This window comes from Agelaius tricolor, unplaced genomic scaffold, assembly GCF_023055355.1.
Source record: "Agelaius tricolor isolate 1412-34295 unplaced genomic scaffold, bAgeTri1.0.p SCAF_5, whole genome shotgun sequence".
NCBI lineage: Eukaryota > Metazoa > Chordata > Aves > Passeriformes > Icteridae > Agelaius > Agelaius tricolor.
The window spans coordinates 23,446,701-23,508,995 of record NW_027269265.1 but is presented as its reverse complement, the minus strand read 5'-3'; the positions used below and the strand labels follow the sequence as shown (position 1 = coordinate 23,508,995).

The window sequence follows — 62,295 nt, the reverse complement described above, 5'->3', positions numbered from 1 at the left end:
AGACATTCCAACCATCACGATAGCGTGACAATCATAGCCCAGGACAGTCCCATTCATACATCAACGGGTTAACAGGCATGATATTATCTTCATGTTGTCTGGGAACTAGTCAAATAGGAATGAGACTGCCCCAGCCAGAGTGGTCAAAAGACATAACTTTGGAGTTTCACAATATTTTATACACACATATATAGCATGAATTATCTCTACCATATATTACATTTTATATTCTTGCTATAATTAAGAAAATTTCCAAACCTTAAGAGCTTTATCCTGTAGTCCCTTATACTGGTTTGGCTGCAGAGGTGGCCGCAAAGGCCAACAGCATCCTTGCCTGTATCAGAAATAATGTGGCCAGCAGGACTAGGGAGGCAATCTTCCCCCTGTACTTGGTGCTGGTGAGGCTGCACCTTGAGTCCTGTGTTTAGTTCTGGGTCCCTCATCACAAGACAAGACATTGAGGTGCTGGAGCATGTCCAAAGAAGGGCAGTGGAGCTGGGGAAGGGCCTGGAGCACAAGTCTGATGAGAAGCAACTGAGGGAGCTGGCGTTTAGTCTGGAGAAAAGAAGGCTCAGGGGAGACCTTATCACTACAACTACCAGAAAGCAGGGTGTAGCCAGGTGGGCATCTGTGACGGTGTTCACAGGGGTTCTTGGATGAGGGAAGAGACAAAGGATCTGACTCCATGTTTCAGAAGGCTTGATTTATTATTTTATGATATATATATATTACATTAAAACTATACTAAAAGAATAGAAGAAAAGGTTTCATCAGAAGGCTAGCTAAGAATAGGAAAAAAAAGAATGATAACAAAGGTTTGTGGCTCAGGCTCTGTGTCCAAGCCAGCTGGGCTATGATTGGCCATTAATTACAAACAACCACATGAGACCAATCACAGATCTACCTGTTGCATTCCACAGCAGCAGATAATAATTGTTTACATTTTGTTCCTGAGGCCTCTCAGCTTCTCAGAAGGAAAAAATCCTAAGGAAAGGATTTTTCATAAAAGTTGTCCGCAACAGGCATCAGTCTCTTCTCCCAGATAACAGGTGACAGGATAAGAGGAAATGGCCTCAAGTTGTGCCATGTGAAGACTGGATATTGGGAAAAAATGCTTCACTGAAAAGGTGGTCAAACATTGGAGCAGGCTGCCTAGGGAAGTGGTAGAATCACTGGGCCTGGAAGTGTTAAAGTGTGGATGTGGTGCTTAGAGACATGGTTTAGTGGTGGATTTGGCAGTGCTGTGTTGATGGTTGGACTCTATGACCTTGGAGGTCTTCTCCAACCTTAACAATTCTATAATAGCTAAACTTAGCTGTCTGTATGCTGGACAGCATGCAGTGAAGATAATTTTCTGTCTCTGGGAAATGCTTTGACATCCTGGTAACTTCCTTGACTAGCACCATACCTCTACAGAAAGGTAACTTCCTTGACTGCACCATACTGCTGGAAACTTGGGGAACACATCAGACCTTCCTCTCATGCTATCTCTTTGCTTGTTGCAGGCTCACCTATTAAACATCCCTGAAATAACAGCATACTGACACTTTGAAAATTTAGCCCCTTCCAGGCTATTACAATCAAAATTAATTTTCTCCATGTCTAGCCAGGAGGAAAGTAGCCAACAATGGAGAGATTTTACAGTTAGTATATAGTACATACATTTCAAAAATAATATCCTTAGTTTTGTTCTCTCAATCCAATCCATATTTCTTTAAGCTAATGATAAAGTATTGTCATGAACAATTGAAGCTCATGTTTAGTCAAGTGAGGACTGAGAAACAGTTGTAGTATTAGATCTCTGTAAATTGCTTTTCAGAATAATTCTAGTTTTGAAAGACTTCTTTGAGTCAGTAGTTAACTAGAATTGTTCCAGTGCAAATTAATTCATTTGAATTAATCTAAATGGAAGAGGACTGGAGAAGAAAGGAATGGACACTTAGGGTAACATTTGAAAACAGTCTCTCTGGCACAGAAGAGGTCAAAGGCATAGCAGCCTGATGAATTTGGGGAACATATACCTGCCAGCAGAATGCCTTTTGCAGGGACTTCATGAAAATATATGTATTTAGCACAAACAGTGGGTAGGCATCAAACCAAATGTGCTCATTTACTGAAATCTTTTATTCTTTTTACTCTGCCTTGTTTTAGTAAAAGGAGGAGGAATCTGGAATAGGTATAAGGCAATTGCTAAAGATGTGTTAAGAGGGTTGGAGGATGAGCAGAAGAAAATATTGGCAGTGAGCACACCCATCAGGAAATTTTCATTAATTGAGTATAATTGGTAAGACAAAAAACTTGGCTATTAACTCAAAGAGCCTGGTCAGAAGATAAATAAGACAGGAAAGGACCACCTGAATGATCAGGTACTTCTCCTGCAATGCCAGACAACCTGTGTAGCAAACAGGTTCAGAGGAAAATGTTTACTCCACACACACAATGGCATCCGAGCGTCCAATCCAATTTACAGTGTGTCAGAGGAGGAAAGATCATTGTCACAGGAAGGACTTTGGTAAACTAGAATATTTTGATGTTCCTACAAATACAGAACTCTGTCAGTCCAAACCAGAAGAGAAATTCCTTCCTGACTCAACTCTGGTAGTTGGTTTAAGCCTGCACAGGACTTAGATGCTTGCAGTGTTTCTTAGTAATTAGGGAATTCAGCCTCCCTGCTAATGTCCTGTCTCCTGCTGTAGCAGGTTCCCATAGCTTCAGAAGACAGAGAACATACAGGAGCACCACATAAAGAAAATCTGAATATATGCAAAGAATGGTAGAAAATAATTTCTATTCCTTTCTGGAGCCACCAGAAGGTTTAAGATTACTACAGCCTTAATAGATGAAGAAATTTAAGCTGCTGATCCAAGATATGACACTGGTTAATTGAGGGGTAACAAAATGTGGTATAATAGTGTTTACAAGCAGGAAGAACATGAGCTATTTTTAAAAAATTAGCTCAAACCAACATATTGGCACCCATTAATGTTACAGACTGAACAGAATAAAAGAATAAAAATAACATATTCTGAATAGAAGAATCAGAGGGTATATTGTGAACTTAAGAGGGTTGCTTTTTTGGTAGATTGGGTAAAGTAGTTTATCTTGTCTGGTGGGAATCAACTGTACTGCAACCCAAACCAATTTGAATATTGAAAAAGCATCTGTCACGTTATTTGGATGTTACATTTTGGCTTCCACAATGTAGGCTGGAAAGCAATTGCCCTGAAAGTGTTTAGGTACACATATTCCCTCATAAGGGAAGTAACAAGTCTCTTGACAATATTGAGTAACTACAACAAACAGCAAAAATAGTAGGAGAGACCTGCCTGCAGGAAATAACTGTTAGTAAGCTGATCACAAGAGAACTCACGTAGAGTGAATAGATCAGGAGGATAAATTAAAGGATGTTTGCAACAGAAATTGCCTATATTGGAAGGACAGGGTTTCAAAAACTTAGCAAGTAAACTGGCCCATAGAACTCAGGTATATAAATGCTAAGTATAGGTATATAATGAACAGTAGATGCTAAAAATACAAATGCTATCTGAAAGTCATATTCACTGCAAGAGAAATCTAAACAGACCATCCTAAACAGAAAAGGAACAATAATCACCTCTAAATGAAAAGAAGGGATACTAAAGAATAGAAAAGGCAGTTCTAGAAGTATTAAATTAAGATAGTTTTCTTAAAGATTTGCATCTCAGTTGAATTTAGTCAAATATTTTCTTGCAGATTCATGGTGTATCTCCTCTGTGGATTTCCTGAAATTTAACAACAAATGAACATAAAGTCTAGCTTTTCCACCAGAGAGGATAAAGCTTCTTCTCTACCTAACAATGTGATTTTCTTGATATTTCTCCCGACTGAAAAGTTTTAGGACCTTTCCTCCACACCCTTCTCCACTGGCCAGGGATCCTTGATTCAGCAGGTATGCACTAGAGACTAAACATAAAAATTGCTCAGGGTTCCTGTGCTTGCAGAGGAGACGGAGCGGAGGCACCGCCGGGGTGCTGTGCTGCGGACTCGCAGCCGCCAGGCTCCACTGCCCAGCTACTGGAATTCACACACACACACTCCTCTGCCCTGCCACAGGCGTTCAGCACTCTGCATAAGTCATTGCTAAGTGCCCGCAGAACAAATTTGTATGTTTAACTCGTGCTTCAAACCGAGGGCACCTACATCGCCGCCCCAGGGACAGCACGGCCCTCGGGAGCGCCGGGCCCGCTATACACAGCCTAGCTTGCAGAGCGCCTGGCGGCACCCTACACACAATGGAAGCCCCGGCGCCGGGCCCGCTGCGGCTCCCGTGTGTGGCCAGCCCCGTCCCGCCTCCTGCCCCTGGGAGCGGGGCGGGCGCGATATGTATGTCTGTATGTCTGTCTGTCTGTCTGTCGCTCCGGACTCGCCTCGGCCCCGCGCTGCAGGCAGCTGTCCGCCAGGCGGCGCTGCCACCCGCCCAGCGGGGCGCTCTGGCGCGGCGCTCACGCTCGACTGCCCGGGGGGGGTGGGGCCTCACCGCGCAGGCGCCGTGCGCCGCCCGCCGCCGCGGCCTGTGTCCGCTCCGCGCTCCGCCATGTACCCGGCCTGGGGCTTGTACGGGGCGGCCGGGCACTACCCGCCGCCCCCCACCTCCATCCCGCCCCCGCCGCTGCCCATCCCTCCCCCCAGCGTGCCGCCTCCCGCCGTTCCGCCGATGCCGCTCCCCAGCTACCCGCCGCCGGGGCCCGCGCCCCCCGCCGCCGCGCCGCCGCCCGCCGGTTCCTCGGGGTTCCTGAGCCTGCAGGAGCAGCACCTGGCCCAGCTGCAGCAGCTCCAGCAGATGCACCAGAAGCAGCTGCAGTCCGTACTCTTGGGTCCCCCGCCGCCGCCAGGCCCGCCCCCGCCGGGGCTGCCACCGCCGCCGCTGCCCGGCTCCTTCACCGACTGGCAGCAGCAGCCGCCGGTGCCGCCGGTGCCGCCGCCGGTCCGCAGCTACCAGAAGCAGTACGGCCACCGTGAGCCGCCGCCGCGCAAGCCGCCCCCCGCGGCCCGGGACCGTGACGGGCAGGAGCCGCCGGGCGGGCACGGCGACTGGGGCGAGCCGGTGCCCGCCGAGCCGGTGCCCATGGACATGGAGCTGTCCTCGCCGCCGCAGTCCCCGCAGCCCGGCGCCCAGCCCTACCTGCCCCCCGCCCAGCCCTACCTGCCGCCGCCCCAGACCGAGCCTTACCTGCCCCCCGCCCAGCCGCCCCCCGCCCAGTCCCCGCCGCTCCAGCCCTACCTGCCCCGGGCGCAGCCCTCCCAGCCGCCCCCCTCCTTCTCCGAGCCCCCGCCCTCCTACCTGGAGCCCCCGACGGCCACCGCCTCCCAGCCCTACCTGCCGCCTCCTGCCCAGGGCTACATGGCACATGCCCAGCCCTACCTGCTCTCCTCCCAGGCCTCTCCTTCCCAGCCCGCCCTGGCCCCCTCCATCCCTCCCCCGGTGAAGCCATCGCAGGCTCATTTCCCCCCGCCCCAGACGTCCCTGCCCCCGCCCGCCGCTGCCCCGCCGGAGGCCGCGCAAGGTGCCGCCAAGGAGGGCGGTGGCACGGAGCAGCCGGACCCCTCCACCATGACTCCCCAGGTAAGGCCACCCGGCTGGCAGCGGTGGCGATGAGCCGCTGGGTACTGAGTGTTGCAAAGGTCCCCGAGTAAGGGCAGTTAATAAACATACCGTATTTGCATAATATTGAAAGGATTTGGACGCAATCCGTGGAAGTGTGACAATGGCACAGCTCAGGGGAACCTTCATAAAGACTGATTTATCCAGTGGTGTTGGTAGCTTGGTGGTAGGTTGGTAGGGATGCAACAAATTGTCATTTCCCGAGAAAAATTGTTTAGGGAAAAATGTAAATCCTGGCTGGCTTTAATTTTCTTGAGCGTGCTTTAGTCTCTGGAGAATGTATTCCAAAGTACAGCGTGTGTGTGACCCGCCCCTAACCCCTGTTGGCTTTGTCTGGCCAGTTGTGAGATGCAGCAGTCTGTTTCCTTCTTGCAGGTTGCAGGATGTCACTTGCTTTTAAAGTGTTGAGTTGCAGTTGTCTGCCTGATCAGTGTAGAATGGTGACTATTTAGTCTTAGCACACACAGTTAAAGCTGCAAAAATGTTTCTGTTGCAGTACGTACTTGCCCTCTACTTACACTTAATCCCCCGTTTTGTGCTACATGTGTTTGATCTTCCAGTATAAAATTCCATAGGGCATTGGAGGGAAATGTTCTGCAATGCCTTGAAGTGAAAAATGTTATAGCTGTGTGATTTTTATGTGTACACTAGGGCCAAAATGCTGCAAAATGTTTGTGTGCTTCACTTCCTAAATGAGACCAGTTCCAGTGAACTTGATGGGACCATTCATCTGCATTGTCAGGGACAATCCAGGCTTGAGGTTCAGCATGCACAGTGAGGCACGAGTGTTGTGAGGCTCTCAGCTGTGTACATGGTCAGGCAGATTCACTGAGGCTTTTGCATGGGTTTAGAGTTATGTTATTGGCATCCACCTGCAAGAACAAAATTGAACTGCATTCTTTGAAATTCCTTTATTTAAATCTGTTTTTTTGGTAAATTGATCTTAGGGTTCTGATTTGAAGCTAGGTTTGCAAAAATCCTATTGTGTCATATTGAAGTCACTGACACTTTAAATTTGCTGATTGCTGGAATATGCCATTTTTACATTTGTACCATATAACTACTGCCTGGCAAAGTAGTGCTTTCAGTTCATTTCACTTACTTTTATGAAGGTTTTGGACAGTACTAATTGATCTTTTACAGTGGTAACAACAAGATTTAATTTTTTAATGACAAAAGCAAAACCTCAAAAAGTCATGTGTAGAAAGTGGTGTTAATTTGGTATTGAGTCAGCTTGTTGTCTTCTTAAATTATTGAGCTCAGTGATAAAATATCTCCAGAAGAGTTGCAAATAATACTTTATTGTGGTGCACACATGGAAGCAGCAGAACAGTGCTGAAGTTTACATTGTCTGGTTTATGAGTGTTTATACAAACAGCTTCTATTTTGAGTAGTTTGCTTGCTCTCATTCACAGTTCAGTGTTAATTCAAAAGGAATATATTTTCCTGGTCATAACTTTGTTATAACAGACTGATATAATTTTGGCTATCTTAGGCTGTAAAATCAGACAAGATTTGGAGTAACAAGTTTTTACACTATAAGGAATAGGAAAGCTAAGTGTAGTGATGCTTTCATGCCTTTTAGTAATCTGAAAAGCCAAGCGAGGAAACAGCGTAATTTCTCATTGTAGTATCCTATTAAGCTGTTGTTTAAACTGGCAATTGAAAGCAATTATTTCTGTTCCTCATCCCACAGTAACAGTGGCTGCAGACGAATATATCAGTGTTTTTCTCTTAACTCAGAAGATATTATGCAATTTGCCATGAGTTGGTGTTTTATTATTTTCCTTTGCAGTCTAAGATACTGTTCTTTGCCTTGACAGTATCATGAGCTTAGTGTAGTTTCTTCCGTGGGTATATAGTTTGATTAAATTGCTGGATTCTTGTCAAATCTGGTTAAAATAACTGTGGTATTTCCTTAATGTTCCCTCTGATATTTGGGTAATGTGTGCTGCTATTTGTTTACCATATCACAGACTGGGTAAGGTTGGAAGGGAGCAGAGAGGGTCATCTGGTTCAACCTCCCCGCTCAAGGAGGTTCATCCCAGAGCACATGGCACAGAGTTGTGTATTCCAAACAGTTCTTGAATATCTTCAGTGAGAGACTCCACAGTCTCTCTGGGCAATCTGATACAGTGCTCAGTCACCTACATGTAAAAAATCTCATATTCAGGTGGAACTTCCTGTGCATCAGTTTCTGCCCATTGCCCCTTTCCTTGTCCCTTGGCACCACCAAGAGCCTTGGCACCCTCCCTTTAGATACTTTTGTACATTGACAAGGTCCCCTCTCAGTTGTCTTCTCATGGCTCAACAGTCCCAGCTCCCTCAGCCTGTTCTTATTAGAGAGAGATGCTCCACACCCTTGGCATCTTCATTGCCCTCCACTGGAGTTGTTCCAGGAGTTCAAGTCTCTCTTGTGTTGAGGAGCCCAGAACTGGACAGAGCACTCCAGGTGTGGCCTCACTAGGGCTGAACAGAGGGACAGGATCACCTCCCTCAACCTGCTGGCAATGCTCTTCCTACTCCAAGGATGCATGGGTATATCTGTACCCATAAATATGCATTAATCTACATCTGTTAAAGCTACCTCAGCTTTACAACCTCACCATTTAACAGACTGCTGCTCTCTTTAAACAGCCCCTTTGTTTTGTAGAAGGTGCTAAATCATTCTTTTGCAGTTTTCACCTGGAAAGGACATAGTATCCCCCAAAACAGGTATTATGTTATGGCCTAAGGTCACCTGTATTAGCTTTGGAGTAGTCCTTTGGTGTGGACTTCACATTAACTTATTTGGTGCTATGTCCTGTGGCCAGGAGCTGATAGTGGTGGTTTCATGTTCCTGTAAAATGCAACAGGCATTGTCTCTTGGTCAGCCAGAGATGGAAAAGGCCTCTGTTGATGCTCGTGTTTTCCTTGGGCTAAAGGATTATAATTGGACTTGAAAGATGACAAGTCCAGTTGAATGACAAGTCATTGTGAGGAAGTGAGCACTCAATAACTGAATTCTTCATCATGAAAAATTTTCTACACTAGCACTTCTGTTTTGTTACAACTAAGCTGTAAAGATCTACCTTTCTGCTTTTCTTATACTTTCCAGATAGCACAGTAATAGATGTCACAGACTCATCTGCTGAAAATAATAGGTAATTATATTACCATAGCTCTGGAAAGCCCATGTCATGTTATGAGTTCTAGCCCTATGTCCAGTTGGTGGAACGAGGAGGAAACAAGATGGATCTGTGGAGACAGCAATTTTGTGGCAGTAGAACATGTGCTCACCCATCATAGCACCGAGCACCATGATGACAAATCACCTTATAGTGAGTGCCTTTTGAGATGGATAATTGAATCAGGCTTTGTATAGCTGGGAAAGTATGCTCCTCCCTTGAGTTGCACTTATTTCAGCATGTTGTTGAATGTTTCTGACAGTCTGTGCTGCAGTGTAAATGCATATCTTCCACCCAAAACTATGGAACTCTTCTGAGACATATTCTTGTTAAAAAGATTCATGGCAGGAATAGTTGCATGATCAATTTAAAGTCTGTGAAGCATAGTCTCTCATTTCATTGACCTAATTTTCAAGTTACAGAAGTATTTAAAAAAAAAAATACAGCTCCATATTTGTGTTACCTACCAAGAGAAAACATAATTTCTGATCTGAGCATGAGGTAGGTTTCTAGCAGAAAGTTACTCTTCTTCTAAACCTATTTAAGATGGGCAGAGTGATTAACTTGTGAGAAATCTCATCAGACAGCACTTGCTGTTTTGATGTTGTCACACTTTTATTTTGAAATGCCTGCACCTTTGGATTCTTTTCTGACTGGGCTTTATATAGGTGTTTTTTCTTAACTGTGCATGCTTGGATGGAAAGGAAGAACAGAAGGTATAAAGAATGGAGATCAGTCACAGATTCTCAGAGGTAATGAAATTGAGAGCACAAGAATGGTTGCACTAGGTTAGACCAAAAATTAGAGTACTTTATCATTCTGTCTTTGATGGTGACTAAAAGCAGATGTTAAGAGAACAACTTAAAAATCAAGGGTATAGCAATACTTTCCTAGGATACAGGAGCTGCCTTAGCTGTAAATGGTGTATTTATTTTCAAACTATGTAGATTTTTCTGAGCTATGACTTGAATCCACAAAATTTTAGCCCTCAGAGAGATCTCTAGTAGGGACTCTGGTGGCACAAGATCATGTCAGGTGAAGAGTAGCCTCCCACAGATGTCTTTCTATTAATTTGATGACAGATATTTCTCATATTGGAAGAGAGATACAGAACTGTTGGTTCTCATTCATGCCTCTTTAAGACACTACTGCTTAAGTGTTGAGATACTTATCTCTAGTCTTGTTCTTTATGTTAGTGGCAGCTTACTTTTTGAAGCTTCTGTCATCTCCCTTGAGTACTCTTAATTCTACCCTGAAATATTTAAAACTGAAAGCTTATTATTTCTTAAACAGATCATTTTTTTGGGATGGAACCATATCCACTTCCCTCTTCAACTGTTGAATGAGTCAGAATTAATGAGAATTCAGATTATACATAATCTTCAGTATATACTGGCTCTGATTCTTCTTTTTCTTTCCATAGCTTTGTTCAAATATCTTCACCACAATTTCTCAGCTGCCATTTTCAGTCTACTTGATATCTGTGTTCTCTGTTCATCCTCTTCATCTCTTCCGTACATTTCCTTCTTTTTCTCTTTACTGTAGTTCTTAGTTATAAAAAGCTCTAAAACCAATAAACATGGTACTTATAGCTTGTCTGTAGTCATTTTGCTTATTATTGCCTGTGCTCCAGATTTTTGTTAGTATTGTTTGCTATAGTTAGAGAATAGTAAGCTTGTTGGGGTAAAAAGTAAATTCTGTTGTGGGTTCTGTGCATCACATAACGGTTTATGAATTTTGATTTAATTTTCTGACATCCGTTGCAATACTGTTGCTGAAGAAGTGAGTTTTTCCTCAAAACAGTTTTAAAAACTTTTCTACAGTATGATTCTAAGGGCTATCATTAATGATTTTCTATTGTTTTTCTTGTGAAACTTAGAAAATCTACATCTATTACAGGAACAGCAGCAATACTGGTACCAGCAGCACCTGCTTAGCCTGCAGCAAAGGGCAAAGGCCCATGCTCAGGGACAGCAGCAGATGAAAAGTCCAGTAGTGAAGGATGAGCAGAGAGCAAAGTCTGAAGAAGAGAAAATGAGTGCTTCAACTCAGCAGTCTGAACCTCCTGCTCTTAATGAATCCCTGCCTCCAGCATCCAAAGAAGAGGAGTCTTCTCTTACATCCACTGAAACTCAGGTAAGGCTTTGTAAAGTGATGCCACTCCATTTGTGTCCTAGTTGAGCCAAAACCCCAGGAAAATTAATGCCATCAAATTCTCTTGTATACTTTGTAACAATAACTAAATGTTGTGAAGCAGTCTTAAAAAAGAACATTTGCTAAAGCTGCACCAATTAGAAAATACACTTCTTGTATGTAAAATTACATATTCACCCACACATGCACCAAGCAAGTCTGAGCTGACTCCCTTGCACCATCCACAACATTGTCTGTGAGAACACCTCATGATATCGAAGTGCAAAACCAGGTAGGTACTCAGTTCTTGAGGAATGCTATGTTTAAGACACTATTTCTTAATTTCTCTCTGGCACTTTGTGAATTCTGGCTCCCCTTCTTTCTGTGTGTTAGAGTTGGTCTGAAAGCCGAGAATTTTGCACAGAGGTTTTTTAATCAGCATGCTTAGTAACAGTTACTGTATAATAGATGGAGGTCATGATTGATGTTTGAACAGTGTGTGCTCCACTTTAACTTACAGCTTGCAGGTTCCTACAAAGTGACAGAAATAATGCACTTGGAGTTACTTTATCTCATAATGAAAAACCAGTTTCCCATTGCATTTGCTGTGAGTGGCAGATAACAGATTTTCATTACTCTCTTTCCTGTAGGTAGTTTCTTTATGTATGAATAACTTAATTGCCATCAGCCTAGCCTTTAGATTAGACTGTTCACATTAAGAAACTATATGTTCACATTCAGAAAAGGTGGGATAAAAATCAGCCTTCCAAAAGCTGTGGGTGGCTGGCACACTGAAATAGAGTGATAAAGTAAGGAACAGTGAGAAAGTTCCTGTAAAATGTGTAGTGACCTAGTGTATTTTTTTCTGACAGACGCAACTTTCCTTTGTTTATAGTATTTACCTTTTTCTGTAGCTCAATATTGAACCTCCTGATGACCCTGAGGAGGATTTGAGATTGCAGCAATTGCAAGCAGCAGCAGCTCAATGGCAGCAGCACCCCCATCAGCGGGTTGGGTTCCAATATCAGAGAATAATGCAGAAGCACGCTCAGCTGCAGCAGATAGTACAGCAGTATCAACAGATCATGCAACAGCCTCCACACTTAGAGGTGAGACACTAAGGAGGTGGTTTGATATACATCCTGGGTGACCCAGCACTCACATTCTGCTGAAAAATACATAGTTGAATAATTTGTAATGGTTGGCTCATTTGTCTGGCTAATTTGTCTGCTTGGGTAGAGGTTTATATCCTCTGCCCAAGGAGGTTTATAAATAAACCTATAAAGGTTTATAAATAAACCTATAGAGGTTTATTTTTTCCTACTGTCACTCAACTTCAGAATGAAGAAAACATTGGCAGATGGTGATGAAGCTTCAGTAGGATGAGAAATACAATGTTTTACACTTCTTATGAGATTTTTTCGGATGTACCTAGGTGATACAGGAGCAAAGCTGAACACAATATTGAACTTACTCAGCTTTGAGTGTTTTGCCACTGGAGAAACAATTCAGAAAAGTCATGTAAACAGATGATTTCACAGAGTAATTTGGAAGCTGCTCTATTTTACAAAAATAAATATGTACAATTATAAATGTAGATGACAAAAATAGACAGGAAATGTAGTTTTAAAAATCAGTATCTCACATTATTTTTAACTCAAGTAATCAGTTGAAACCTTTTGTAACCTTTAAGCTTTTAAGTAGAAGTTGATTATTGTATTAGAGAGTTGAGTCAACTCTTATTGGGTTGGTGGAGTTTGTACATTAGACATTTCTTGGTAGGTTAGGCTGTCTGCGTTTGTTCTTGGTTTGGTTTTTTTTTAATCTCTTTGGGTAAACTTTAAAAATCTCAGGCAAAATCAAGCCTGATATCCTCACATAACGAAAGACAGAATTTGAAAGAAGCTTCATTTGTGCAAATAAGATCTGGCAAAGGCTTAGAGAAAAATAATGGCAAACAGCTGAGGCAATTCTGAGCAGATTAATAGCAAAAACTGAAACCTTGAGAAATAGACACATAATGTATATATGTGAAGATTGATTTGAGCTTTATCCATTGTTAGGATGCAGTAATAATACAGTTTATACAGATTATAGGTTTCTTCAGCTGTCCTGTTCAAGTCTTCTATACATAGATATAGACTATAGTCATAAAATATATAAATTTTCACAATGTCTTTAGATGTCACTGTTGGTGTTCACTTTTGTTTTGGTGTAGTTCTTCCTCAACCTTGCACCCAAGTCATCAGAAATTGTGATAAGTGATACTGAAATACTCGGCTCTGAGAGTAACTGACTATCTAAGGTATTTTGAACCTGTTCTTGTCATCTCATTGCAGACAATGTCAGTGGACATGCAGCTGCGACATTATGAGGCACAGCAAAAACAGTTCCAGCAGCTTCATAAAGATTGGGAGCGATCAATGAACCAGCAGTGGCAGCATCAGCTTCAAACCTACCCTCACAAAGACCAGCTTCAAGAGTATGAGAAACAGTGGAAAGCATGGGATGAACAGATGAAGGTTACTCAGTCACATCTGCAGGAAAAAGTGACCTCACTCCAAAATCTGAAGAATCAATATCCTGCAAATGTGTCGCTGCCACCTCCATTTATTCCATATTCCCAAACTGGTCAAGGTGGCATTCCTATTATGCCTCCAACTTTACCTTCAACTACACCTCCACTGGTTCCCCCGCCTCTCTCTTCTGTTTCTCAGTTATCCAATTCCTCTGTCCCTTCAGGATCCAGTTCTCAAAGCAGTCAAGCTACTGAAACACCAAGGCCAGCCCTCCTTCCCACCCCTGGTACCTATGCATCAAAAATAGCTAGTTCAACTAGCTATTCACCTTACCATTCTCAAGCAGGTTCATCCTTTGGCTCATCTGACCATGGAAAATCTCAAGGTCATCTTAGTAAACAAACTGTAAATATTTCATCTGAACAGCAGTGTGGGGAACTGAAAGGCACTTCTGCAGTGTCTTCGACACACACACCTGTTGTGCAGGATAAACCAGTGAGGTCAGGTGGATTGCTTCCAGATCCTCCCAGATCAGCACGTTTTGAAGGCCCTAGAGGCCCTAGGTAAGAAAGTTTTTGTTGATTTATACATATTCCAGGCTACAAGATTTTCAGAGATTTATTAAGAAATGAAATATATATCTTTTTCTCAAATCTTTTTGAGGTTGTGGGAAGTGTGTATTTCAGTGGAGGTTTTGTTTTTAATGTATGTACACCATACTCTCTGTATTTATATTTTTAAAGCAAGGATACATAGATGGCTTTCACCTGAGCATAATCTAGAGTACTTTGCTTTTTTTTTGGGGGGAGGTAAAGTGCTTGAGGATGCTGCCCCTTTTTAGTCACAAAGACACAATGCTCCTTCTTTGAAAATAGGAAAGCTGTTGTAAATATTTTATGTCTTTGCTGATTTTATACCTGCTATATAATTTAATCCAAGATCTTGGTTTTTTGAGTGTTTTTCTTTAATACATGATACCAGGGTTTAAAAACAACATCTGTTCTATCTGCTGGTTAGTTCTAGATGGGTTGGTGTGATGTCTGCACAATCAAAGGGCAGTGGTGTTCTGCTCAATTGTTTCTATCCTTGCGTACTCTGCTAGACTTTACAGTAATATCTTTGTGGTTATTCCCCTTCTCTTTGCTTCCAAAGTGATCAATCATGAATAATAATTTGTGAATTGCTAGCAATGTACATGAGCTTTATATAAATGAAACATTTTTACCTCCTGGTAGTTTTTAAAAAGTGTTTCTGGTCTGAGGATTTGTTGGATGTACAGTTCTGAACAGACTGTTTTCATTACTTGCTAGTGCATGTCTTTTATGTGTGTTGGTTTAGAGCTCAGTGATATTCAATGATAGGCCCAGGTTGTCTTTCTGGGCTGTGAGCAGACATTTCTGGTTCATGTCCAGCTTTTCATCCACTGTAATCCCAAGTCCTTCTTGGCAGGGCTGCTCTCAATCCCATCACCCAGCCTATACTGAGACCGGGGGCTGCCCTGACCCTTGTACTTGGCCACATGAGGTTCCCTCATGTGTTCACATGGGCCTACTTCTCAAACTTTTCTAGGCACCTCTGGATGGCATCCTGTCCATCAGGCATGTCACCCACACCACTCGGTGTTTGGTGTCCTCTGCAAGCTTGCTGAAGGTGCACTCAGTGCCACTGTCTACGTCATTGATGAAGATAAAAAACAGTGTCCAGTCATCTGAGGGACACACTTATCACTGATCTGTGTCTGGACGTTGAGCCATTGTCCCCTATCCTCTAGATGCGACCATCCTGCCAGTTCCTCATCCACTAAATAGTCCCATCCATCAAATCCATCTCTTTAGAAAGAAGGATGTTTTGGGGGTGCACGGAAAAGGCCTTAAAAAAGTCCAGACAGATGACATCGATAGCCCTTCCTTTATCCATTAGTCAATCCATCATAGAAGGCCACTGGGTTGATCAGGCAGAACTTGCCCTTGATGAATCCGTGCTGGTTGTCTCCAATAACCTCCCTGTCCTCCATGTGCCTTGGCCTAGCTTCTTGTATGATCTTCCCAGGCAGAGGTGAGACTCACAGGTTAGTTTCCAGGGTCCTTCTTTCTACCGTCTTTTAAAACAGATGCAGTGTTTTCCTTCTCACAGTCACCAGGTACTTCACTGACTGTCGCCATTTTCTAGATATCATGGCTTGGCAAGTATGGTAGCAAATTCCCTGAGTATTCTGGGATGTATCTCATCAAGTCACATAGACTTACATATATTCAGGTTCTTCAGGTCATCATGAACCTGATCTTCTCTTATTGTGGGAGTGACTTTGCACCCTTAGTGCTTGTTTTGCAGTCCATCCACTCAGGAGGCATAGGGTTGTCAGTGAAGACTAAGGCAAAAAAGTTGTTGAGTATCTGAGTCTTTTCCTCATGCATTTTTACCAGTTTGCCAGTTGTGTTTATCCAAGGGGTGCACTTTCTGTGACCTTTCTTTTCTGGCTGATGGGCATGCTTTGGCCTTCCTGATTCGTCTAGTGATGTACAACTGTGAATCCCAGACATCTAAGCAACTTGACTTTAGACATGAGTTCTCTATTTTGTGTGAAATTAATCTATAGGACTTTAATATGACATGTTCATTTGAATAACATTTACTGTTGTGTCATCTGTAGATTTGATGGACCTCGAGGAAGAGGATATGACAAGTTTGAAGGCTCAAGGCAGAGAGGACCTCGTTTTGACTCCCAGCGCTCAGAAGGATACAGGTCACGTTTCGACCGACAGAATACAGATGGACAGTCTTCAAGTAGATGGGGCTCTATCCCACGAGGACCAGCAGGACAATTTTATACAGCAAATGCATCGCATGGACACGGTTCCCGACCTAGTGGTCCACGGTGGATGGGGCCCAGGCCTCATTTGGGACAGCAGCAGCAGCAGCAGCAGACACAGGTAGACTCACAGTCAGAAAGCAAAGAACCTTTTACAGACACAGCTGGTGATCAGCAGTCTGTAAGCAGAACTGAGTCTACTCCTGACGCACAGAGTACAGGTCCCATTGAGCCAAATGAGGACCTGACAAACACTCAACAGGAGCCATCCAAAGCTGAAGTCAAAGAACCTAGTTCAGACCCTCCTAAAAAGTGGACATGGAGTTCACATGATCCCAACCAGCAAGGAGAAGAGTCCAAGGCACCCTCCCCACCTATTCAGAACCAGAATACAGTACCCCCTGCAGAAGGAAATGAGGATTTGGATTCACCAGATGGCCAGTTGACTGCTTCAGATAGCACCCAGGGCCTACCTGGACCGGAAGGCAGAGGAAAAGGGCCATTCATGCATGAAGATAGAGGAAAGGGACCAGGAAGCAGAGGAAGGGGCCGTGGCAGAGGGCAGGGGGATGGCCGCGGCTGGGGAATGGGCCGTGGCCGGGGAATGGGAAGGATGGATGGTGGCCGGGGAATGGGAAGGATGGACGGTGGTTGGGGAATGGGCAGGATGGACGATGGCCATGGCCGGGGAATGGGCAGGATGGACGATGGCCGTGGTAGAGGATATGTATACAGAGGCAGGGGGCAGGCTAGGCAGCCATCCATCCGTGGCAGGGGAGCGTTCAGGAGGGCAGACAGCAGGGAGAGGATGCCAGATAGACGGTCAGGCAGCAGGGAGAGGATGCCAGATGGACAGTCAGGCAGCCGAGAGAGGGGGCTGGGTGGACGGTCAGATAGCCATGAGAGGGTATTCTCTAACCGAGACAGGGAGCCACCTGGACGGACAGGCAGCTGGGACAGGGGACGGGCAGGAAGCCGGGAGAGAGGCCCGGTGAGACGCGCCTCTAGCCGGGAAAGAGAGCCCATGCGGCGGGCAGGTAGCCGGGAGAGGGAGCCCATGCGGCGGGCGGGTAGCCGGGAGAGGGTCCCCGTCAGGCGGGCAGGTAGCCGGGAGAGGGTCCCCATCAGGCGGGCAGGTAGCCGGGAGAGGGACCTGGGCAGGCGGGCAGGTAGCCGGGAGAGATGTCCCATCAGAAGGGGAGATAGCCATGAGAGGGAAGCAGGAAGATCTGAAACAGGCAGTATGGGTAAACCCATTCACCTAGGAGATGACCCTGACAAATTGCCTCCGTACCATCGAGATGAAACATTCAGGGGTTCTTGGGGTCACGAAGATGATACAATGCAGGAGGAATTTCCTTTAGATAGCCAAGATGACCCGTCTTTGGAGCATGAGCAGTTGGATGAGTGGGAAAGAGAACAATACTGGAGAGATCACAACTCTGATTATCAGGATGATTCTGTACATGTGTATGACAGAGATGACAGGTTGCAATCCCACCATTCACTGCCCCCATTGTCTCCCCTACCACCACTACCTCCTTTATCATCTGATCGCGACAGACGAGATTCGTGGTGGGATGACTGGAAAAGGCCAAGAGAAAGGGAACTGGAGAGAGATCTAGATAGAACTGGAAGATCCTCAGATATTTATGATCAAGATTTAGACAAAGAATGGGATAGAGACTGGGACATGAGACCTATGGATAACAGAGAAATGGGGAATCGTGACCTGGATATCCCCCCTCTACCACCATTACCACCCCTTCCACCTCTGGACAGGTATCGTGAAGATAGGTGGAGGGACGATAGGAACAGAGATCATTATGACAGAGATCTCCGAGACAGGGGCGAGCTTAGGATTCGAGAATATCCGGAGAGATATGACACGTGGCGGGAGAAGCAAGACTACCTTCCTGAAAGGACTGACTGGGAGAGGGAACGCTTGTCAGATAGGTGGTATCCAGATGATGGAGAGAGACTGAGGTCCCTGGATGACCACTCAGAGACATCCCTTCCTCCCCCTTCACATTCCTCTGATATGCTGGGAGCAGATTCAAACCTGGACTCTGACCAGTCCTTGGGAGGAGTGATGGTCCTAAGCCAAAGACAGCATGAGATAATTCTGAAGGCTGCCCAGGAGCTCAAAATGCTTCGGTGAGTTACCTGGTTCTGTGATTTTGAATAGGAATCCCATACTGTGGGATCCATTTGAATCAACACAGTAATGGCTTCATTTCTTTTACCTGCAGCAGGATAGTAGGAGCTCATGTGGAAGAAGTTATTTGGAGTACTTTTACCACAGTTTTTTAGATGGACTTTTTTCTTAAATAGATGATTGTCCCTTTCCCTGTGAGTATGGTGCTCCGTATGTTACGTTCCAGGAAGAGATCTGTCCCATCATCTGACCAATCTTTTTGTTATCCTTAAATAAACTTGTGGATAATTGCTTTTCAGTATTTTTGGTAGTATCAGATGAGTTTAGTGATAATTGCTTTTTAGTACTTACCCCTCAAGACCTACATTAATGTAATTCTTAAGACCTAGTTTTTTCATATTGCTCACTTTTAAGTTAAAACATAGGTGGGTTTTTGTTCGTTTGTTTGGTTTTTTACAGAGCCTCCTCATTTGAAACCAAATATTGTCAGTGAACAATTTTCTCAAATTCGGTTGATCTTAAGTTCTGGGAATCAGCATAAAAGGAGTGATATAACAGTTAGGAAGATATGAATGCAAGAGTTTATCAAGACTGCATTTTTAGAAAGCAGCTACTAGACTTCCTAAGGCTGTAATAAATGTTTATTATGAAATTGGTAATAGGAGAGATGGGGCTGTATGAGGCTTTCAGCAACCTAATCTAGTGAAAGGAAGGCTGGAACTAGATGGTTTTTAAAGTCCCAACTCAATCCATTTCATGATAGAGATGTTTTGCACTTTTCTTCAGACTGTTTTGTTTTCAGATTTGTAAGATTGCTGAGCACCTGTCCCATATAGAAGGTCTTAGATGCATGCCAAAATGCAAGAAAAATAATTTTTTTAAAGCGAGAACTTTTATTCTGAATAATTTAATAACTTACTACAGTCAGATTAATTCAATGGTGTTATTAACTGTGAAGTCTGTGTTATAAAGTAGTATTTGCTGAAAGTTTGGAGTAACATTATTTTCAGCTTCCTGACTTTCTCATTGCCTCAGTTGCCCAGCATATGTTTTGCTGTTTTTTGTGTCTAGCTGCAAGCCAGTCACTTAGGCTAAGGAACATAGTTTGAGAATCACTATGAGAGAAATTTATTAGGGCTTAAATAATTTAAACATAGTCACTAAAATGTTTTATGTAAAAAGTGGTTACCTATGCATCTTTCAAAGCCAATAAAAAGGGGAAATATAAACATGATACTGATTTTTAATAGAATATAAGAGTAATCTTCATATTAGTTACACTGGTACTTCTCATTAGGTTCTTATGGGCAGATGATTTAAGTCTGAACAGTAGGAACAACTTTATGGAGATTACTTATTAATTTTTATGGGGATTTTTTGAGCCAAGAGTTATACCAGTAGTGTGGTATATAATTGCTTTCATCTCCAAAACTAAAGCCTTCATCTGGCTTTGCTTTTATTGTGTGTAAAACAGCATGGTCTCAGCTGCAGCCTGCTCTGTATTTGTGATCTAGTGTAGTGCTCAGTTTACTCTTTTGTATTTACAAAATGCTGAGGATTCTTTTCTTTGAGCCAAGTTCCCCTTCTGCTGAACACTGAACTGGTGCATTACTGGTTAGTGTGGTTTCTGTTACGCCTTGTTACAGAGGTATCCCATTCCTAGCTGTCATTTAGAAACTGCTTCAATACACAGAGTTATTAACAATTGAAAAACCTAGATTAAAAAATGCTAACAAAAACTGAAGGGAAAGGAAATCATATTCACTAGAACTTTGTAATCCAGTGATTGTAGTACTCACAGCTGAACCTGTTCTCTGCTCTGTAGAGTATGTATTGGTTGTGTATTAAATAGCATTTTGATATATAAACCAAAGAAGCAAAAGTTAGACTCATTGTTTGGTTTTTTATATATTGGAATCTCTTGTGCTTTGTTGGCCTCAATCCTGTTACCATGTGAACCAGAGCAAGTAACTGAGAGCACTTAGGTATGCGTTTCCAAGGGGTTTCTTGCTTGCAGAAGGTGTTGACAAAAACCAAAAATCAGCTTTTCTCTTTGCTGTTCAAATGGAGTGATTCTGGCAAAGCACAAAAGCATAACTACATGTCTCAGGAAACTTGTGATCAAAAAGCGTGCAGCTAATACACTAAATGCCTCCATGGTTAGGTGGATGTGAAACCTGGATTTCTGAATCACAGCATTGCCCATATAAAGCCTGCTGTGTCCTTTTCTTCTTTTGGTTTTGTCTCTGGTACTAGTGTAATACGTGTTCTCACCAAGAGCATTGATTTCTTTAATTTTTCATTTAAGCTATAGACTGATAACACTTTCTTATGATGCATGTGCAGGGAGCAAAAAGAACAGCTACAGAAGTTGAAGGAGTTCAAACCTGACATTTCCACCCAAGACTCTCCAAGATCACAGAGCACAAGCACAAGGCCAGGTGCCTTTCAGGTAAATTCATCTTACACTGATAACATGTTGGTAGGAATTACTGTTTATCTATGTTGAACCAGTTCTACACACTGATGGTCCAATTTCTCTCTGGAGTGCTTCCCCAGCAATCCTTACAACCTTAGCTGTCTTCTGTTGAGGCAAAACAACTTCTTTGTTTCTTTAAATTTTCCAAAGCATTTTCTGCTCAGTCTGTTGCAGCAGAACTCTTGTTAGGGGTTGAAATGAGCCAAGGCACGGACTCTCATTTAAAACCTGAAAAGGGTCCTGGTTTATTCTTCTTTACAGCTTAGCCATCCTGACTCTGACTACAGCAAACTCCTGCTGTTGCTTCTCTGACAGACTGACTGCTGACTATTTCCTGCTGGAATAGGACTGCAAGTATTTCGTTGCTGTCTCTGACTGCAGGCTTTTACCTAGCTCAGCTATGACTGCAGGCTCCAACAGTAGGCTCTAACTATCAGACCCAGACTGACCTCTCAGCAGATCTTTTGCAGCAGCAACTCTCTTCCTTGTTTTGTTCTTCTTTGTGTCTCTCTGGATCATTCCTTTTTCTTCAGGCCTTCTCTACCTCCTCAAGGTCCTCTTCCTCAAGGCTCTCCCTGACTGGCCAACCCATGCCTTCTATCACACTTACCTTTATTAGTCAGACCCCATTAAGGGCAAGGCTATTCTTCTTTGGTAATTAGTACAACTGTGACTTATCAGGGGCGAGGACCCTTGTAATCCCTCCTTCTACACCTACAAGTCCACCATGTCTTCTGAGTGTGACCCATCAGGGATGGTTGCACATAAAACAGTGTACATTGCTGTAGGATAATGTGCGAAAAGAGGCAAGCTCTCCCAAAACAGGGACATAAGGTTCACAAGAAGACCCTGTTTTTCTTTGCTTAAGTTCTTTCAATTTGCACTGCTTTTCCTACTCCAGGAGCTATCTCCTCTTTGAAGTTGGGAAAACTTGAGGATACATCCATCAGAAATGGAGATATTTCAATGTAGCATGGGCATTAGCCTTCTGTTTGCTGTTTTTATTGGGAATTTTTATTACCTTCTAGAATATCATGAAGTGCCTGGAAACTCATGTTTGTGTACCTCCATCCTGTTGTGATGCAACTACTCCTCTACTGCTTAATTTCCTGTGCAGTTCTGGTAACTGTTCTCAGATGCTTATATTTGGGTTTTTTGATAATTCAGAAATCAACTGAACTTCTGCAGTCTTGCTAACTCAGGTTTATAAATCATTCCTAGAATGAGTAAACAGTTTTGTTAAATGTGTATTGGAGGAGACATCTGAGTTGATGCACCATCTTTGTTCTTCATCACATCTTAACCCCAAAGTTGCTTACACCAATAAATTTAGCCATAAGGTCTTCTGGCTCTGACATTTAGCCAGACCAACCTTTTTTTGTCCCTCCGTCCAGGGAAGTGTTATGCGGTGAATGAGGCACTGCAAGTTTTCTTTTTGCTTAGGTGACCTCTTCCTTGTTTACAGTGTCTGTAAAGTAAAATAATGGAGCTGGTTTGCTACCAAGATATGTTGATGCCTTTAGGAAGTTAGAAAATATCAAAATAAAATATCTCAGACTACTTCACTTGTCTGCCTAGAGGTTTTCAAACAACTTTTGTCTTTCTTGGAATTCTTCCTTCCAGATATTTCTGCCGTGACTTTGAGTTGTTATTACAGAGCTCAGCTTTGTATCTACAACCTTCCTGCAATTTTTGTTGTATGTTGCTAATAAGGCTGTCTGTAACTTGGCATCTGCTCTGATGCTGAAAAGTCTTGTAATATGTGGGGTTTCTTGTGGATGTTTGGTTTGGTTTGGTTTTCGACTAGGCAAGACCTTCCAATTTCTTATGTTCTTCTGATACTTATTTTATTAAGGTTTTTCCAGGTATTTCTGCTCTCTGAATTTTTCCAGTGGTTTCCACAAAGAAACTGGCTTTATCAATCCTTTTGCATCTCACCAAGCTGCCCTACTTTCAGATTTTCAGCCTTCACACAGACAGCAGGAATCTTTGCAGACAGCAGGAGTCTTTGGAAATAAACAGTAGACACATTTGAACTGAGATAGGCCTACTGGAGCTAAAATTGGTAAGGTTATTTTGAAGAAAATCAGTAGTGTTTAAGCCTTCACATAGTGAGCAAATGCAAAATTAAATCAGGCCACCAGTTTTTAAAAATAGTCCTCCTACCTGTAGCACCTTGATGGAGGTTCTAGAAAATGTGTATGGTTTGACTACCAATTGCCATTGCACATACTGAGGATGAGAGAAGGTTAGTTTGCAGATCTACATTAAAAGTGCTTTCTGCATCTAGGTCTCTTCTCAGCTATCTTCAGAGGCACCAGTAGAAGCCCAAGCTATTAAACCTTCTCCTGCTGTTATTATAAAGCCTCCCGTGTTGTTCAGACAGTCCACCCCTGTGGCAAGACCAAGTGCCCCACTGGCAAGGCCTACTACACCTATGACAAAGCCACACTCTCCACTTTCTACTCCAACTACAACCCCAAATCATGGTCAGTCTTTAAAACCATCACCTTCTGCTGTGGAACAGGAACGCTGGGATGAGGACTCTTTCCACGGACTGTGGGACACAAATGAGGATAAAGGTGCCAATATGGAGTATGAGCTGTGTAAGCAGGAGTCCATGATGCCTCCCCCTGTCTCCTCACCCGTGAAGGTACCTGCTGTCCACACCTCCATTCCACCAGCTGTACCAGTGTCCCTTTCTCCGGTTATTCCAGCGGTTCCCAAAGCACCCATCATTCAGCAAACGGTGGATTATGGCCACGGGCGAGGTGGGTATCACAGTGCATTTGATATGTATCAAAGAGCTAATTAGTCCTCCTGATATTTTGGTTTTTTTTTTAAAGGAGTGTGCCATGCAAAGTATGCATGTTCTGCAGTTGATGTGTAGGCTTGTGTGCATTAATGATGTAATGCTGATCAGTTATAAGGAGTCTCTAACCTTTAACCAGTTATGACTCTGAGTTTAGTGTTTTTCTTGATGCTTTTAGAAAGAGCTATTTCATGTTGGTGAACAGTGTATATTCTATGGTTACTATTCCATGAATGGTGTATAGCCATGGGTGCTTCTAGTAAGTACAGTGTTTATTATTGTACTTACTAGAAGCACCCAATGTGCTTCTAGTTATGTTCTGTATTTAGGTTGATAGTGTTACTTTCCTTTAATCCCTTTGTAGGTGAGTATGGAAATAACTGGGCTAGAAGGTACTTCAGATGGTTAGAGTTCTTAGATGTGACTTAAAACAGAATGTGGCTGGTGTTTGCATTATTTATATACTGCATAATGGGTGTGAGGTACCCTCTAGGCAGAGGGGGAGGCAGAGTCTGGTTCTGAAGGGCATGCACCCTATACAGTTGTTTAACACATAGGTAAATAGTGGAGGGCTCTGCTCTTTACTATTGAGCTTACCAAGGCTAAAATTCAACACTAGTTTTTAATAGAATTGATCCCCCTCCTTTAAGAGGAGTGAAATCATGTCATAAAGAAGTTCTTAAATTGCGCATTGTCATTTAAAGACTGTTTTTTCTCTCTCTAAAGTACATAACAGGACTGGAAGCCATATCTGTTCCATTAAGTAGATGTTTTGCTAAAAGCTGTTTGAAAAATGTGATTGTTGTGAGACTTTCAGTTACTATTCTTGACATTACAGTAACTCTGTGAGTTATTAAAACTTACAGAGCATTTTAATGTTTAGAGTTTTCTGACACTGCATGCTACCTGAACTCACCAGAAAAAGCAGAAGTCCCATTGTTAAGATAGAGTGGTTTACATACACACACACAGACCCACTTCATCCTTTAAAAACCATGGTGCTGTTTATTTATATAAAGCTCTTTTTGCATTTTCCACTAAAAGAAATTATGGTAGCTTGTTCTAGTCACTTTTGACTGATTACTTTTCAAGAGGAAAGAAAATACAAGACATGTGTTTTAAAACCTTAGGATTTTTTTTTTTCAACCAGATATAACCACGAGTAAAGTGGAACAGATTCCATATGGGGAGAGGGTAACCCTTCGTCCAGAACCTCTACCGGACAGGCAAACATTTCAAAAAGGTAGGAGGTGCTTGGCTAGCTTTCAAAGAGTTAGTTAGCTCTTAAGAAAAGTAAGATGCTAAAAGCTTGTTCAAATTAAGTAGCTCTTGTTTAAGCTAGAACCACTTTATTTTCTTCAGAGGTCCATAAGAATAACAGTTTATATTTTCAAGAGGAGTACTGCAGTCAATAACCTAGTCACTTTAAAAACTCAGTTTGTAGCTTTAAGTAGGACTGCATGGTATGGTTGTCTCTTGTACAGTTTAGGAAAGAGTGTCTGATAAAGTGAATCCTAGCTCACATACCATATACTTTTTTTGCACTCTTATCTGTTGCCTTCTTTTTCCAAAACAGTAGTTTGGATTTCTATGGGTTTCTCCCTTCAGAGCATCCAGGTCGCTACAATAGAGAAAGAGATCGTGAGCCTTATTTTGAGCGTCAGGGTAATTCCAGCACAGATCATCGGGATTTCAAGAGGGAGCGGGAATTGCACAGAGACCGAGGCTCTGTGGACTATGAACGAGAGAGGTTTGACAAGGAGCGGCATCCCCGAGATGATAGGTACGTGGTTTTGGAACACTATGGACATCAATACAGTTGAGGCTGTATTGTCTATCAGGCTGTCCATTTTGCCTGAGAGATACATGTTCCTTCACTCTGGAATCCACAGTGGAAATTCACAAAAATACACAAAATACACTAAATACTTTTTTGGCAGGGTTCTTCCTACCACACCTTCAAGGACTCAGTCTTACCGTGACAAGAAGGACCATCCATCCTCCAGGCGAGGTGGTTTTGACAGACCACCATATGAACGAAAGACAGATCGTCCAGCATATGATCATGGGCCTTCTATGTTTGGAGGTACAGTTTCTCTACCTTAAAGTCTTGCTAGAATATTATAAAAAATAATGGACTTGCAGAGGTGAAGATTAATTGGTAGAAGATTGATTTGCATTATTTGTTTGTTCAAAATATATAATTCAGGAAAATCTCTTTAGGTGGTGGTATTTAGTTTTGTTTCTCTGTGGTGTTGAGATCTCTGTGGTGTTGTGAATGAAACCATTATATACTCTGCTAAAACCTGTCTTTGATTGCAGTAGGTTTAAGATTAGAAATTTTAATTATTTATGAGGACATATCTGTTAATTTAAGTTAAAATAATGAAGGTGTTTAAATCAGCTCAGAACATCCTAATTTTTTTATTTTACTGAACTAAGAAAATTCTTCTGTCCAAACACTGGAATTTGAAGGTGATCGTAGAAATTACCCTGAGGAAAGGATTCCTATTTCTGCTCCATCAATGCCTCGTCAGCCACCACCTGCTCCACGAGTAGAAAGGAAGCCAGAATCTAAAAATGTAGATGATATTTTAAAGCCACCAGGACGGGATAGCAGGCCAGAGAGGGTGAGTCTACATTCTGAAAGCAGCAATCGGTTTGAACAAGGTCTGTATTCAGATAGAATGCTGGTGGATGTACTATGTTGGGAACAAGTGTCCATTTGAGGAAGCTCTGGAAATTAGCTTGGTTCCTTTGCAAACACCTGGAGTGTTGTAGCATAGCTATTAGGAGTCCACAGAGGTGGTAAACTTCATTGGAATGCTCAAAGCAAATTGGTGTGTAATGTTAAGGTATTTTGGCCTCTTCTGAGGTCTTCACTTTGGTTTTTGATGTATCAGGGGAAAAACTTGTTTTTACCCAGGGATTTGGCAATGCACCATATTATATAAGAAAGAACACAATTTAGGCTATAAAACATTTAGGTAAGTTTCATTCAGTTGAATGAAAGAAGTTAGTGAAACTGAGCCAGATCTATAGCATGCAGCCTAAACTGCTGTGGTGATTAACATCAAAAACTCTGAATTATGTGGAACTTCTACCATTTCTCACAGCCTGGTTTCTAAAACAGACAGTGAGTGCTTGATGATATGCAAAATTCTGGAGAATTATGTGTTGTGAGCCCACACGTAATTCTCCAGGAGAAAATATTTGCAAAAAAGAGTCTGTTAATATAGTACAGTATCATATCTGCTTACATGATCTTTGTTTCAGATTGTGATCATCATGAGAGGGTTACCTGGCAGTGGAAAGACACATGTAGCAAAACTCATCAGGGTATGTAAACAGGCACTCACTGTGTAGTGCTGCTTGTCTTTTACATGTGCTTCTACTGTTTGCTTTCTGTTTGCCTAGAATTCAAGTCTGTTGTTATTTCATGTTCCATGTCTTCATTTGCTATGTGAATCTCCACCAGTATTAGCAAGCAGGAGGGATACTTCTTGTTTTTACTATTGAGCAGGGAACTGCTGTTGACCAAAAATATTTTGAAGATTTTGAAGTATTTTGAAGTGTAGCAGAATGGAATTTTTACAGCAAATGTATATGCTTTTTTTTGCTTTCTTCCCAGGATAAGGAGGTAGAATGTGGAGGACCTGCACCAAGAGTGCTCAGCCTGGATGACTACTTTATCACTGAAGTGGAGAAAGAGGAGAGAGACCCAGATACAGGGAAAAAAGTTAAAAAGAAGGTAGTCTTAATTCTCTTGCTTTTCTTGACAAAGAAACAAGACATTCTGGAAAAACAGTGGCAATCGGAATTCCAGTCTGTGGGTTGGGAAGAGTGCAGAGGTCTCTGGGCTGTTTTTCAAAACAAGCCAATATAACTTAGGGTTATATTAGGGTGGTATGAGCAAATTCTTAAAAACTGTCCTGAAAGGTGTTTTTCCCACACCAGTGTACTTTGTGGTCATGCCATTCAGGTGTTGAATTTAGCCATTTTATAGATGTCCTCTTTCTTAATGCTTTTGTCCTTGGTAAAGGTGATGGAGTATGAATATGAGGCTGATATGGAGGAGACCTACCGTACCAGCATGTTTAAAACTTTCAAAAAGACCTTGGACGACGGCTTCTTTCCCTTCATTATCCTTGATGCTATCAATGATAGAGTGCGACACTTTGAACAGTTTTGGAGTGCTGCAAAAACAAAGGGGTTTGAGGTAATGGAGCCTAAATAGCATTTGAACTTGCTGACAGCCATATGCTGATGTTTCTAAACTTTTGAATGGAAAAGTCTCCCACATTCAGGGAAAATGCTGTGGTTTACAGTTACGAATTTACCTTTCTTTAAGCGTACAAATGCAGGGTATATCACAAGGTAGACAAAGAGCTCTAAAAATTGGTTTACAATATTTAATAGTCTTTTTCTTTCTAGGTGTACTTAGCTGAAATGAGTGCAGATAACCAGACGTGTTCCAAGAGGAATATTCATGGGCGCAAGCTAAAGGATATCAGCAGGGTAACTATATACATCTGGAGTCATACTGTGCTTTGGGGCTGCTGCTGTTTGAAAACTATAGACTACATAATGCTTACACTTTTCCTCTAAGAAATACTGGTAGTTATTTCATGGGATTGATTAAAATTACTGAAGTACAGATACATCCTGTTAGCAATCAGGAACCAAATTTTCCGATGAATCTGTTAGATTTTTAGAGGTACTTATTTTTGTGTGTTTTGTTAGATGTCTGATCACTGGGAGGCAGCACCACGCCACATGATGCGCCTGGACATTCGTTCTTTGTTGCAGGATGCTGCTATTGAAGAGGTGAGAATCTCTGTGCTTGTTAAAACTGCAGATTAGGTCAATGTGACTGTACTGAAAATATGAAGCTGACAAAGATGTGATCACAGCAAGGCACTTTAGAAAGCCAGAATCACTGTCAGGAAAGTGTATTTTGTTATTATGAATTACCCCAAACATGAATGTATATTTTTACCTCTTATCAACTTTTTGAAGCTCAGACTTGGGCATCTTTGAGCAAAAGTCACTTTGCTCTTAGCAACTGTTGAATATCAATTAAGGAGATTAAAGAGAAACTTTGTACTTTTAGATGAAGCTCAGCACTTTTTACAGGTTACTGAGTTATTTAGATCACATTTTGAGAAAGTAGTTGGAGAAAGTAAGATAAGGAAATAAACAAATTTTAACATGGTCCTTGTTTTGAGAAATACAGGTGTTTAGCAGAGAATGAAGAAATAAATAACATGTAGCAGAAGGCTGTAATTGCCTTTGCATTTCATTTGCAGTTTGCCATGACATGCATCTTTGGTGTATCAGCTTACTGTATTGTTGCCTTCTTCAGCAGTTGTGAGGAACTGTGGGCATAAATTAGTGTTTAGTTGTGTAGTCTTTGTGAATAAACCATATCTTGTTGCTGTTAGAACAGCTCCTGACACAGCCATAGAAACACAGCCATGAACTGCTGAAGTAGACAGAGGGTCTTTGCAGGTTGTCACAATGTTAGCAAGTTATTATTACATCTTCAAATTCTTTGTACTGGAAAATAGTAATCTTCAAGAGGACAGCAAAAGGTTCCACTCTAAAGTAGGCTCAGAGAACAGCAGATTGGGATTTACAAGGTTTTGCAAATTATGTAAAGGACTGTACAGACTTGGGGAGTTCTACATATTCCAGAGTATATGCATGGGTCCCCAGTACAGCTGCAGAGCCCAGACAGTATTGCATTAGATGAGCAGAGTTTGATGTTATGTCTTCATTCTTCTATTGTTATGCTGAACTCTGTGGTTACTATTATTCTTTACTGTGATTAAAAAAAAAACATAAAAGATAAAGGCTCAGTAGTGGTGTTCTATGCAGAGGCAGCCATTCCAGGTATATACAAATGGCAAGTTTAAGAACTTTTTCTGAGACTGCAAGTTTTGAAATGTGATTGTGTGGGAAGCAAGAGAAGTATCTTGCTGTCACAGATAGTGGTAACACAATGAATGCATGTGAAGGAAGGAATGAAAAATTTTTGCTTTTCCCCAGAAAATCTTTGTAAAGAATATTCTTTGTCACTCTGTTGCTAGAAGAGAACATGCTTCTTACGAAAGCCAGAATGGATACAGGGTTCATATATATTGCATCACCATACTTTCAAAGATGAATCCTTTCTTTTCAATTTGAATTTGGACATCTCTACTTATTTTGTTAAAAAGAAAATAATTAAAATCCAGACACTGCCCTGTAAGTCTGTGCATGTGCTTTGAAACAGGTGGAGATGGAGGATTTTGATGCAAATATTGAAGACCAGAAAGAAGAAGCAAAGAAGGACACAGCAGAGGAAGAAGAAAGTGAACTGGTAGGAGACACATCAGCCATCCCTAACAAATTGTTCATTAATGTGTCTGAGAGAGAATCTCAGTCTTACAAATGCCAACCCATTGCCGTTCTTAGCAGTGCGATCTTAACACACATGTTTCTAGCAGTTTTTTACTTAAACATTTCTAGGAGAACTTTAATGATAAATCCTATTATTTCTTCCTAATTTATTTCTAAGAATATGTGAGTATGTGCTACAAACAGTATTGTCTATAGAGCATGATAACATGCCTCATAGAGATATTTTAAATTGCAGTACATAATAGCGCTGTCTTCCAGATAATCTAAGAATGACACAAAGTAGAGGGATGGGAACAATGGGCAAAGATTAATTTAGCTTATTTCCTTTCATGTGCCTAAAGAACTCTCCTCAACTGTCACAGTATATAGTAACAGTTATGAAGACTGCTTTTTCTGCCACGGTTGACTGACTTTGTTTGTCAGGTGGTATTTCCAAGGTGAGGCATTAGGTCTCTTGGATAAATAAAGGTTACAGAATTGCCCTGAGGGCTGGCTTTTTTAGGTATGTATTTAAAAGGCTACGAAAGGCTTCCTGCTGTAACTTCTTGGTATGTGTTGGAGCTGCAACTGGTCTGTGCTTGATGAGCTGAATGTCTCAAATCTTGGTGCCCACAACCAAGCAGTTAAAGTTCAATAAACAGGAAGTAACCAAAAATGTTTGAGTTGAGCAAAGTGTTTTTCCTTGATGGAAATTTACTATTTGTCAGGAGTGGCAGGTCAGAAAGCAATTGAAATCAGAATTTTAAAAAGCTTAGGAAAAGTGGATTCTAATAAACATCTATTTCTTTCAACATGACTCATTTATTCTCTTTACTAAATTATTCTTTGGCGCAGAAAAATGAGACTGCATAAAGTGTGGTTAGAACATTTCAAAGATGCATCCATGTTTACAAGAATATGGCTGCTAGTCCTGTTTCCATGAGCTATAGTTAAAAGAAAAAGTTGTCTTTAACTTTTGAGACATCTGTGCATAACTCTGTGTGTGTATGTGTGTGTTTATGGGTTCTGGAGAGTGTCCTAATGTACAGCACTTATAACAATAGGCCTTTTCTTTGGGACAAAGAGAAAGCAAAAAGTAATCTGCATATACGAATGTGTTCTATTCAGATGCACAAGATATGAAAAAGAGCATTATCTGCTGTGGGTAATCTCTTGAATTCAGTCAGATGGCTAATCTCAGAGAATTATGTCAGACAGAAAGTGGAACAGGACACTGTATTCACTATCTCTTGCCCTTTTGAGAACATTTGATAAGGGTTATGCAATTCATTTTGCTGCATTTAATCCTGTGAGAAAAGGGAGGTCTGAAGCTCCTGCCATCTGGCAGATGTCTTTGAAATATCCAACTGTCTTGTACCAAAGGATAAAGTCTGAATCTTTGCTTATCCTATTTGAGAACCAGGATATTGTATAGATTCAGCACACAATAGGCCATTTCACACCATCAAAGTCACTCTTCTTGCTATTATCAACTCCCATAGGATTGTTTGTAGCATTCAGACAATTCCTGCTTTTCTGTGCTTGATGGTATGAATTACTGATACATTTAACTTAGTGTTCTCACCAGTGTATCCCACATCACTTTGTTTAATGCAGGCTTTTAGCTGTGGTGTAAACTCTCTGAGCAAGCTTTAAAGTGCAAGTTGGTTTAAATGTATAAACATATGTATATACATGAAGTTTATTTATTTGTTACAAGGAAACATTGCAGCACAAACTGTTTTGGTTTGCATTAATTACAAATTTGATTAAAACCAAGAAAATCCAGAGATCCGATAACCTCAAGTCACTGATATATGTTTGATAGAAAAAGGTCATTCAAGGATTTTTTAAGAGCAGTGCTGAATATAATCAAATGCAGTGTGGCTCTCTGGAATTTACTGGAATACACGAATTTAGTAACACATAGTATTAACAAATACACATATATTTTTACCACAGTGGAAGCAACCTATAAATAAAGCAGGAAAGAAGTTAGTGTAATAAAACTGGTTTGTGGATTGTTTGTTTTCTTCTTGAAATCTTCTAGAGTAGTTCTTTTCCCTCTCTGTTAAAAAACATTCTAAAAAATAATTAAATTCTCTTGGAGGGCTTCCATTTACTACCTTGAACTTTTTTATGTGGTTGCAGAGGAACATAAGTACTTTTATACCAAAACTGAACAGCTGAAATGAGGGTTGCTTAGTAACAATTTACTTGTCAAAGAATATAAAAACAAAATACAACAAGAGGCTAACTAAAATAAATACCTTTTTGCCAAATTTATTTTCATTATGCTCATTTACAAAGAATAAACTGCTAAAGATCATTACACATGGTGACATTATTTGTAGGGCAGAATTGTTTTATAAGAATCATTGCACTAAGAGTACTATTTTAAAATGAAAAGTAATACTTAAATCCTAGTGGCTCAGCAGATTCTCTCATTTAAACAAAAAAAATTGTTTAATTGTGGATTAACCACTCATACATTAATTTAGTATGTCCCTTCAAAAGGAGTAAGTGAAACTTGTGTGTACTAAATCTGGGAATGTGTTCATAAAAACTTATGGTAACGTTTTCATTTGTGTTTGTAAAGCTTTGAATATTCTTTATGCCTGAAAGTTGTGTGACTTTGCCACCTGGAATAATACAATACAGTAACTGCACACTTCAGTGTGCGTTTGCTGTCTGTCAGACTCATTCTGGAGTTCTGTGTTTGCAGAGGGCAGCACTCTTGTAATGATTTGCAAGGGCTACTGAAATCACTGAATGGCAAGTGGATGCAGAAGTTCTGAAATACCGAGTAATTGGTCTCCATCTGATAATGAGACTTGTGCCTTACAAAAAGAAATACCTTGAACTCCCATTGTAATGCTGTTTCCAGTTCAAAAGTGATATGCATGTGTGTCTCTCTCTAATCCTCCGAGCTTCTTTCTGTGTATGATTTAGGGTTACATTCCGAAAAGCAAATGGGAGATGGACACTTCTGAGGCAAAGCTAGGTGGGTATTTATTTTTTCCTGTTTCTTATAATTGGTATCTAATGATATGTGCAAGACTTGAATTTTTGTTTTTACTGTGCCTCCTTGCAAAGACAAATAAATGCGTTGATTTCATACATGTGTCTGAAACTGCAAAAGCGTCTATACAGAACAGGAATTCATCTTCTGCTAGAGGCAGGAGACTTTACTACTTTCTAATCATCACTATTATATATTCATTAATTGTTGTTTCATTTGGTCAAGGAAAGTACTTTGTCTTCAAATTTGAAAAAAACAGTATTTATATTCTTCATCTTTCTGTGTTTATTATTTTTATATAAGCAAAGAGTCAACTCACATCACACTGTACTCTTTTTCATATTGCATACCTTTTTTCCTAAGTGTCATCAGTAACTTCTTGCATTCTTGGAGACATGCCTCATAGCTGAACTGTATTGAAGATGCTTCTCACTTTTCAAAATTAGCATCTGTGAGGACAAAGTAGTGGCATGCTTTGAAATTGGTTCTGAATGATTAGGTGTCAGTATATCTTTTCAGCATCTTAGGCATTGAAAAGTTTAAAGTTCATTATGCTTTGCAGTTCCAGGGGAGCAATAGAATTCTTCTTAGTAGCATGTAAAATGGACTTTCCAGGAGCACAAGGACACAATTTTTGCTGTACTTTTTTGTTCTCATAGTGCTGATATTAGGATTCTGTCAAAGTCAAAAGCAACTTTCAGGCAGAAATGCGTGCACCACAGCTATGGTGAAAGGATTATTCATGGAAGGGGGTTTCTGGTCATTATGATCAGTTTTGTTGTGGGGTTTTTTTTTACTGAACAGTATAAGTTCTAAATGAAGGTTTTATCTAGGCAGTCTGCTTAGAACTGCTATTTTTGTATCATGTCCATGAGAAGTCACAAATAGCTAAATGGGACACAGCATTTCTTAACATTTTGTGGTTTGCTTCTTCATGTGTGGTACAGCCCTGTGCATCATAACTTTCCAATAACCAAAATCACAACTGCACCATAGAAATAGAGTTTGGAGGTCTAGTTTGCATAAAACAGCCTTTCACCTTTTGCTGTTAAGGGCTTAGCTACACCATCTCTTCTCCTGCTGTGCTCTCTTTTAAGTCATAGAAATAGTTGTGGATTATGTTGTTGATGTGGCACCTGCAGTACAAGCAGAGGCACCTTGTACTCTATGATTTTGGCATACCAAACAGCTAGGCAGTTAGACAATTAAGCTAGGATTGGTCTGCATTTTTCTTTTAAGCAATGATTTTTTTAATAATGTAAAATTATTTCTGAAGTTCATGCTAAGAACTGTGTTATGTTTCCTTCCATAATGAAAACTCCATCATGTAAAAAACATGATTTTTATATGGTCTCCACTTAAATGTAAAATGGGGAGCAAGCAGCAGAGTCACTTTTATGCTAAAGTTACTTGCAAAACTGTTGAAATAATCCTTTAACAGACTGGATGTTAGCATACTGGAAGACAGATACTAACAGATCCAGGTGCTGAGAAGGGCTTTCTATTAAATCCACATTTACAATTTTACTTTTATTACTACCCTCTAGATTCAGTTTCATATATATATATATATAAGTCTATAGATTAAAAATAAATTCTGACAGAACTTAGGTTTTAAAAAAGCCAGGCATTCCTATGTAAAAAAATGCAGTTTCTTTGGAAAATTACTCTGCCAGGACAGTCAACATTTAGCTTAAGGAGTACATTAGAAGCACTTGCAGTCTGTGAATAAGAGTTACTATATTTAATTCACAATAAGGCTTCATTGTAGATGATCAATTATAATTATTTCTGGAAAGGCATGTAAGCTGTGGTGTGCATTACTTACTCCAAGACTGAGTTATTTCCTGGGAGGTGGCCTGCCCGTTAGGTTTATTGCTTTAGTCCCAGAGGGCACACATTTGCAGAATGATGTACGTGCAGACTCCAAAAATTATGCTCTGAGTCTTGTTTTGCTTTTTTTTATTTTCTTTCTGAGTAGATGTTGTTTACAGGAGAGCACAGTAAGGTCTTGCTGATTGTAATAAACCTCAGAAAATGTCTGAAAAGTTTGAGTTCTAACTGCAAACACTGACTTGTGACAATTGCCAAGCTTATGACCCAGAGCTCTCGCTTTAGCACAGACTTACTTTATTCTTACATTCCTCTTGAGTGCGTGTGTGATTTATCCTTTCCTTATATGCTGTGCACAGCCATAATTTCATTCTGAAAGTCTATTCATGGGTCTTCTCAGTGCATAATGCACAAAGGTTCTTATGTTGAAATTTAAAGTAATCGACTCTAATTTTTAAAATTTGACTGTAGTGTTTAGTGCAGTCCTTTGTTTCAAGGTGTGGCTTAGTGGCAAGTTCTACAAACTTTCAGGAATGGAGAAATGGGCTCTGGTGTACCTGAAACTTTGATACTGTTGTACAATTTGCTCTAGAATACAAATGGGATTCTACATAAAACTTTGTGGCTTTTGTATAACAAGGGCAAAATTTAACTGATTCATTTATTTAGATTTTGAAGGAGCTAATTAAATTAGTTGCTTTTTATATGTTACTTTAAAAATTTTAAAGGTGAGTTTTTAAGTTTTGTGGGTTTTCAGAAATGCTTCTGCTTTGTTGTTTTTAAACATGAAATGATAAAATGATGTTCAGTAGTTTAACACTAAATAATCATCAGCCACAAATAATCATAAGCACCAGTGTTACAAAATGACACCTTGTCTCATTTTCAGAAAAGAACATTCTGAAATAATCCTTTGTGGCAGGTTTTTGACATTTGTGTAGTGTCTGCTGCACGACACGTGTACCTTGAACTGCAATAGTATGGATGGAAGCAGACCTCTCTGGAAAAGCAATCCAGCTTCAAACATGAAAGGACATAACTTTTTAAAATAAATCCTGTGTAGCAGTAACAAAAAGGGACAGAGAGGAACTGCATATTCAGAACAGCTTCTGAGCTCTGTACTGACATTTGGGCATTACACATTTCTTGGCAATGTTTTCAGTTGTTTGGTGTGCAGCAGGGAGTGGGAAACTTAACTTACTTTCACATTGGTAATGAGGTGAGCTTGTATCATAGCTTCCTTCCAACAGGAATATGTCTGTCTACAGGTACTTGCCAACAGAGAACTCCTACGTTTTCACTTTTTCATGTTCCTAAATGCTCCTCAATGAGTTTGTTGATCTCCTTTTCAATGTTATTCTTTTCTGGAAAATGCTGAATGCCACAAATTATCTACACTTATTGAATGTAGCTGGAGTAATAGAGGAATATTGTATAAATCAATTTTGTCTTCTAGAGGGAGTGTCGCCTTTCTATGGAGATTGAGCATCAAATTTGGCAGATTTAACTTAGAGCAAAAGAAGAACCTTAACTAAATAATGTAATAGATACAAATATTCCGAACATTTTTCTTAAATGTTGGCTATTTTAAGAAGCAGGGGGATTATAATGTTTTATTAGAAGAAGTTCTGTATCTGTTCCAGGGAAATGGGGCAGAGGTGGAGTCTTTAAAAGGTTTTGAGGTGTGTGAGGGAGAAATAACTTCATTAGTTTATGGACTTTAAATTATACTAGCATGTCTACAGTACCATTGCCTCACATTATCTCCATTGTTACTCTTCTCTCTCCCATATTAAGTAAAAAAACTCATCTCTGAACTGAGTTTCTTTAAGTACATACCTTTGAATATCATCTTCTGCTATCCAGAAAATAATGCTGCCTTGTATTTGGTCTATTTCTGAGGCCTTTTTTGGGTGAATTTAATTACAACAGTGACTTCTGAAACAGTATTTCTGACATCACTGGTAATGGTTTAATGAATGTAATTGCCAAGAATAGTGTTCCTTCTACACATACTTGAATTGTTTACTTATAAATTGGTAGTTTACTTCGACAGAAGTAACAGAATTTCCTTTGACTTGTAGAGCCGGTTTTCCTTTTCATGCTTTGTTGTTCATAATCTTCCAATGAATGTTTCATCTCCTTTCCAAAGACAGTTTGCCACATAATTTCAAGAAGGTGTTGTTTTCTTTACTGAGAATAAGTGTCTAAAGTGGAACAAAATTTTAGAACCTAGGAACGGAATTATTTCTCCTCATGTATCGGTTCAATAAGAAAAAGAAGAAAATGAGGACTGTTGGACAAATGTACTGTTCAAATATTCATGACTGACCTCTTACACCATGAAAGAAAAGATTCTGAGATATTTTTCTCCCAGTCCTGGAAGACTTTTTAAGTGGTTTGCCTTATGGGGAGAGAAAAAGAAAGGGGAGGATCAGGCTTTCTAAGGAGCGTTTTTGTTTAGCAGAAACAGTATCTCAAAAACTTGTCTTTGATGCATTAAGTTATATAATTGCCACTTGTTCCCTGAAACTGCATGTGTGCAATGTTTGACACAGTATTGATCGCCAAATTTGGGAAAAATGCTACACCTTTTAGTATTGTGTTCAAATACAGAAAGATGGATCTGTGGTTCCCAGCTATTGTTGGCTATGTTGTACCTGTAAGGGCAGACTCCATGTAGATCTGGAAGAGCAAACCTTTTCTCCCTCATATAGAAAACAACACTGGGTGTTATTGCCACACAGTTAACATGAAAGATCAATAAAACTTGAAAACTGTGTTGAGTCTTCTTTAGTTTATTTCAACTCTCATCATTGCACCTATCAAGACAAGCTGGATGTACAAATTCTGCTGCTCGTTCTTTTAAAAACTTTTCCACTCTCGTCTTGTTTGTGTGAATAATAGAAAAAATAATCTCCCTTAACACTGAGGCTCTGTGTTTGTTCTCAGACAAACTGGATGGTTTGCGGACTGGCACTAAGAGAAAGCGTGACTGGGAAGCAATTGCCAGCAGAATAGAAGATTATCTGCAGCTTCCAGATGACTATGATACACGTGCTTCTGAACCTGGAAAGAAAAGGGTAATAAATTTTCAAATGACTTACTCTCTGTATATAACCCTTTAATGGTCTCTGTGAAAGAGAGCTTATATCAAGTCATTCATTGTCTGTGAATATGGGAATTTCATTGACTCCCTTTTCATTTTGCTGTTCCATTAGATTCTGTGAGAAATTATGCCTGCAAGTAGGGTCTTCCAGAGGTAAACATATTAGTTATAACAGAGCTAGGAATTGTAGATAATACAGATTAACTATGCATGACACGGTCTGAATACCAAGTGCTGCATGTTTAAATTCTGTTGTGAAAAAAGGGGAAAATCATAGAGGGAGATGAAAGATGTAATAGAAGGAGGTGGTAATGTTTTTTTTTCCCTCTCTGCAAAATAGAAAGACCAGCTTTTGCCACTAGCAGTAATCTGAATTAGCTGTCAGTGTTTGGGTATTGTTTTGCTCTGTAATGTCAAATAGAAAACTGATAGTACTTGATGTCTGAGAGAAATGGAGGTACTTAAGGCACTAGCAGAGGAGATGATGGTGGAGGAAAACTGACATTGCTTATCAGCAGAAATGTCAGGGGAAATCCAAGTAGACTGAGGATAGGGAGGTGCTGGCGGATAATTGATAAGGCTACATTTCCCAGTAACACACAGGCCTGAGTGAGACTAATCAGTGTGCAGAGAAGAGCTTTTCACTTACTGTTTTTTATTGTCCTGCAATGGTGTGTTTCAGCTGAGTTTCTAGCCTGGAGCCCTTCTTCATTGCACCTCTCCCTCCCTCCTTCCTGTTGCTCTCCCTCCCATTGGTGTCCTGTTTTGGCAGTGTCACTGTGTATGTTAAGCAGGATAAATTAAAGGGATCTGCGTTGCCACGAAGAGGTGCAGTGCAGATAAGGAGATGTAAGATGGGGAAATAACTTATGTATGAAAAAGGTACTTAGTGTAAAGAAATAGTGGAAAATTTTAAACAGAAATATATCATGGAAGATAGATAAGAAAAACTGTCCTTCATTCATTTATTCATTGCTGACTTGCTCTTTAACACTGTCTTTCTGTAGTTTCATGGTCATCTTCTAGATGTTTCCATTGTGCATTTGAAAGACAGATTTCCCAGAAAAATAAAACAGTAAATAATAATAAATAGTAACAGTAAATAAAACAGTCTTGGATAATTTTTCCCGCAGAAAGTGTTGCTTTGAACAGAGAAATAATTGTAGTAGTTACACTTCAACTCTCAGAGCTGTAGCACTGAAATGGAAAAAGCTTATCATCTATACCTTTTGTCTACTCTGTAGAACACCTGGTCCATTCAGTTAAAAATAATTTCCCCCTTTACCTATCAGAAAAAAAATAATACTTACCTGTTCTAAGGAAAATGAGTAGAAATTAGTATTCTTGTATTCTTACTTGCAGTGGAAAGCCTAGATTCATACCTGGATTTCTTGGAAGATTATTGTACTGATAGGATGTTCTCCATAGGTACGATGGGCAGATCTAGAAGAAAAAAAAGATGCTGACAGGAAAAGGGCCATCGGTTTTGTTGTTGGACAGACTGACTGGGAGAAGATAACAGATGAAAGTGGTCACCTTGCTGAGAGAGCCCTCAACCGCACCAAGTATATATGAAAAAGTGGTTAAGTGGATTTTTGTGCCTTTAAGGTAAATATTCATCTTCCATTGTTCCATCAATGTTTGTAGCCTTGCTGTTTTTCAAGAGTTGAGGCTGAGTTCACCCCATTGTTAGAATTCTCCCAGACAAGGTTATTTGATTTGAAACTTTGTATAGTAGGTGTCAGCTGTGCCTATGTTGACATGCACCCTTCTGTACAGCACCTGACAATAAAGGGGGAAGGATTATCAGCTCTCAGATCTCCCAGCCTTATTACAGGAAGCTTGTGGTTCCATTTAGAGTAGTTTAGCTGTGTGCCTATTAGTCCTGTTGAGTTCAGATGTTGCTTATTATATCTTAATTCTAACCATGTTAATTGCTGGTTTACATGACATAACAAACTTTTCCTTTCTTTACAGGCCATTTGCTCTGCGGAGAAGTGAACCAAGGTGTCATGAGCATCTTGCATGGGTCATGTCACTCCCACCTTCACAGTTTTTCTTTGTTACTTTAATTTCAGCAATTTTCTTGAGATACTGGCAGATAACTGGCAGTGCCCTCAAAAAACTCATTGAATCCCACTATTCCTAAGTGAGAGAGAAAGTTTACTTTTTAATATTTTTGGAGGGGAGGGAGGGGGAGGGTCAGTAGTTTTAGCTGCTCCTTGTGGGATAAAGTGGAAGGATTAGACAGATGTTACCTCCACTGTACCATCACAGAATGTTTATCACCTTTGCTCTGTGGATGTTCTCGTTTTATACTGTATGTACCTTGTAGCTTATTGTATTAGGAAGCAGAACAATAAATTTCACTATAAACTCAGTGTTCTTGGTGGACCATGTAGTATGGTTTTTGTTTGACGTTTTGAATGTGGTCTGTGTTCACATGTTAGTGCTCAGAACCATCCTTACCTGGAAGACATACTGTGCTCATATTCTGGAATGTGTCCTGTCTTCTAGGTTTTTCACCTGCTCTTCTTCTCATAGACAGATCCATTAAGACCTCTGGTCTTGCTGGCCTTTAGGAGTTCACGTTCCTGGAAAGCAGGAATATCATTATGTTTGGAACCTAGTTTCTCAGTTATGTCAAATTTTCGTTACTACGTGAGTATGAATTCTGTTGGGTGGTTTTGTAATGTTCAAGGTAGCAGTGTATGAAAAACTTGTCTTTAATGCTCTATATGAAAACAGGTACTATAGAATTTTCTGAGGGACAGCCTAGAAAATTTGGTCTTCTTATGTCTTTTATTCAACACTAATCCCTATCAGGGTATTTAATTCTATTCGTAAGTCTACTGAGTCATAATGATACATCATTAAAAGAAGTGACAAAGACCAGAAGTTATACCCTTCTTTTCCTTTGATAAATACGTTAAGCTTGATGCAAAAAAAGATGAGTGAATAACAGTCCACACTACTAAAAGTGGTACAGATTCTTCATAAATGCTTCTGCAGAGCATTGAGTTTGCTGGTGAAAACTTTCTTTTGTCCTCACAGGTTTCAAAGCAAATGCTTTGCATTTATGATGCCATAGCAGGAAGGATGTTTAAATTTGAAAATAATTGCTGTTTTAATATTGAATTGAATTTTTCTCCTGATCTTTCTGAGGAAAGAAAATGAAGTCCTGAATTTTCCTTCTCTGTTGTGTGATTACATTGTACTTTGCGTCTAGGTTGGTAAATCAGCTTGTTCTGGTGTGGTGGTATAGTTTAGGTTGTTAAAGGAGAGCATGGTTGTAATAGATGGGTTTGTTTGCCATTCTAATGTTTTGGTTTATTGGCTGCTTCTCAGCCTTCTCCATGGTGCATGATTAAAAGTTCTTCAGTAAACAAGGGGAATAGCTGAACTTGTATTATGCCCCAAATATGTTTAATACAAGAAAATTGAGCTCCCTGAATGCAGCATTTTTAAAATAGAAGGTATTAAATGTACATTTTCTGCATACATTTACTTTACATAGCATATATGCTTCTAAAATGTTGCTCAGTAAGTACTCTTTGAATTGTGACGGAGAATTGTTGACAAAAGAAAACTAATAGTTAACAAGAAATGAGTACTGTGTATTGCTGTGGAAATCAGGTGAGCTTCACTTTGGAGAAGTTACTCTCAGGTATGTGTAAAATGGGTTTCAGTCTATACTCAGTTTTTTATAACAAAACTGTAGTTCTTGTGGCACACTGTGAGTTGATGCTGCTTCTTGACTCTTAAGAACTGATAGTGATTTTATCTGTATTTTTGGTAATACAACTGTACCAGATCCTTTTCTAACATTTTTCTTTTCAGACTAAAGAGTACTTCTGGAGCATTCAAATGGATAGTGTCTGTCAGAAGTTATAATATTGTTTACTGGTTTTACAAATTTTGAAATTATTTTAGCAGATAATACTGAGAGGTTATGCCATGCTGTTTATTCTGTGGTGCATGTAGAACTAAAGAAAAATGAGCAGAGAATATACATAAAAATACACTTTACTCTGATGAGAATTGACAGAAAATATATCAGTCTTGAAGTTTAAAGTAAAATTCAGTTATGAAAACATACCATTGTGGACTGTTGTCAGACTGTTTGACCAGAAAAGGCTGAAGGGCTTGGATTTTGTTGTTTTCCTGAAGTTCAGTTGTTTTCCCCTTCTTTTGTACAGAAATAGCAATATATCCGTAATCTTTGCCATTTGTTTCAGTTGGTTTGAACGCTTAGCAAATCACTCTTCAACTTTTTGATGGGAAGTGGCTCTGAAAGAAAATAACTTATGCCAGAACAACAACCTATAGCAGATTCTACATACTCCAGACATTCAGTGACTGAAGAAATCAAGCAAAAAAAGAAAAATTCATCATTGCTGCTGGCAGAACTGAAATAGCTAGCTAGTTCCTTGCTTGGCTCCTAACCCTAGGTTGGTGATTAGTGATTTTGCTTTTGTCTGGGAAGTCCTTAAGTACAGAATACATTGTCTTGATCCTGATTTAGCTCTTACTCTTATGCTCGCTGAAATTGTCAGTAAAACCTTTCACAGTACTGAGCAGAATGAATTCCAGCTTTCATTGATATCTAAATAGGAAGATATGCATCTAGCACTCTCATGTAGTGATCCGTCTTTGACCATGCATGCAACTGTGCTAACTCTAAGTTAGCTGTTTCTGTGCATCACATTGAAAAATTCAGCTCTGAAAAAAACATCAGCTACTGCAGAATGGAGTTGCTACCTTCTCAGCAAAGTTGACTGTTAAAACAGTATTTTCTGTGAATTATAGTTTCTTATGACACTTCAGTTTTTTCAAGTCAGTTTGCTTTTTTAATATTGAAGCTACCTGTCTCATGAGAGAAGTACATGTGGTTTTTACAAGGCAATGTGCAACATGCTGTGCTATGTGAATAGAGCACTGTTGTCATCTTCAGTCACCTTGTGTTTTACTGTAGGATTGCTCATGGAGTGTGATGGTCGGACTAGGGAAGAAAGAGTGAAATAATAGCTGAGAGTATTAGGTCAGTTCTAGAAATTTGTTTTTCTGTTTCCTCAAGTGTTTACATCAACAAAGATAAATAACTTACCTTGCATTATTAGTTCCCAGTCTTTTGAAGGGAAGAATTGGTATTGGTACAAGTTAGTTTTACTTTTCACACACACGTCAAGTTGGGTTTGGCATTTTTTGGACTTTGCTTCAGTCATCTTTGTTAACCCTGTCCATTAGTTTTTCCGTGCTTGTCGATACATAGACTACATCACTGCTCTTTTCTCTTTGTAAGGCATTGTTTTAAATATTTTCAGAAGCCTTCTAATCTCTGAGCAACCGTTTAGGTAATAATGGGGATACTGAGAGGATTTCAGTAGAATCTTTTCTGAAATAGTTGAATTGGCAAAGTGGAATTGTAACATTACACTGAAATATATATATGAACCTATCCCCAAAAAGCCCACTCTAATGCAGTTGAATAGTTAAAAACTATCATAGAACTGTAAGTTGCGAGTCATATTAGAAAGTGTGATTCCTACAGAAGTATAGTCTGTTGGTAGTGTGCTTTCAAGTGAGAGAGAAGAACATGACCTCACAGCCAAAATTACTTTTTCCCAATTTGAGATTTCAGCATCATTGGAACACTTTGAAAATCCTTTTGAAAAGAATGAAGTAATTCTGCCTGTGGGACGCCTTGCTGTCATCTAAACAAATTTATTATTACTAGAAGAAAAAATACTTTGTTCATTTATATAAATGCAGCTGTCATGGTGAATCTTTTTTTGCCCTTAGAACACATTTTCCCTTATCAGACTGGACCATCTCATGTTGCTGCCACCCACGCAATACTGGACAGACCTTGGGATTTGAGGAAATATGGTTGAGCTGGGTTTGGAAGCAAAATATGCTTTTTTGCTATGAAGTTCGTGGTGTCTCTGGCAGCATGCAGCTAGTTAGCTGTGAGCTGACTGAACTGAAGGCCTGGAGCTCTCCTGGGAGTATTGTAATTCAGCATTCGAGGACTGGAAAGGAGAAGCAATACTGCATTTTCTTTGCTTATGGAATGTTCGAATGGCATGCATCCTCAGGAAGCTAAATAGTGATGGATACATGGTGCTTTCTGTTATGTCTCACTTCACTGTTTAATGTTTCCCAGATTACTTATGGAAAATGAGTTCTAAATTCTGATCTTGGGTCCACTGACAATTTGTGATCAAACTGCAGCAGGACAACTTGCATACTATGAGGTAAAATATTTGAGGAGCAGAGGTGACCATCTCACTTGAGATCTGTGCACTTGGAGCATCAGCTATTCTTAAACTGTGGTTATACTTAGTTTTCTTGTCATAATAGAAATGAGAAGACAAAGAACAAAAGTTTCATAGAATTTAAAATATGAATGGCACATTTCTGGTTTTGAGCCTCTAGGGCAATCATCTTTATTCTCTTGTAAAACTTAAATCAAAATTGTTTTCTCTTCTGTTCATCTATTTCTACATGCGGGAGTCAGAATCCTTCAACAAACTAAAGGACTGTTTACTCTAAGGAACACTTATAATTTCTGCTCAAGATTAATCACTTACTTCTTCATGATGAAACTGCTTTGTTTTATTCTTACATCTGAAGTGTTCCAGCAACTGCGATTTCTCTTCCAAATTTGCATGGTACTGAGTCTGCAGCCTGGAGCCTTAAGTCTTCCTCTTGCTTGTAGATTGGAAAATTAGTAACAACAATATTCCATTCAGATGAATTATCACCTTCTAGCTCATTAATACTTTTTGGAAGAAGAATGTATTTTTATTCACAATTTTGCTTAAATCAGGTAAGCTGAAGTACTGTAACCAAACAAAGGCACAGCAAGTTAGTGCAAATGGAGAGGCAAAAGTGTTTTGAAGTTGCTTATATTTTCTATTCTGTGTCAGGTTTCTTGACAGGAGGCTCTAGTCTCTTTGAATTGTAGGATTTAGTATTTCAATATGCAAAACCAAAGGTGTAAAGTTGTCTTGGTGGAAATGACACAGTTTCATTTTTTCCTAAGATTTTTCTACCTCATGGAACTCTCAGATTGAATCTTTTTGGGAGGGGAGACCTCTCCCTACGCCTTGTGCTCTGGAGTGTCTGTCAGTCAAATGTTTCTCTGTACTGTTTCCCTTGTACGTGTGTACAGGGACAACTTTTGTTTCCATAACTGATCAATATACACCTGTGTGAATGGATGTTCAGCTTTACACAAGAAATTCCTTGTGCTGTGCTTTAGGAGGGCATCTGAACTGTCTGCTGGGACCAGTATATTCCTATATGAAGTTACTGTTTGAACAGTTAGTACTCTTAAAAATACCTGAAGACTGCAAGGTTGTCATCATCAATTCCTGTGATGTTGCTGTCTTTGGAGAGAAATTATAACTGCAGTGGTCCTTGGGGGGAAAAAACCAAACCCAAAGAAGGAAAAGGAGTTCAGGTAGTTTTACTCTAATTATCAGAGCTGGAATCTGTCTTGTGTGGGTAGAATGTGCTAGCAGCTCCACTGTCTGAGATGTCTGATTTAGCTACTGGCTGCAAATATGTTTATGGAGGAGAATCTTAAATTAATCCCTGCCATTTTTTGCCTGCAGGTCAAGAGTATAGTTGAGCAAGCTGATTTAGAAAGCAGTTTGTCTTGAAGAAGCTTTTTAAGGGTTACATGTAAACTGAAACATTACCAAAGGAAAGAAAAAAGTCTTTGAAATCTAAAATGTTTTGTGTTTAAATCTTGTAGGATGTTAATTCTCTGCAATTAGCACAGGACTGGAACAGAGCAGCAAGTCTTCCTGTGTCAGAGTGTAAATAGCTTTTAATTGCAGAAACTCAATATTTCTATTTAAAATTACTTCAGTGGTGACATACACTGTATGTGGATGACAAGATATCTTAAACAGCAGTTCAGGGGGTTTTTTTTCTGTTTTGGTAAGTTTGATGCAAATAGTAATAAAAGTTTTATTTGACTACTATTACTGACCCAGGTACAAGCCTTTGTATGTATGTGGCTTCTGGTTTTTTGAGGAGACCGTATTACTGTTTGAAGGCCAGAAAACCTTGCTGACCAGCACCTACATTGTTTCAATGTATTCATCTGTGGATGCCCAAAACTCTCGTGCAAGTGATGAGTCTTTACTGCTATGCTTTGAGGTCCAATTTCCATTGAACTACAGTTGCCAAATTCTTTTCTTTGAAGGTGTGGACAGATCAACTAGTCTGGTACCAGATCTCCTCAATTAGTCACACAGAAATCAAGAGTTTTCAGGTAATGACAATCAGATGGCACTAAAGCATTGAATTCATGTTAGGATTAAATTGGGGGAAAAAAACATTATATTGATTACACAATAATTTAATTTTTCTGGTTTCATATTGCCTGATACAGTTATAAACCAGTAACTTCTACTTCATGAGAGAAAGGCTACTTTTTAATGAAAAAAAAAATCAGTGATTAACATTGTGCTGTTGTGTAGACTATCACTTGCAGGTCACAGTCAAGATTTTGTGCTTCATTGAACCTGCAGAGTATAAACATGGAACAAGATCTTTCTTCTGCTTTAGTGAGAGGCATCAAAATTAAATGGTCATATATATCCTCCTAAAAACCTTTACAACTGCTGACTTCTAATGGAAAATGGGTTTTAACTTTCTAATATCTGCTTTTGGAGTGTTAAGTCTTTAAATATACTGTAGTAAGAAATAATGCTTCTGAAGCCTTCCAGAGTTTCTTATTGCATCTTTTGTGGGTTTTGGTTTTGGATTTTTTCTTCTTGGAGTGAAGAAAAATAAGGATAAATATCCAAGCCAAAACACTAAGGATACTTCTTGTAGAAGAACCTGCTAATTTTTCTCTGCTAAGAAGGCTCAGAACTTCAGCTGGATCCAGAGGCACTACGGAGATCTGTCACAATGGAACAAACTTGCAGCTCTAACGGCAACTCTTTGTGCAAACCTATTCAATGTGCAGTATGAGTGCTGCACAGTTTGCAGGAGGTACTTTACAGTTAGGAGGAACATGAATATTCTTTTCCAAGAAGCTGGCAATCTACATGTTGCTTTATTAAGAATATAACTATCTGTATCTCCTTTCCCTTCTCTCAATAGCCAAAGAAAGTCTGCTGTAAGGCTGAAGGGATGGCCCTGAAGTTAACTTGGCCATAAACAGCCTCATTTTTACTCCAAAGCCTACCTGTTGTAGTCTCGTTGCAGTGTATATGGTTCAGATGTAGCTTGAGAAGAATATTCAGGTGCCTTTAAAGCAATTCTTTTACTGATCTTTTGGATCTCCCTCTTCCATTTGCGTTTGGGGGAATGCTCCATCTTTGTGCAGGATGGTGGATGAGTGTCTTGTCATTTGGAACTGTGTGGGATGTGGATTCATGTGCTGAGGCACACCCAGTGTCTGAAGACATGGTATGGTCAAGGGTATTGATAACATAACTGTGTGCTCAATCTTATCAGTGCAGAAATCAGTTGTCATGGCAGGACGCTTTCCCAGTGCTACAGCTGTGTTTAAATATCTTATGGGGAAAAACAGACATTGGAGAGGCAACTGCACAAAACCTTCCTCCCTGTTAATTCTCAGTGCTCCTTTATTTGTACCAGGATTTAGAGCTATCACATGTAGATTTTTCCCAGGTAGGACTGGATTTTTTTGGAACGCCATACTTCCCTTGTCATTACTTCTACAGATTTCTGTTTTACACCTGCATGATATCTGAGTTACATCAACAGTACTTGCATTTCTCTATCCTCTCTACCTCCTTCTCCCCCAGATTTCTTAATTATTATTTTCTAAGTCTGAGAATCCTTTCTTGGCTTTAGCTTTCAGTGTGCTAGAGATGTTATGTTTTGGGTGTGGACTTGCAATTCTATGGTTTATTTTCCGTGGAAAAAGTCACCGAATGGTTGCAAATATATTCAATAATAGACTGAATTCCATTCAATAATAGACTGAATAAATACAATTGAACTGGCACAAAAGGCTTACAGGAGCAGCTTTGAGAAGTGGTGAACTGAGTTTTGTGAACTGCCAAAGCAGCAAGATCCTTGGATCATGGCTATGTCTCAGGGATGATGCAAGGCACAGTAAAATTTTCTGAAAAGGCCTTTGGGGCACTACATACTGCTTTTGGGTGATGTCAGTGCAATGCTCCCAAAGAATACCTCCCTCACTGGTTCCAGCATCGTTTACAATAAGAAGCTGCTCTGCAAAGAACTGCTACTGGCACTATTTGCCAGAGAACAGCCTCTGCAGAAAAAACAGTTGGATGGCCCTGAGGTGGATGGTTGGATGTGGCTAACATAACAGGCCACACAGTAATATTAAGAGAGGTAAGATCTTGTATTGATAACTGTGGTTACTGACTGAGGCCTTGATACTCATTATTTGTCAAGTTAGAGTATTCCCACATAAGTGTTGGCCTGTGATTCATGACACAGTGAAGAGCTAAACTTGCTTTTCATTGGCAATAAATTTGGAGGCAAATCATCACCAATGGTGGTGTGGTGTTTGGAGTATATCAATACCACTAGTTACCAGGGAATGGGATAGTCATTGGTGTGGCTGAGGGTGTAAAGGAAATAAATTACTTTTTTTTTTTGCTTGAAATACCCAAAGCAGTTTTATAGAAACAGCCTTACAGCAGCTCAAGAGAAGGATGATTCTGTAGTTTTGTCTTTGCTATTCAAGAGTTCACACAACAACAATTTGTTCTGCACCAAGCAGATGCCACTGCAATCTTCTCCAGTGTAGCTTGTCAAGAAACACCAGTCCAAAGGTAATTCCTCCTAGCATGAGGTGGCCCCTTCTAAAAGATGACGTGCAGTCATCTTTATGAGTAAGCCCAGGACCTGCAAGGATTTTGTTTCCCTGGTTAGTATGAGTATTCAAATGCAAAAAACATTGCCAGCAGCATCCTGGTTACATTGCAGTTTGGAAGATGCTTACACAAGCAAGTCATACAGTGTTAATGGACATGTCTCCAGTTACATGCTGACACATGGGTGAGTATGGTATTGTCACTTCTGTACATTTCAATAAATAATCAAAGCTCTGTGAAGTTTTTGAAGCAGAACATTTCTCACCAGATCACACACTCCCACCTTGGCCTGGTCTGCTACAACTTCATTACAGCCAAGAACTGTGCCATGAATGCTGCCACTGACGAGACCGTTACCGAGATGATGTTTCTTACTTCCTGATCCTTCCAGTTCCTGTAAGAATTGCCCTGGTGTTTTGGATTACATTGCTTATTAAAAGTTTAGTCAGAAATGGAGGTGATTGCTGTGAAGCTCAGGTGTTAGATAGCTGCAGAATAAGTGGTTTGTTTGAAGTCACAGAAAAAATGTTTTGTTTGAAGACACAGAGCAGTGGAGCTCTGACAGCAGCGGTGACTCTGGGTGCTACACTGGAGCTTGTGCTTTCCCAAGAGGTTATTTGAAGAGCACTGCCAAGTAAAAAGCACCTGGTTTTCTGTGCTCAGAAGGAAATGCCATTGTATGGGCACAGCCTTCCAACAAAGTGAAGATCTTTGGGCTCACAGCTGCAGCCTGGGACATTGGGAAACATGAACAGGTGATAGTTCAGCTTTATAATGATTGTGCAAGAGGGGCAAGCACTCTGGGTTTTAAAAACACCATTTTACAGCATTACCTCTTTGTAACTGTAGGTACTATCCCAAAAGCATTTTATCTAAAACCAGCCTTTGTAATTGTTTTTATTTCAACACAGGTTGCAATGCCAATAATAGGGACTCAGTACATGCAGAGATCTATAGGGCTGGCCTCATTTTTCCCTTGAGCCTGAATTCTTAGTGGCTTTTATTATTCTCCTTATGGTTACTTTTTCTTGAAACCCTGGAAACTAGACATAAAAAACAATTACTTAAGCTGTTGTATATTCTGTGTTTGCTCTCTGAGAACCAAATGAGGAGAAGTTTTCTATTGAGATGTATAGATATATGTTTATATGTGTACATGTTAGGTATTTTTTTAAAAAATATGAAGTATTTTTTATCATTTCTTTGTGTAAAGCTATGGGTGACACAAATGTGCTTTGGAAAATGCAGTAAAATATCTTCCTTGAAGTGTCACATTTTTTTTCTCTATTTGTAGTTTTCATATACTCACCTTTTCACTTCACCACTTAGTTTTACCTGCTTATTTTCTATGATTGCAGTAAGATAAAAATATTGAGCTGTTGGGTACAGACTGGCACATTTAAAAATTATCCTTTTAAATCTAGTAAAACAACTAGAGAGAAAGCAATAAACACGAGGAGGGAAGCTGCCATTTCAGTTCATGCTAGTTGGACTTTATGCTGTGTCATTAAGAGTTGCTTAGTAGGTCATCTGTACTGCCTGTTTTATTGGATTAGCAAAAACAAGAACAGTGTTTAGCCCTTGTACATAAAGTGAAAATTACCCTATAAACTTTTAATCAAAAGCCTAGTGCCAAATAACATGACTAAATTTGGAAAGCCTGTAGAAATACTGCAGAAGATGATGACAGAGGTGGGATTGCTTGCTGTAAAAATGCTAAACACTATCTAAAGGAAAGAAAAACAGAAATTTTCTCAAATTTTAGGTCTAAAGTTTGTATGTTACCAGAAAAAGGAAAAAATTGAACATCGGACTTCACCTTCCACTCAGCAACCAGTATCATTAGATAAGAAGGAATTAGTATATGAATATGAACTCTGTCCTCACAAGTGTTGAGTGCTGACTTAAATCTGCTTTTCCTTCAGATCTGTGCACAGCTCTCCCTGGTTTTACTTGAATAGCCATTCTCAATCCTTCTCTATCAGGCCTGCTTTTAAAAACTGATTTATTGGTTTGATGTATGTGTATGCATGGACATGTGTGCTTTTTCTCTCACAGCCTGTCTGTCCTCCCACCCCAGCCACCCCCGTCCAGGACAAGCACCAGCCTGTGGGGTTTGGGTGGTGGAGACAGCTTCCAGCAGAGGCTGGCTGTGCTCACTCCTTTGTGTGCCCTTGATCAGAGTATCTCCCTCAAAAGCCCCTGGGTTACAGGATGGCCTCCCTGTCATGGTGTCCAGCCTATGGTGTCATGTCTGGGCAAAGCTCCGGTCTCCCTTCTCCAGCGTGCTCATTTCTGCACCTGAGCTTTTGTGCTTGCACCTGAGCTGCTACAGCAGGCTGATGAGCCAGGGCAGCCATGGCTCTGGGGCTCCTTTCCCACTGGCAAAACAGGGCTTTCATTGAGTAAGTCAAGGGAGAACAGCTCACCTGGCTGCTGCTCTGCCATGGCACCTGGCAGAGCCCCAGTTCACATGTCCTGGTCCATGGTTCAACTAATACATTATTTCTTGGTGTGCAAAAGGAAAAAGCTTTTGCTATCAGCTAGACATACCAGTCTGTCCTGAGTGACCCACAGCCTGTTTTATTCTCAGGACTGCTCTCCACAGTCTCTCCATGCATTGCTTCACCTTCTCCCCAGGTGGTGCTAGGTCTGCAGCACAGGCAGCACTGTGCTCAAGAGGCAGAGGAAGGGCTGTCTTCTCCAGTGAAAAGTCACATCTCTCAAATGTGGTAATTGTACACTGGATTAATCTGTCCTTCCAGTGCTTATAATGGGACAGCAAATACTGAGTTTTCATGAACATGGACCACTGGCTCACTAAGGGATATTTATGTGGAGAGCTGCCCTGATGTCAAATAAGAATCTGACATGTGTGTTCGAGGAAAGGACCCTTTCACAAACATTTTTTTATCTGGGACCTTCTAGGGCTGGTTCAGTCACTGTAGACACATGCAAGTCATTAAACATATTTTTGTTTATTTCTTCTATTTTATTGTCAATTTCCCCCAAACTATTTTGGCATACAGGGCAAACATTCAGTAGGAACTTCTTCAAGCTCTACTTAGCTACACATGAGTAATAAGGGCTCTTATGGTAGGTATTAATATAGAGGAGTACATAAGGGCTCTCAGGCCCTTGCCAGCTTAGTCAGTGTGGTCACACCTCCGTCTTTCAGCAGCCACAGCCTGGAGGCAGGAATCAGTGATTTTAAATATTTAGCAGCCTTTGCTGCTGTATAGCTGTGTGGACTCGTGTGTTGTGGATGGGCTGGGAATGCAATTGGAAATGTAAAAGGATAGCCCTGAGGAATTATTCCCAGAGGAGATAGTTATGAGTGCCTGTGGGCTTTTTGCATATACCACAGAAATTTGGATAGAGGGAAGGAAAGGATTTTTTTATTTAAAGATGAAACTCAGCAGTAGTGACTGCACTACCCAAATTACTTCCTTGGCTAATTAGTGGGAAATGGTGAAGAAAGAGCCCAGCAAGCCTGGGAGTCATGACCATAGTCTCTGTGTGGGCAGCAGCTCTCCCTTCTCCCCTCAGCCCTCCAGGCAGACTCACTTTTTCAGTAGGACTCTCTCTGTGGTGGCATCCATTAGGCTTTGTTTGAAAACTAGCTTCTATGTCTTGGGTACAACTAGAACATAAATGATGTTACACATCACACCCTGCACAGCACAGGTAGTGAAACCTTCATTTCATAGAAGCACAGAATATGCTGAGTCGGAAAGGACTCATCAGGATCATCCCGTTCAACTCCCCTCTCTGCCCAGAACACCCCAAGAGTTACACCATGTCTGAGAGATTGTTCAAATAATTCTTGAACGCTGTTAAACCTGGGGCTGTGACCACTTCCCTTGGGAGTCTGTGTCAGTTTCCAACCACCCCCAGGGTAAAACACCTTTTCCTGATATCTAACCTAAACTGACTCAGCCTCATGCCATTTCCTCAAGTCCTGTCACTGGTCACCAGAGAAGAAATCAGTGCCTGCCCCTCTGCTTCACCTTCTGAGGATGGTGGAGACACACAACCAGGCTTACCCCATCCCAGGTGCAGAGTCCACCACTTGCCCTTGTTCAGCTTCATACAACTGGTGCCCATCTGTCTGATTTGTTGAGGTCTCTCTGCAGGACCTCTCTGCCCTCAAGGGGGTTAACATTGGCAAACTTAGTATTCTGAGTATTCTTTTGATCCTGAGTCTAAGTCATTGAGATGTTGAAGAGACTGGAGCCCTGCAGAACCCCACCAGTAACTGGACAGTGTTGGAATTCACGCCCTATTTCCCTCACTCTTCAGGCTCCATTGCCCCTAGAGTAATTCCAGCTTTCCCCACGTCCCAGCAGATGTACTGCCTTCTCCATATCAGTACTTTGTGACTCAGGTAGGAGGGAAGGCAGTGTGAGTTCCTTCTTTCTCAGCTGGCTGCTGCTCTCCAAGGCTCTCACAGGAGCACAAGGCTCTTTGATTCAGCTCACTCGGCTTCAGCAGCAGAGTTGTGCCTGTCTGAGTGCAACCCCCTTGCTTCCAAACAGACAAGTGGCCCTGGAGGAGACAGCTGCACTCCAGGCTCCCCAGGCAGGATCTCTGCTTGCAGGAGGACCACAGGGTGACAAAAAGATGGGCAGATTCTACCTCTGCACCTCTGACACTTCTGTGGTCTCTGTCGCACTTGGCTGAAGGTAGACAGAGGTTAAAAAGCTGCCAAAGAAGATGCCAGCCAATGGTTCAAGTGTCCTGTAATCTGAGTCCTTTGCAGTCTCTCTAGCTGTGCTGGGGGCCTTTTTGTTTTGTTTTCTGGGGGTTTGTTTTGGTTTTGTTGTTGTTGTTTTGGGGGGGATGTTGTGGGGGTTTTTTGTTTGTCTATTTTGGGGTTTCTTGGGGTTTTTTTTAGCATCTTTGTTGGATGGGAAATCTACATGGGTAGAATTGAACCCATGGATACAAGTAGGGAGACCTCATCACAGGCAAAGGATAACTGGTGCCAGATGCTGTTTGTCGTGGTCATACTGGCCCACATTTCCCAAAAAACAGTGTAATACACAGCTCTTTAGTTCCCACTTGTAATTATAGGGCAACCGCTGGAGCAAAAATACTGCTGCAAATAGTCCAGTCCTGTTAAATGTCTTCATTAATGTGTGTTTGAGGGAAGGACCCTTTCACGAACATTCCCTCCTTAGAGACACTTAAAACCCCTCCTGACATGGTCCTGGGCAGCCATCTCAGTGGCCCTGCTAGAGGCAGGGGGTTTGACAAGATGACCTTCAGACATCTCCTACAACCTCAGCCACTGCGTGACTGCGATTTGGGGCACTGTCTTGTCCTCAGTCCCCCATCTGCTGTTTTACTGACACTCCTGGACTTGCATGTTACCACAGGAAGCAAGAAACTGCTACCCCCACCAGGAACTCTGTGTGAAAGGCTTTGTTTCAGCAGGATGCCTCCAGTAAACCTGTACCTTATGTTCCCTAATTATTTAGCTCGAACAGATGAATTTGCTGACCCTTCCCTGAGCCAGCCATCATTCCCCTTTCCAGCAGCTTTGGTTTTGCCTATCCAAAGGATTACTTAAGCTCTGGGGTCATTATTGCCTGCAGGAATGGCACATTCATGGTACCACCAGCAGCATTTATCTGATGTTGTACATTTGAGTCCAGACCCTTAAGCTTTGGGATATGGCTCTGTGTGCCTCCAGCCCCCCTTCCTGATCCTCACAAGTTGCACTTCAGAGCAGACTAATCATGAGGCACTGGGGTGAGGGGGCAGGTTTAAAGGAGCTGGTGTTGGTTAGTGGGGCCTGCTTGACCCCACAGAGGTGCTGGCAGAAGGACTGCCCTTTTTCTGCAGTGTTATTTTTCCCAACAAAAAGCCAGAAATTTCTAGGATAACTCTTTAGAACAGACATCATCAAATAGGTCTTCAGGAATGTAAAGGGGTAGCTTAAACAACGTGTTTATTTTAAAAGGAATCATGTAAATTTGGTGTTGGTGTTGTAAAATATACAAACTTGGAGAAATAAATATACAAAAAGAAGCAGGAAATCTGCATGGCCACACTCGTAATGGGGGGAACCATTATCAAACTGCCCCTATTTCGGAGCTCCCCATTATGTCCTGATGTTTCCACTTCTTTACTCCTGTAGATGCATTGCCTGTGGATCACCCCATGCATTTGTCTGATGCTGGAGCTGTGATTCTTCTCTCAAGAGTCACTTGCTGCACTCTAGTACCAACTGACATCTTACAGCACACCCAAAATTAACTTGGCCTTTTCCCAGTCTTCTTCTCCCTGAGGGTTTTGTGTGAGTATCTTGTGGCTCATCACTGCCCTCCCGGTGCCCTCATGCCATGCCTCTGTCAGGACTCCCTCCTCTTCACAGCCTTTTCCTCTCCACTGCCACCACTGTCAGGATTAGAGAGCCCTTAACACAAAACACTTCTCCATCAGGTAGAAAAGTGGTCTCTAAGTCTTGGCCACAGGGTAAAGAAACTTCCTTGAGTTTACAGCCCTTACAGCAATGGGGTTGTAGATGTCAAGGCCCAGTTCTTCCCCAGCTTGTGTTAAACCCACAGGGACTAATGGATCTCAAATCACATTCTCCTCTTTCACCATTTCATCTCCTCTTTCACACATTCTACTCTTTCACCAGGGGCAGAGTACAGAACAGAGATGCTTGGGGCAGCTTTGCAAGCAGGAGCACGGTGTGAGGGAACGTGGATGGGTGTTTAACATGGAGCTGTCCTCCCAGGTGATGAGCTGATGGAGGCTCTTTGGAGTGCCAAGCAGAGCTGGCTGTGCACCCTGCTCTGTTCCAGCATGCCAGAGAACACTGCTGGAGAGTACACACTGCTTGGCCACAGCACACAGCTGCACGGGGGGGTCTGGTCTAACAGCACAGGGGAGGTGGAGGAGACTGTTATTCTTGTTGGCTACAACAAACATAGTTTTTACATATCCCAGACAGGAACAGCTATCCCCATGGAGTGCTTGAAGCGCTGGAATTCACCAGCTGTTTTCTTTGGACACTGGTGTGTTGTATCTGGACAGAATCTGAGTCATGCTTTTGGACTCAGTACATCCGCTAGTCTGCTGTGCCAAGGAAACTTTGCCCACTACTAGGACCTCTTCCTGTTTTATAAACAGCAAGGTTGTTTGCCCTGGTTTTTGACCCTCTGGAAGAGAGAATGAAGGCAGCTCAGTCAGGATCATAGGGAGAGCTGGGACAGGGCAACTTCTCAGGCTCCAACCTGATGGCTTCATCTCTGTCCCTCCATTCTGGTGGTCCTCACCAGTTCTGAGCAGCAGAATAAAAGGCGCATAATGCAGCATATGCAATGCAGCATAAAATCCCAGCACATGAGGCAAGTGATAGGCCTCACCTAAGGAGCTGTCTTACAGAGAGTGCATGGCTCTCAGAGAGAGAATACCCCAAAAAACAGGTACTGTACAGAGTGCCCATGAGGTGCACATGGTGGCTGCACACACAACCCAGGGCTGCTTTCACAGAGACTCAGCTGTGGAGCAGTTCCTGGGAGCAGCCAGCAGCTTTGAACCCTTCTGGGATGTCACTGTCCAGTTTGGAAATGATTTTGTAAATGGGTTTCTTCCAGGAGGGGTCAGCATCCTTGCCTGCCCTGACGGCACTGAAGAACTCCTGCAGTGTCAGGCTGGCCACCTCCAGGAAGCGCCCTGGCACCTGCAGCAAGACAGGCATCAGCCAGTGACACCACCATGTCATGGTGCCTCCTGACCCCTACAAACACCACCACCCCCTTTCCCCCATCCCCCTCCTCACCTCGAAGTCATTCCCCTTGTTGTAGTGCATGTTGAGGGCACGGAAGAGCTCTGAGTCCCGGGAGACCTGGAGAGTGCAAGCATCCACAACACCCTCCAGCAGGGCCTGCCGGGCAAACTTCTCCACCTGGATGTAGTAAAACTCACGGAAGTTGCTGAACCACTTGATGAGCTGGGAGGTGATGCAGCGGCTGAACTGGTGGGGGGACAGCCAGAGGATGGTGTTAGGCCAGCTTGGATCCTCCCTCCCCACGAGCCCCTGCACACCCAACCAGGCACTGCTGGACTGGCCCAAACCCAGCCCTGCCCCAAGTTGGGGAAATGACATCAGCGTGTCCCAGGTGTTCTCCACACTGAGATTCGGATCCCAGCTGCCCTGCAGTGAGAAGGCACATTCATGGGGTGCTTTAATCTGAATAACTCGATTGCACAGAGTGAAGAGCTGACAGCCCATGTCTGCCACCACCCTGTGCACCTGCTCCTGGGCAGCCCATGCTGAAATAAATGGGTGCTGTCCCCCATCTCCTGCCAGCAGGGCAGGGGGACACAAGAGCAGCCCTTTCCTCATGGTTCCCAGGGAGGCAGGCTAGGTGCCACACCACATGGGAGCCCTGCCCAGCAGCAGTTCTGGCTGCTGCTCTTTTACCTGCACGTCAAGGAAGTAGGTCTTCAGCAGAGTGGAGCTGGGGTAGCGGGTGAAGAAAAACATCAGCTTGGCCTTCTTCAGGTGCCCGGGGGTCAGCGCCTCCTGTATCTGCCCTGGGGTCAAGGAAAGCCTGCACGTAGCCAATCCCGAGCTCGGCATGTCCCTGAGCACCACCCCTGACACACCATGCCCAATGCCCTCAATAGTGCCTCATGGCCTGTAAGGGGGGCAGAGGGGGTTCATCCTTGGCTGGACAGCCTCTGGTTTTTTCCTTGAGAATCCCTGAGGAAGCTAATGCTCCCCACAGCACTTCACAGTCTTGTGAGAGCCAGAATTTATATGAGACTCCTGCTCATGGTTTAAGATGACAGGACCCCCAGTACAGCCCAAGAGGAGGCTTGGTAGCTCCTGGCTTGTACCCACAGCTATGCTACAGCATCTGGCCAACCCTGAGGAGTGGCAGTGCCCCTCCATGGCTTAGGGCTCCTTTCCTGCCCACACCTGTTTAGCCCCTGTAGAGCAGCAGGGACCTTGGCCCTGTGGAGACCAGCAGGGGCAGTGCCAAGCTGTGGCTCCAGAGGACAAGGGGACCACATTCCCCAGGGACCTCTAGCTTCCCCCAAAGGATATGTGGGTCGAGGCAAAGGGTGTTCCATCATTTGCAGCTGGCAGCTCACCATGGCCATCCCTGCCAGCTGGCAGCAGTGCCAGGCTCTCCATGCTGGCAGGGCTCAGGGGCAGGGGATGGTGCTGCTGCTGTCTCGCAATCGATGACCTCAGTTTAACAGATCCCCAGGACAGCTTGAGGGGCTCTGGACAACCCCTCTCCAGAGCAGATGGGCTCTCACAAGAGTCGCTGCCCCAGGGGCTGTGCTGGCCATAGCCCAACAGCTGGCTCAGCAGCTGGCTGTGCTGGACAGGTGTGGCTGAGCCCAGGGAATAACCCATGCTGGGTACCCGAGAGGATTTTTTGACCCCCTTTGACCTGAAGGAGGCAGCATAAGAACCCAGGCTCTTCCCCAAAGCTCCTGTCAGGGCCTCAGCCTGGGGTGAGCCCAGGGAGCCTGGTGCATTCATGGCAGATGGCTTAGCAAGTGGCTTTCTGCATTTCCCACCAGCAGAATACTCTCTCCTGGCATCTGGCCCCAGCATCGGAAGGCTGTGGAGCTGCTTCTGGATGTGGCTGTCTGCCTTTGGCCAGAGAGTCTTCAGGACAGAGTCCACTACCTGGCATGTCACCACAGACAGCTCATGCTTCAGTGCCTGTGAGAGTACCCTCACTGACGAGGGCAGGCCACCTGTGTCACCTCTGTCCTCAGCCTCCTCCAGCCCACACGCCTCCAGGACACTCCTCCTGAGAGGCACTCGGCGTGGGTTGCTGGTGGCAGTGGCACTGTCCTTGTTCAGTCTGTCTTCAGGCTTTCCAGGCAGTGGCTGCACTTTCTCTGAATCTTCCTGTGTTTGGGCAGCATCCTCAGAGTCACAGACTTGGTAGAACTTCTCCTGAAGCCACCTCAGCTGCTGCTCTAAGAAGCAGAGCTGCTCTTTCAGCTGCTGGCAGCCCTTGGCATGGGAGCTGCCCCCTGTGGGAGCCACTCTTCCAGCTGCCCCCATGCCCTGCTGGGGCACTCTTGGCTTCCTCTTGCTCTCCTGGGGCATTTCCCCACCCCTTTCCCTCTCATGCCCAAAAGCTGCCTCCAGGCTCATGTCAGATGCCTGCGGGGTTGGTGGGAGGCTCATGCCCTGGATGATGCTCTCCACCCTGGCCCGCTTGGCTCGTAGGTGCTGGTCACAGAGCTGGTCCCGTGGGTGCTGGTTGGAGAGCTCATCCCCACCACCAGCACAGGGCAGGGGAGCTGGGACACGGGTCCTGGGGAAAGCCAGGGCTTGTGCTTCTTCTCCAGGACATGCACCACATTTGTAGTCATGAGGCAGGGCCACTGCCTGAGAGGAAGGGAAAAGAATGGTGGGATCCATGTTCCTGCCAACCATTGTGTGGCTGAGGAGCTGTGGAATCAGGGATGCACTGGGGGAAGGCAGGAGAGAGTTAGTCTGGAAACAGGGCTCCAGTTTCAGCCCCTGGCCATGCCCTGAAGTGGCACGGTCTCTATCCCGCTCAAAGCCAGTCCTGCTGTCCATCGTATCTTCTTCCTGCCTGGACAGACTGGCAGGCTTCCAGATGTTTGATGTTTCAGCCTGCTAGTGCTGTGGAACTGGAGAAAGAGCAAGAAAGAAGACCTCATACAGAGCAGTTTTCCAAGCACAGGGCCAGAGATTTTTTTTTTCTCCCAGATTTCCATGGCATCCCTGCTCCCCTGCAAAAACTATTTCACCAGGGAACGACTCAGACAGAAACCTCCAGGCACTGCAAAACCTGTGAGCAGACTGTCAGATGTCACACGCCAGCAGCAATGCCCTGGGCACCACCCCACCACCCACCTACCAGCCAGGCATTCATCGTGCCCAGAGTACATTTCACCTTGTGAAAAATGCATATTTTATTAATGGCTTTTCACAAATATTAAAATTAATATTATATGTATTGTGTTAGAAAGTAATGCTGTATTAATTCTTTTAAGTAGTGTGTTAAATATAGTTTTAGGTTATGAAAAAATGTTAGAATAGAAATTATGCTATGTAGGATACTTTTTTTTTAAGAAAGGACTCGCAGCACGATAGCAGCCACAAGACACCTGAATCTTTCAGAGAAAAAGAATTTATTGCCCTCTTATCAGAAGAAATTATCTTCTTCCCACCTCAAAGGCACTGTTAGGATTCAGAGGAAGAAATTGACAATGACCAGACAGAATCCTCTATTTGAATGGAATTTATGCATCATGTATGGGGTGTATGAATATGCAACAGGTTATTGTTTTTAAGGGTTAATCCTTTGTTAACGAGGGTCCTTTTTTGGGCTTATGCTGCCCAGAAAAAGGTACCTGGATGTCCATAACTCTTTGTTTCTATTGTCTCATATTGTCCTAATCCAAATTGTCCAAATTATTATTACTCTAATTGTATTACTATTTTTATAACCATTTTATTACTATTAAACTTTTAAAATTTTAAAAACAAGTGATTGGTATTTTTCACAATCGGCTTTGGGCCCGGCAGTGCCTGGCAGCACAAACTTCCCACATCACCAGCTGCATGTGCACCAGAGGCATTTGGGGAGACTGCCCTCTGGGCTTGTGGACTCTGCTGTGAGGGCAGGGAGCAGCAGGCAGAGCCCTTTGCCACGTACACCTGGGCAAAGGGTGGGTTTGGTGCTCCTGGGTGCTGGCAGAGCACAGAGGAGCAGCTGCATCCCTGGTGAAGGTATTGACACAGCCAGCTAGGCCATGAGTGCTGCCAGCTCTGCTGGCCCCAACACCCCCACAGAGCCCCCAGGGCTCGGGGAAGGGTGGCAGCACCTGGGGCTGGGCCAGCACAAAGAGCCTGGTGGAGGAGGGCACAGAGAGGGTAAAAGTGCAGTGTGACCTGCTGTGAGCAAGATGCATCGAGATGTTCAGGCTAATGCAACATGGAGTTCCTAAGGGCTTGGCAAAACACTGAATAAAATAAATGAGGATGGGGATTATCAGGGAAGAGAAAAAATACTGAGCCAGCAGCCTCAGGCTTAAAATTGTCATGCTGGCTCCAAGCAGGGATTCACCCCCTCTGCTCATTCCCCCCTTGCACAGCTTTGCAAAAGTGTAAAACATTGTATCCTAGGCGATTACACAGTAACCATCCCTGAGGGATGTTTCTTCCTTATCCACATTAATTAGCAGCAGCTTTGCACCACTAAATTAGGACAGCTCTTGTCTTTTCCGGACACCTTTTAAAGTCTGAGATTCTTTTGCTGTTCCCAGAAATACCTGATCATTTTCAACACCATCAGTCTCCTGTCCCTGTAGCTGCTCCAGGCCAAGTCCTCCAGGCAGTGTAGAAAATGGGTTTCTTCTCAGGGGTTTTTAGCAGGTTGCCTTTCTTCAAACACCCTGAATTCCAGGCAGGTGCCTGGGAGATTCTACCTTTTGCAGAGCCATAGTCTTGACAAACCAAGTATTTTCTGGGTTGTCTGACACCACATGTTGATCTGTGTTGCCTCCCCACCCATCCACACCATTAGGGTTTCATTTTCCTAAGAGTCTGGTGTAGGGCCTTTCAAACTGCTCAGTTTATCCTCAGCCAGCACAAGGGTGGGGTGCCAGCAGCTCTCACCATCCTGCCTTGCCCTTGTGTTACAAGCTTGACCATTGCCTGCAGCTGCCTCTCAGCCTGCCCTCTGCACCCAGCACAGTCACACAGCAAACACACTGCAGTCACAGATTCCATCCAGCCTTAATCCTTCCTCAGTGGTGTGGTCCTGTAACCTCACTGTTTTTCTACAGAAACACCTTATTTTGACACTTGCTCACAATTTCTCTCATCTGCTGTGCTCAACAGCAGGGTCAGTCAGGAGCTTGCCTGTCCCCTGGGCTGAGGTTTCCCAGTCCCCTGGAACCTGTGATATATCCCTTTTAAACAGATCAACTCAGAGCTGGCAAGGTGACCTCCACCTGCTTGAGATTTCCAGCATCACGGTCTTTCTTCTGGAGATTTGGAGGGAGGGAGCAGAGCCTCCTGTCCCAGGCCACGGCAGCCTGCTGTGGGTGGCCCTGGCTCCCCCTCGCAGCATCCCCGGCACCGCCGGACCAGCAGGTGCTGCCCTAAGCAAACTCCTCCTGCTGATGCAGCTCTTTCCCCACGAAGTTAGCGGGTGCGTGCTTTGGTTCCCACTCTTACTGGCAGCTTTCACTAGTGCCACCCTCCAGAACACTAAAAAGCAGCCGAGACTCCTCCTACCTGAAGAAAAAGGAACGGAACGAAGATGCTCAGAAGACGAGGGCAGGGTGCCTTCTCCAAAATTGAAGGCGCCCCTCGTGGGCTCTCTGGGTGCTCCTCGGTGGGACAG

At 42.1% G+C, this 62,295-nt stretch overlaps 3 protein-coding genes across 8 annotated transcripts; 1 reads left to right on the top strand and 2 right to left on the bottom strand.

Moving 5' to 3' along the window:
- The first annotated feature begins 4,508 nt into the window (after positions 1 to 4,508).
- Positions 4,509 to 50,185, top strand: YLPM1 (YLP motif containing 1). Of its 6 annotated transcripts, none has more exons than XM_071426803.1 (21): positions 4,509 to 5,602; positions 10,708 to 10,944; positions 11,856 to 12,050; positions 13,281 to 14,023; positions 16,111 to 18,426; positions 20,774 to 20,879; positions 23,434 to 23,677; positions 24,869 to 24,961; positions 25,327 to 25,501; positions 25,659 to 25,804; positions 26,161 to 26,348; positions 26,995 to 27,057; positions 27,350 to 27,469; positions 27,761 to 27,937; positions 28,153 to 28,236; positions 28,462 to 28,545; positions 29,996 to 30,082; positions 33,055 to 33,106; positions 37,910 to 38,040; positions 39,495 to 39,674; positions 40,044 to 50,185. In XM_071426803.1, exons 1-20 carry the CDS (start codon positions 4,574 to 4,576, stop codon positions 39,639 to 39,641), a joined length of 6,417 nt encoding a protein of 2,138 aa, XP_071282904.1. In that variant the 5' UTR covers positions 4,509 to 4,573; the 3' UTR covers positions 39,642 to 39,674; positions 40,044 to 50,185. The 6 variants fall into 6 exon arrangements, 5 of the variants coding, with proteins under 5 accessions (XP_071282904.1, XP_071282902.1, XP_071282903.1 ...); XM_071426801.1 differs by having other exon boundaries at positions 23,197 to 23,677; XM_071426804.1 differs by having other exon boundaries at positions 4,510 to 5,602; positions 26,194 to 26,348.
- Positions 50,186 to 54,780: 4,595 nt separating this feature from the next.
- On the bottom strand, positions 54,781 to 57,515 carry LOC139589927 (prospero homeobox protein 2-like). Its single transcript, XM_071426813.1, has 3 exons — positions 57,357 to 57,515; positions 56,712 to 56,906; positions 54,781 to 56,612 (listed from the first exon to the last, which is right to left on the bottom strand). The coding sequence occupies exons 1-3, from the start codon at positions 57,513 to 57,515 to the stop codon at positions 56,427 to 56,429; spliced, it is 540 nt and encodes a 179-aa protein (XP_071282914.1). The 3' UTR covers positions 54,781 to 56,426.
- A 412-nt stretch (positions 57,516 to 57,927) lies between these two features.
- Positions 57,928 to 59,696, bottom strand: LOC139589925 (prospero homeobox protein 1-like). The gene has a single exon (XM_071426811.1). It carries the CDS (start codon positions 59,493 to 59,495, stop codon positions 57,966 to 57,968), a length of 1,530 nt encoding a protein of 509 aa, XP_071282912.1. The 5' UTR covers positions 59,496 to 59,696; the 3' UTR covers positions 57,928 to 57,965.
- Between the last annotated feature and the right edge of the window lie 2,599 nt (positions 59,697 to 62,295).

What these genes read in the sequence shown, in the direction of transcription:
- YLPM1 (XM_071426801.1), top strand. Translation starts at nt 4,574, where the DNA reads ATGTACCCGGCCTGGGGCTTGTACGGGGCGGCCGGGCACTACCCGCCG. An exon ending in AACAGCCTCCACACTTAGAG is followed by an intron (nt 12,051 to 13,280) that starts GTGAGACACTAA and finishes ATCTCATTGCAG; the next exon opens with ACAATGTCAGTGGACATGCA. An exon ending in GGAAAAAAGTTAAAAAGAAG is followed by an intron (nt 27,470 to 27,760) that starts GTAGTCTTAATT and finishes TCCTTGGTAAAG; the next exon opens with GTGATGGAGTATGAATATGA.
- LOC139589927 (XM_071426813.1), bottom strand. Translation starts at nt 57,515, where the DNA reads ATGCCGAGCTCGGGATTGGCTACGTGCAGGCTTTCCTTGACCCCAGGG. An exon ending in CCTACTTCCTTGACGTGCAG is followed by an intron (nt 56,907 to 57,356) that starts GTAAAAGAGCAG and finishes TCCCCCCACCAG; the next exon opens with TTCAGCCGCTGCATCACCTC. An exon ending in ACAAGGGGAATGACTTCGAG is followed by an intron (nt 56,613 to 56,711) that starts GTGAGGAGGGGG and finishes GTCTTGCTGCAG; the next exon opens with GTGCCAGGGCGCTTCCTGGA.
- LOC139589925 (XM_071426811.1), bottom strand. Translation starts at nt 59,495, where the DNA reads ATGGACAGCAGGACTGGCTTTGAGCGGGATAGAGACCGTGCCACTTCA.